The 72,089-nt window shown below is 34.8% G+C and overlaps 3 protein-coding genes and 1 long non-coding RNA gene across 6 annotated transcripts; 2 read left to right on the forward strand and 2 right to left on the reverse strand.

The window, feature by feature from the left end:
- Positions 1-5,651: 5,651 nt before the first annotated feature.
- On the forward strand, positions 5,652-8,266 carry LOC112014052 (uncharacterized). Its single transcript, XR_002883098.2, has 2 exons — positions 5,652-7,518; positions 7,952-8,266. It is a non-coding gene; the product is annotated as an uncharacterized LOC112014052 (long non-coding RNA).
- A 7,780-nt stretch (positions 8,267-16,046) lies between these two features.
- On the forward strand, positions 16,047-34,605 carry LOC112014053 (uncharacterized). 3 transcript variants are annotated; one of them, XM_065765027.1, is made up of 10 exons: positions 16,047-16,249; positions 16,353-18,633; positions 19,554-19,695; positions 19,825-19,907; positions 20,297-20,535; positions 21,502-21,588; positions 23,504-23,603; positions 24,857-24,901; positions 32,090-32,303; positions 32,393-34,605. In XM_065765027.1, the coding sequence occupies exons 2-10, from the start codon at positions 16,519-16,521 to the stop codon at positions 34,036-34,038; spliced, it is 4,671 nt and encodes a 1,556-aa protein (XP_065621099.1). In that variant the 5' UTR covers positions 16,047-16,249; positions 16,353-16,518; the 3' UTR covers positions 34,039-34,605. The 3 variants fall into 3 exon arrangements, with proteins under 3 accessions (XP_065621099.1, XP_065621100.1, XP_023902200.2); XM_065765028.1 differs by having other exon boundaries at positions 16,359-18,633; XM_024046432.2 differs by lacking the exon at positions 24,857-24,901.
- A 4,982-nt stretch (positions 34,606-39,587) lies between these two features.
- On the reverse strand, positions 39,588-40,685 carry LOC112014051 (transcription repressor OFP12-like). Its single transcript, XM_024046431.2, has one exon. It carries the CDS (start codon positions 40,490-40,492, stop codon positions 39,806-39,808), a length of 687 nt encoding a protein of 228 aa, XP_023902199.1. The 5' UTR covers positions 40,493-40,685; the 3' UTR covers positions 39,588-39,805.
- Positions 40,686-42,461: 1,776 nt separating this feature from the next.
- On the reverse strand, positions 42,462-43,711 carry LOC136063968 (transcription repressor OFP12-like). Its single transcript, XM_065765034.1, has one exon. The coding sequence runs from the start codon at positions 43,364-43,366 to the stop codon at positions 42,680-42,682; it is 687 nt and encodes a 228-aa protein (XP_065621106.1). The 5' UTR covers positions 43,367-43,711; the 3' UTR covers positions 42,462-42,679.
- Positions 43,712-72,089: the final 28,378 nt, after the last annotated feature.

Raw genomic sequence — 72,089 nt, forward strand, 5'->3', positions numbered from 1 at the left:
ACAACCAGTAAATAATGCATGTGTCATGATAAAGGGGTTAATTTAAACAAGGGAAACAAAATAATAACCTATTTTTGTCTTGTTGGTTTGTCCCAGAACAATGACTTGAGTAACTATAACACCTTCTCATTTCTTTTAACAACTGTAATAATTCCATATAAAACTCAATTTGTTTGGTGAAAGGATAAAATTCAAGTTTGCATTTGCCCACCTCTCTTTTCAATGACTCTTTGCCAATCTACCTTTGCTTCATGTGCTGAAAGCTCTAAAGTCTAATCTACGCCGCATGACCCGCATCTATGCCCATATTAAAATCAACAGTCAACTCATCATGTGAGGTTTTTTTTCAGCAATCAGTCAACTTTCTCGAAAATTATTCATTACGTATTGCAAATCTTAAAATTATGTTGCACATTTTGTGATTATCAATATCTTGAGTAATGTTTGGGATATAACATTTTTTATAATTTTCTTTATTACTTACTAACGTAACGTGGTTATTTGTAATTGAAATAACGTCATTTTTATATAGATATCTATATTTTAGCTCTAAACTTATATATGCATATTTTTAATAATCATTTTTTGTTGCTGCTATCATTTTCTATCTAAAATTCAAATATCAAATATTGAGCAAGGGGAGAAAATTTTTGAAAACCTTAAAATCACTGTTCATGTTTCAAATATTTCAAATCATGTCATGATCCTAAGTAAACATCATCATCATCATATAGGTGCTCAATTATGCTAGATTGGAGTCAATAACTTTGATTGCACACAATCGAAGTAGCAAGGCATAAAAATGAAATCAAAGAACGGAGACACTCTCATTGTAATTCTCTCATAATTGCTCGGTTCAATATGGCCTGCACAAACAATTATCACATCTTTAACAGCATCAAACAATTAGTTAGGTAGCCTTAATATTGTCGGCACAACCAAACCAATTTTAGCAATTTCCAAGTGAATGCATGTTATTGTGCACACATAGCTCATTAAATTCTTAACCATGTAGCAAGATCACGTGAGTACTAGTAAAAAAAAAAAAGTGTGAATGCAAGCTATACAATTGAGTTTAAGAGAAAAAAACACACACACACACAAACGACAAACCCTTCAATTTCTCTTCACCAGTGAAGTCTTCCAAATCTTGTTACCATCAACTCAAAAGTATGAAATGTTTTGTTTCTGTTTCCTCAGATGAATAGTATTTTACTACATCAGTTATCAGGTACTAACTTCTTTGCTTCTTGATGTACAATGTTAAATTTTTAATGTTGATAATTTCTTGTAGGGTCAAATGGAAGGATTTCTATCACGCATTTGCTTCATAAGATTCATATGAACAACCACTAGGTCAAGACACTTATGGCAAGTTTTACAAAAATTAGTCTGTTAAGAATCTATAACCGACTCCAAAATTTTGGAATTAAGGTTTGATTGTAATCGTAGTTGATAAGTTTCACAAAATAAAAGCATAATCCTCCATCTACTTCACATAAACATAGGCTATACAACTTTAGAATAAGAACTAGGCTTGGTCATAATTCTTCATCTGCAATCGTTCTAATATTACTATATTAGTACAGAACTCAGAACAACCTTTTACATACTGAAGTTGTCCATTTGGATTTTTGGGCCTTATTTACAACAATCGTTTGTATATCATGGCATTTGTATATGTTGCAGCATTATCAGGTGTTCTGCTTCTGAATTAGTGTTGTTCTCTGAAAAGGATTTTACACGTGCAGAATGTAAATTTTATTGTAATGCAGTGATTGGTTCACTCATAAGGATTTACAATACTAGAAAGACACAAAAATTTAGCACAACAGTTGATTCTCCATGTGGTTTATCCATGTTTCAATATTCAAATTAGATGGTAGCCCACCAAGGGCTAAATCAGGAGCACAAAATATCAATACTCATCATAGCCTCTCAAAAGAGGCCTAGATTGTCTTTATGATACCAACAAATTCAAGCCTTCCACCAAGCTGATCCTTTCTGACCATATGAGATTCCCTCCACAAGTGAGTGAAGTGTTTACAATATCTTAAAACAGTACTAATTGCAATGATTGAAATCCTCTGAAATGTTGCTATGTATCTGACTGAACCAAATGGACTAAGTGAGGCAGCAAAGACTGCAGAAATATAAATTCAACCCTCTTGAGCTTTACGATTAGTCCTCAACCAGCTAACAATCAATGAATTATGAATGCATAGAATTTGGCTGAAGAAATTCAACAAGCTATAAATGAGTCCTTGATGATTAATGATTAAATAAACCAAGGAATGGCCGTGGGTAGTGCTTTTAGTTGAATGATGTCGGAGTCTGGGGAACGGTGTCGCTTTTCTGGGACTTCAAATGATTTCTTTATTGGACGGGCCCGTTCGCTGTAGTTTCCTTTTCTTTTTGCCATCACATCCTTTAATAGGCTGGCCCATGATTTGGTCTATTGGGCCTCCTCTTGTATGATTTGGGACCCAAACCCATCACCTCTATTATCTCTTGGGCTATTGTTGTTGATGGGCAGGTTCCTTGGAGCATCTGCAGCAACCTCTTCAAATTTTTGCCAATTTTCACCTATTTAGAAAGTGAACAGTTCTTACCTATTTACTTTTTTAAATACATTTTTCAACAGACTCTCTATATTTTTCTTCATCTCATTTAAATATTATTTCTTCATTCATTCTTTATTATCATTTATTCTTCCTATATTCATTCCCAACAATTATATTTTCAATAAAAAGTGTTATATCTATAATATTTTTCGCAATACTTTTACAAGAATTGCATCAAAATCTTATATGGAAAGTTGTTACTAGTTCTAATTTGAACTCATCACTGAAATTACTTTTTTACTCACCAATATTAGCTAATAACAATCTATTACTTAAAATTTATTGTAAAAATATTGTAGTAGCATTTCTTAATTCTCATTTCTTATTTTTTATATTATTTTTCCAAACTTAATTACATCCATACGTTTCTTTTTCTTTTTTTCTCTTGATTTTTTCTCCACCACACACCTATCCCACTCCCATCTCTATCTACCCTTCTTTTTTTTCTCTAGTACATTCTGGATCACACTGTCACTTTCTCCAGCTCTCTCATTCTTTATCTAGTTCTCTCTTTTTTTAACTTTTTCTATTTCTACTTGATTCTAGTACACTCTCTATAATGATAAGAAATAGAGAAATTAAGAACAAGCGATTGCTTGCTCCACTGTTGATTGAAGGACAAAGGCAGGCATTGTCTCTTTTTTGCTCCACTGTGGGTTAGATGGCTTTTGTCTCTCTCTCTCTCTCTCTATCTCTCTCTTTTGTTATGATTTGATTAATTTTAAGATTGTGTTTTTGAGTTTGTATTTTGATTATGCTTGAGTTTAAAGATGTTTAAAAGAAATGATTGTTGTGTTTGTAGCTGTTGTGAACAGGTCTCTCTCTTTTCTCTTTTTTTTTTTTTTTTCCTTTTATTTTTCTGATTTCATTTGGTTTGTGAGAAAAATTATTTTCGTGTTTGGAATGTATTTTGCGTTTTGTAGCTGTTGAGATAAAGAAGAGAGACGGAGTGAAGAAGAAAGAGAAAGGAAGGAAAGAGAAAAAAAAATATTTTTTTAATTCAACCGGTATTAGTTTAATGAGAAATAATCTTTGCAAAAGCTACATTGATTGCTACAATGCTCTCCAGGCCTGAGAGCTACTGTAGCAAATCTTAAAAAAAAAAAATAGAGATAGAGATAGAGAGGCTGTTGGACTTCATTTTTGGTGTGAATAGTGCTTTTTTCTCCAAAATGTGAAGATGGCTAGACCTGTTGGAGATGCTCAGATACCCTTTTGCCTCTTCTCTATAATATTATTAATCATTAATTACTCCCCCCCCCCCCCCAAAAAAAAATTGTACCACTTATTTTTTAACTAATATAAGCTAATGAAAATAAATTATCTCAAATGGTCCCTTCATCACGTTGCAATTCATTTTTATATGGAAGGGGAAGGGGAAGGGGAAGGGGAAGGGGAGGAGGGGGGGGGGGGNATGATTAATGATTAAATAAACCAAGATTTCTGGTCCAAATTCCATATGGTACACGGTGGGCAAAGAGGGTCAATTCTAATAATTGTGCTCATGGGTTGATGATTGATCTCTAGCTTAAAAACAAATGCTACACAGAACACAAAGGAATTATATGCTGCTAAAATTTTGTGTAGTTCTATAGCATCCAATGCATGAGATGTCAGACAAAAATGATTGGCTAAGTACAATCCAAATTTATGGCCAAACCAGCAAGTGAATCAAAGACCACACTCAGGTTTTTCAATGCTTAAGGAAGGAAATGCCAAAGTCTCAATGCAAACTTTGTATTTAAGAAAATAAGTTGCTAACAACTAGGTCGAGGAGAACTCATTATAGATCCAGCATCCATGAAAATCTCAATGCTACTGTCCTTTCCTTTTCATGCATGAACTTTCAAATTCACACTAAAAAATAGATCCAGCATCAAAAGAGTCCCTCCCTGATCCATCAAACTCAGTGTTCACATTGAAAATCCACTGTGTCTTTCAATGACTTTATCACATTTCAAAATGGAGAAGCATGCAATCCCTCATTACCCTTATGTTTGTTCACATTAGTTATTTCACTTGTAACAACTATGAAGTCAGCTTGATGTAGAATATTTCAGTATACATGCAATCAATCATACTGGGAGCTCACAAATCAGGTTTGCCTCGTAAGTAACAGCTAATAATTTTAGAACCCCACTCATTCAGATTTCCCTTTGAAAGCATAATATTATTTGAAGCACATGCAACGTTTGAAATTCTTTTGCATATCATTTAATGGATCACAATAAAAGTTAATAGGAGCAAGGAGGAGTTCCACTAGAAAACAGTGAGAAATTTAATGCCCAAGGCTAGAGACTAATGGAAATGGCCTTTGAATCAAATTAACTATATATATATATATACATCAACAATGCTATCAGTGGATTGTCTGTAATTTTAAATGGAGAAAAAATTGGCATGTTTCAATGGAGGTGCTTGAATACTACACGCACACATGAATGCATCTATGTGAATTAGGAAGGTGGTTTAAAACTAATGAACATATTCAAATCCTCTAATCTCAAAATTAAAATAGCTCGCAAACTAAATAAAAATAAAAATAATTCAAAATAGCTCAGGCCCTTTGAAGCATCGTGTTTGGGCCTAAGGTTTGGGCTTGGGCTTTTATTGGCTGAGTTCGAATGGCCGTGGGTAGTGCTTTTAGTTGAATGATGTCGGAGTCTGGGGAACGGTGTCGCTTTTCTGGGACTTCAAATGATTTCTTTATTGGACGGGCCCGTTCGCTGTAGTTTCCTTTTCTTTTTGCCATCACATCCTTTAATAGGCTGGCCCATGATTTGGTCTATTGGGCCTCCTCTTGTATGATTTGGGACCCAAACCCATCACCTCTATTATCTCTTGGGCTATTGTTGTTGATGGGCAGGTTCCTTGGAGCATCTGCAGCAACCTCTTCAAATTTTTGCCAATTTTCACCTATTTAGAAAGTGAACAGTTCTTACCTATTTACTTTTTTAAATACATTTTTCAACAGACTCTCTATATTTCGGGGGAACTAAACCAATTTGGCAATTAAAAAAGAAAAAAAAAAAGACGACCCTTGCTTAATTTCATATATGTAACAGATATTTAATCAATAAAAAAAAATCATTAAGCATAAATTTGCATTATAATGGGTTTTTTCTTTTTTGTTCTTATACTAATTATGGTGTGTTAAGATCCTCTCTATTTGTTTTCTAAAAAAAAAAAAACATTTTAATGTGAAGATTTAATTTTTCATGAATCTAAATATGAACATGATGCCACAGAATATAAATAAATTATGAGTATTGGACAGTATAAGATTTTAAATGTTACAAGACTCACAACACAATGTATACCTTTAAATCAATTATTGGGTTTCAAGATGACCTTAAGTATTAGATATTGGTGTTTTTGATTGTTAGTCCATGTGTCTTCGTGTTATTTAGCAAGCTTCTAATGGTGGAAGCCCCTGGCCATGGTTGGTCCATGACGTGAGAAATCAACTGCATGTAATTATCTAGAAATGCATTAAAAGTCACGCGTACAATACTACAAGTTACGAAGTACAAACTGCTATCATGCACACATAAATAAAACCTCAACCAAGTGAGAATTGACTTAATTGAGACGCACCTAGAATTGGTCACTTTGTTTTTCAAACTTAGCATAGGCCTTTTTACTAGTTAACTTGCGAATGTAAGGCTCCCCTATGATCCTATTTATCTATGCTTCTTTATTACTATTTCAATCAAATTTTTAGAGAAACGCCAAATGAACCATAGATATCTAGTTATAGTCTATATGTAATGGATTTATCTAAAGCTAATCTGGCAAATTTTCTGAGAAGTTTCATGGTTTAAAATGTCAAACACGTATTGGTGTGTCTTTGGCTTGTTCTTTAAGTCAATATCTAGCCAATTGAATTTTTGGTAAGATACGTATATACTATGTAATTAAGCACAACCCTATCTTGTGCTACTCAAAATGGACTCATGTAAAGTGATCTAGAACGATTGAGATATAAATTATCAATTTCACTACAAGACCCACATTGGAACAAGACAAATATATAACGTATACCAAACAAAAAGTTAATTTACAACAACAACAAAAATTAAATTATTTTGGAGCCCCTTTATCTGACACTAATTTACATATAGAATCTGGCTTTTTCAATTTGTTTTAAGGGAAATCTTCAAGATGAAGATCACTACGTGCTTGTTATCACATCTAGGCACTTCCAGCTTGAAATATATATATACATGCCTTAGTTAGACTACCAATGGCAAGTTTTGCTTTTAGGACTAATAACTTCTACCTTATCCAGGAGATAGAAATTATAATGAAGCTAAAATAAAATAACTTGTAGAAACTGAGAAAAATAACTTTTTAGTAGACTAGTACATATATACTTGTTCACTTAAAGAACAAGAACCCCACACATGGTTGGATATCAAGTGCCATAGAGAGTTTGTACATAGAAAATGTAGCTTGAGTCACAAGTGATCTGTTAAAAAAAGAAAATGAGGATTTCTGAAATATATATATATATATAGTGAAAGAATTAATTAAAAAGAGTTTAGAGATTTAATAGATAGTACTTTTGCATCAGCTTTTGGTTTTGGTTTTAGATCCTTCCATAAGAGAAGAGGGTGTGATAAAGACATAGCACCAAGTGGGATTGTGTTTCTTGCATGATTGCCCTGAAAGAGAATGGGAGATATATTGAGGAAATAGTACTACACAAGTCACCATTGTCCAAGCAAACCAAACCTTTCTAGTTTATAAACCCCCTCTATTTCTTTCCAACCTTTCACCTAACGTGAACCAAACCCCACTATTTTTTTTCTTCTCCAAATGGGGTGGTTTAAGTCCCTCCTTTCCCCATTGAAGAAAATCTGGGATCGTCTGCATTCAAGCAACGGAAACCGTAATTTCCTTTTCTTTTGTGCTCTCATTCATCTTCCTCTCTCAATATCTATTTGGTTTTGCTCTAACTACACCACCAAAAGATGTCTATATTACAACAAGTGTATTAATTAGTACAACAACAAAAAAATTTAGTGTGATAATAAACATACTATTGCATCTTGAAAGTTTTTTAACATTCTCTTCTCATGTTTGCTGGCCAATATGTATCATACGACATTTGTTTTTGCAATATTAGCACTATATGTTTTCTGTTCCTGCATTGAAAAATCCGACTCGCTAAGAATTGGTTCTCTATTAATTCATGCATATTGTGAATTGGTTTTGCTTCTAAGTCTTTGTCTACGTTCAACTTCATGCTCTATATTCAATCTCATAGTCTCATATATTAAAGCATTTCATTTCAATGCCCCACATCTTTTCGTTTTTTTCAGGCAGAGGAATTTATATCTTGTACAAGGATGTGAAGTCTTGCCCATGCGAAGATGTGCAAGTCCTATGGTCAATACTGGTCGAGTCACATTCACATGCACCTTCTTTGCCATCAACTTGATGAAGCTGTCTTTCTTGCCCTATAGAAAACCATAAAAGAGGACGATTTCACTTCATGTACATATATAAATACTACATTATACTCATTAGAAACCCGTTTACTTTTTGCTGTTTTCCTGATAATTATGAGCCTTATGTACCTTTTTACACTTTTTGTATATGCTGCTTTTCATAATTAAAAGCTTTCTTTTGATAAAGAGGTTTCTTTCTTTATAAAATTTTTCATAATGGTGATATGGAAACTGATCTCATTAGTCCAATCATAATTTGTCACAATAGTAAATTATGAACATGGATGCGAAAGGAATTATATTTTCAGTAGTGTTCAGTTGGTTAAAAAAAAAAAAAAAAGCATTTTTCACATGCTCCAAACAACAATTTAAAGAAATGACATATTTTTTTTTTTTGGGGAGAGTGGTTCGATGTTGTCGGTAATTAAACAACAGGCTTTAATTAAATTACTATGGATGGTAATCAATAGTATTCTTAGACCTTCTAACCACTTTCAGCCCTTTTGTCTATTTTCTTGTCCAATGTCTATACCCAACCTTCTTTCTTTTTTTTCTTTTTTTTTTTTAAATGGAAAGCAATGAATTAATGAAACAATGAAGAAATGACATGTTGGAAATTTATGTGCTACGAGGTTCCTCATTTTAAAATGAAAGCAGAGTTCTGCAAGCTCAAGTACAACAAGTAGAGTGACACTATAGTCATACTCAGGTGAAAAACACCAACTCATATTACTCTTGTCCATTTTTTGTTCATAAAAAAAGAAGAAGAAAAAAAAGAAAAAAAAGAAAAAGCAAAGAGTTTTATTCTAGAACAACTAATTAATGTACTACTCCTATATCTCATGCCTTTGCATACCATCCACATTTATTTGTATGGTAACTTTCATAATTAAGAATGGAGAGCTTGTTGTTGCGGTTCAATTCTTTTTTCTTTTTTTTTTGATAAGATTGCGGTTCAATTCTTGTGTCGACATATAACTCAAGTATGTATACACACAGAAATGAAGTTGCTTTTGTTCTACACAATGAGTCATGACCCACATGGTCTATGCCCAACTCTGATGATGATCATAGAAAAGAAAATATTCAAGATATATATTACATGCATGCAGGCAATGTAAAGGGGGATTGGGGAATAAAATAACTAATAATTATTGAATGAACCACTTCAATGGATTGAAAGAAAAAAAACAGAAAGTAAGAAAGAAAAAAAATCATGAATTTGAGAAAGATTCAACTTTGTAATCAAACTTGCTTTGAAGTGATACTTCATTAGTTTATCATTGTCTATAAAGGAAATAATTATGGACAGAGTTTTGGTATTAGGACTGCATTATCACTGTATGATTGGTAAAAACTACAGGCATGTTCAATCGTCATACAAACTACAGGCATGTTCAAGTTCAATGGTCATACAATTAAGTACATGGGGCGTTCAGCAAATTAATAAATAACTAACATTAATAATTGAGCGTATGGGGCGGGGCATGTACAAGTACAACTGGAGCACGAAATACCTTTTTATTCCTTCCGAGGAAAACATAATTATCCTAAACACATCTGTTATGATTTTTGAGGCATTGAATAATGTAGAATGAAACATACCAACTATGATATTAAAAATAAAGTTTTTCATTTCATTACTAGATAACGGCACCAAAGGCTTTGTAGCTGAATTGACACCTTCCTATGTACGAAGTGTTTGGGGGTTTAGGAGAGAAAGAGTTTGAACTGCGAGATTAGCAACATGTTATAATTATTTCTCAAAAAAAAAAAGAAAAAAAAAGAAGAAAGATAACAGCAGGTGACAAAATATATGAGAAGTATTAACCCACTAATACTATAGGTTTGAGGTTTTAAACCTTCACCTTAATTATAGAAGGAAAAAGAACAAAAATGCCAATTGGTTGCAAAAGCCAAAAACCACTTCTCAAATTCATGCTTTGTTTGGTTGGAGCAAAATGGAGTGATGGAAAGAAAATTTGGAAGAATTGATTTTTCATTGACCCCACATTTTTTTTCCTCCCAAATTGGAAGGAAATGAGAGAGAATTAAGAGTTTGTATTAGAATTTAGAGTATTCCTTTTCTTTCATTTCTCCTAAAAATCAAAGCTTTAAATGAAAGGAGTCTCCATTCCCTTTCCTTTCTTTTTCCTCTCTACCTTCCCCCCTCCTTCCCTTCAACCCCCCTTCAACCCCAATTAATATGTCATACATAGTGTTAATCTTAACTCCACTTTTTTTTTTTTGAGAGTCTGTTTGGATACCGCTTATTGCTGAAAATTGAAAACTTATTGCTAAAAACACTGTAGAAAATAATTTTTAAATTTGTGAATAGTGCTGTAGGACCCAAGTTTACCTAAAAATTTGCGTTTTGTTGAGTTTGGTGGTCCATGAATAGTGCCATGGGACCCCAAAAAAAGGTAAAACGCAGCTTAAATATAATTTCAATGCTAGGCAAACGCACACTAAGAAGATCTCAACTCCAAATTTGTCATACTAAATCAAATCTTTTTAAAGCTTATGAAAATAAAAATAAGTTTTAGTGTGACAGAATTGGGAGTCTAATAAATCACTTTTAAGTGTAATAATAAATATGAATATTCTTTTTTCTTTCTCTACAACAAAAAAGAATCAACTCAAACTATACAATTTACAAAACATCATTAAGGGCTAAGTTTCGCACCCAAAAAATATAAACCTAAAAATAAACTTGACGTACTTGGGTCCAATATTTGCAATTCATAGGAAAAAAGAAAAATGAAAACCCTCATAATCTTTTTTTTTTCTTTCTAATTTTTATAATTCAATAGCTAGAAAAAAATAATTTGAATCATGGATGATTTTGTTGAAAATTATTATATGAAGTGTTAATTAAGTTACAAACTAATAACTGTTAAAAAAAACTTACTCGTTTAAGACAGGATGAAATAGGTTTTACCTCGTTACCACAAATAATAGGAAAGAATGGAAATTTTTTTGGTGAAAACCAAAACTAAAAGGATATGTAAATAGGCAGGGCCAGATGCTAACCGAAGATGAGACAAAATGAATGCAAAATCCTAAAACCCACACTTTTCTTCGTAAAGATAAATAAATCTTAAATCCAAGCCCAAAGTTATTTTTACCATATGGCCCAACCCCGAATGAAAACCCAAAACAAAAAGCGTGGGGTTGTGATTTGGAGCCCATAAAAGGTACTTTATTAACTTATTTTGGGCTCCATGAGAGGCCTTGCAAATGGACTTAAAGTGATTGTGAGCCCATGGTCGGCATACTTTGCAGAGAAATTGAAATACACTGATGAATTCACTGCATGTTAGATATTACTGGATAAATGACTCCTCTCAAGCCACAAACAAATTTGGATTTAATGTTAAATTGCTGATTCAATCACATTTAAGCCAATGATCATGAACTCAACAGCTCTAGAAAACTGTCGTTCTCCATTTCTCCTTGTAGTAACAAACTAGATTGAACCTCATTAACCAACCAACATGTTAAACACAAAAAAAGAACCTACTCTATCATGAATCCCACAACCCAATGCTAAGAACATGTTAACAACCATAGTTTAATAAAGGTTTTCTTCTTTTTGAGGAATGATTTTACAATCAAGATAAAAAAAATAAAAATAAAAATAATAATAAAATCAACAAAAATCATGTGCATTGACTTGCTCTCACCAATCCTCTGCATGATGCATCCATTCATTAATTTCGGAAAAATACTAATACTTTATTATCCCAATTTAGCATATACTGTTTAAGAGCCTTGTAAATTATACAAGGTTCAAATCTCTCTACTCCTAAATTATTATAAATAAATAAATAATTAATTAAAATATGCCCATAATTATGTCTTTTCTCTATTCTGTAGCACCATTATTGAAATCCCATTTTTCTCAATATTTTACCCAACTCTTGTCTTCTATCATTTATCACTCACTAATGAAAGAATGAGGATTATTGTGCAAATGCAATTTAACTCTCATCCCTTCCTATCTCATCTACACAGACAATCAACCCCTTTGTTAACATGAGTGGTACTGGACTCGACTCCCAAGAAATGAACTCAAATTCATAAATTTGTGGGGCTCACCTTAATGTGAGGGTGAAGAAGCGTGCAACGGAAACACAGAAGGTTCTCCGCGAGAACTAACATTAGCTAAGAACTAAAATTGGGACCCTCCACAGTCCATATAGCACACATGCCATGTTTACAAACTTCCTTAGAGTCCCTTTAAAATCTCACATGATCATCCCTTGTTGCTTTAAGGATGATTTCTTCGGTTAAAATTTTACTGTGATATGTGCATGTGCTCATTCATTTCTTTTAATCCAAATATGGTGTATTGCCCAAACCAACTTGCATATGATAATAGTCTTGAAGCTCTTTCTTTTCAGGTCATAAACTTTCCCAATTTAACGCTCCATTCAATCTGTATAAAATGTTTTTCAGATAATCATAACTTCAAACCTGCTGTCAAATTCTTTTGTTATATGAGCATTTGAAAAACTGAATTTAGTTTTGCTCTTTAATCTAATGTCATCCTGCAAAAAGGAAAAACTGAATTTAGTTTTGCTCTTTAATCTAATGTCATCCTGCAAAAAGTACACTAAATCTCCGTTACAACCCACTTTAAAAAAGAAGAAAAAAAAGAAAAGAAGAAGAAGCTCTATTACAATCTATTTTAGATAGTATATCTTCAGAGGCATAGCTAGGATTTTTTACATGGGGGGGGGCCGATTTTTGACGACAATGATTATCATCGTTGTATGGATAGTTTATATATTTAGGTTGATATGGATCTTCTTTGAGATAAGCTCGTCGGATTTTATCTTATTTGTTGATAGGAAATTCACACATTTGTTTACGTGATCCACGTGATCCTGGATCACGATCTATCTCTTTAGATTAAATTCTTGAACATTTGGAGAGGTGTTCATCAGGTATTGAAGTATCAACATTTATTTCTAAAGCCACATTTGTTTCTACAGCCATAGGTGTCCTAAATTTTGAATTGCTAACATCTTTTCTTTTTTTTAAGAATGCATCAATTTTTTTTGTTTGTTCATAATTCTTTTAGCTTTAAGAATATGACTAAAAAATTAACGTGAAAAGAACTTAAAAAATAAAATCTTAATTAGAAATTTTTACTTAATTATATGGATGTTATTCATACTCAAGAAAAAAATAAGATGTCTACTATAGTTTAAACAGTCAACCCATCATCATTCTTATTATTCAAATTTTCCTGTATTTTAATTTTTTTTTTAATTAAGAATAACCCCTCAAACAAAAGCAAAAATTAAACACACAAGTACACAATATACACCAAACAATTTAACAACACCCACTGTCACATGATATCTAACTAATCAAAAAAAAAAAAAATTACCTAAGAAACTTTATCTTCACAAAGTGCAAACTTTATCTTCCCTTCAAGACTCATCACAAACAACCTCCCCATGCCTATGCCTTCAACCATATACATCTCTAAAAATCTATGAAAAATTAAAGAGCATGTAAATATTTAAATGTAGATAGTTGAGTAAAAAAAAAAAAAACACTAAAAAGAGATGAAGCAGAAATTGAAAACTTACTCGCTGGCTACACCTTTGCTCTGAATGATTTATTTTAAGAAAGCAAGAAGAAAGAAAATAATGGTCAGTTTTTTTTTTTTTTTGGGATCGTGAGGACTGAGTTTGAGAGAAGGGCTGAGTTGAGCAGTAAAAAGAGTCTAAAGAGATGAAGGTCTAGTGCTTAAATAAGAGAAGAAAACTTACCAGGCAGTCACTAAGTTCCAAATCCTGAAATTTGACAATAAAATTTGCTAAGTGATTTGTTTTAGAAAGCAAGAAGAAAGAAAAAAGTGGTTAGGAAATTTTTTTTTTCGGACTGGAGGACTGATATTGAGTTTTGGGGCTGGTAGGCGATGCCAGTGGGAAGTGAAAGTGTATCACAGAAGACAAAAAAATAATAATAATACTAATAATGAAGTAAAGAGAATAGGGATTCCGTGGGTGGGTTTTTGAGAGGGAGAAAGTGAAATTTTATTGTTTTTGTGTTTGGATTTTGAGTATTTAAATGTAAGTGGGCTAGCTTTTTATTTTATTTGGAGAATAAGAGGCCTAAAACTAAAGCTGGAAGAGTAAAGCCCTAAAACTAAAGGCTTTTAGCTGAGAGAATAGAGGCCTAAAACTAAAGCTGTGAGAGTAGAGGCCTAAAACTAAAGCTGTGAGAGTAGAGGAGATATGGGGGGGGGGGCGAATGTCAAACATTGGGGGGCCCAATCAATTTTCTTACATAGTCTAATGGATATATATATATATATATATATATATATATTTGGCAGGGCCACGCCCCCCCCCCCCCCAAGGGACAACGTGGCTCCGCCCCTGTATATCTTTTACAACCATGCTTAGGAATTGCACCAGTGAACCAAATAAGCTTTCACCAATTATGATGGTAGCTCAACTAGACAGGTTTTATTTCTTTATTGATTTTAAATAAAATAAATAGTTACAATGGGAGAGAGATTTGAATCTGGACGTCTTCGTTGAAAATACCAATAAGTGCAAATCAAGATACATGACTCTTTGCAACTAGCAAGTAAATAGTTTTGGTGGAGATAGTAACCAATGCATAGCATTTTCTTTTTACTAATTTCACCTTATACAACCCTACTAAAATAGTAACTATTTCCTACGATCTCATTGACAACCAAATCCATTGCCCCTTGGAAAACACTAAAAACTTATGTATTTAAATTGCTAGCTGCATCATAAACAACCCTAAGACCAAATTTATCATAGACATTCGCGACGGGTGGGCCCTAGTGAGGTAAATCACTGGTCCATGAGGTTTTTTCATAGTGCAGGTACTCGGCCTCTAACTGGGGAGCACGCCCAATTGAACCTGGGACAGGTACTTTGAGACTAAATGCCCAACCACTTGGCCAATCCACCTGGGTTAATTATCTTGTCATTGAAATATAGAATTATCCTTTCCAATAGTGTGTTTTTATCATAGTCCGAGCTTCTACCCCTATATTCAAGATCTTTCCCACATTGCATTTCCTGTAGAACATCAACCATCATAAGCTTTTGCTCTAATTTTGACAAATTCCCCTCAAACCATACATTATACACGCATGTCTCTGTAATCCAAGACAGTAATACTGTTTGAGAGTAAAAAAAATGTAAAAAGAAATGCCCTTTCACGTGTTCAAAGCCCACACATCAATTTACTGTTCTAATTACCATTCTATTTACTATTGAAGCACTTTGCAGAAGTTTACCTCTTTTTGTCAATAGCCTAAAACTAATGTAATGCCTCTTAATCATACTCAAAGACTCAAATTCCACTCTACCGTCACCTTGATATCATGGAGACGTTCATAAACATAGCTCCCAATATGCAAAAATATCACATCTCACTTTGAAAATTCTTACACTTGTAGTAATACGTATGCATTCACTAAGACAATTGCCACATGCAAAAGTTCCATACTATATTATTTTTAAGTCAGATTATTATTTTTATTTATGGTAATAAAAATAGGAATTCATTAAAACCAAATAATTCAAGAAGTTTGATTAAAAATAGATAAAATATCCATAAGAAGAGGAAGGAGCAGCCCAAAATCATCATCTTCTTATTAATGCATTTGCACATTTATTTGTTTCACGACAGCAGTGTTTCATCCTCACTTATGGGAGTAGTGAAATCAGCCGATCATTTACCATATTTCCGTTACACTCTTTACAACATGAATTTGTTGTTTTTGTTTATGCTATAAATAGTTAAATACTACTAATTTTTGGATATACATTATGGAGGGAAATGAGGAAGCAAAGAGTCAAAAGGAGAAATTGATGAAATTGACAATCCCGCCCTTATTATAGGCATATACATACTACACTACATATATAGATACACACATACATAAACAATAACTTAAAAAAAAAAAAAAAAAAAAGAAAAAAGCTCCTTCCTATAAACCTTGAAAATCCCCAAACTGTTTCTCTCCGTCTCTCTCTAAACCCATATTTCTCTCTTTCTCTCTCTAAAATCTCAAGATTCCATAGACGCTATGTTCCTTCGACGACAAATGCATCGTACGACGTCGTTGCGTCGTAGGATTTCTCAGTTTCCGCTACATTGGTAAGCTCTGTCACCTTCTCTGGTTTTTGATCTGGTCCGTTCCGTACCAAATTAATTTCATTTTTTAAATAAATTTTTTTTTGGTTTGAATTATTTGTTTTAGTTTCAGGGTTTGATTAGCTATTCAGAGAAGCGCTTCAGAATTTTTTGATTGTTTGAATGTGTGTGGGTTGCTTGTTGATTGAATCAATGGGGTTTTTGTTTGGAACCAAGTGAAGCTATTTTTTTTTTGTTAAACGAATTTGTTTGGGATTAGGGTTTTGTAAGAGATGAGGGAGGGTTTAAGATCTGGGAAGCAATTGGTGAATCAGGGGAAAGATAAGGTTTCTCCTAGGAAAATTGTTGAGAATGAAGTGAAAGTTAAGGTTTCTCCTAGGAAAACTGCTGTGAATGAAATGAAGGAGACGGGTTCTGGTTTGGATGGCGAGTGTGAGGAAAACCCGCATTTGGTTTCTGGAGATGTGGAGACTGAGAGGGAGTCAGTGGTGGTGGAAATTGAGGAAAGTAAAGTTGTGTTGGTGAAGGAAGAGTGTGTTGAGGACGGTGAGGTGGGTGAGAGGGAAGGTGTTGGGTTGGTTAAGAATGGGAGGAAACGGAGGAGGGCCATTGGTGGTGAAGAGAGTAAACTTGGTGGTGTTGTGAAGAAGAAAGTGAAGGAAGAAGAGGATTCGGATTGTAAAGTGCAGATTGGTGTTCGGGTTTTGAGGTCGAGGTCTGTGGGGAAAAGTCAAGGTGATGAGGAAGGTGATAAGGGTGAGGCTGAAGGTGGTTTTCTTGGGAAAGGTGGACAGAGTGACGGGTGTGAGAAGGAAAAGGTTAAGGGGGAAAAGGAAGAGAGTGATCAACCGGTTGTTGGGGTGAGGAAAAGGAAGTTGAAAAAGAAGCGTGGGAGACCCCCCATGGTGAAAAAAGATGAGGTTGATTTAAGGGTTGGTAGGATAAGGATGAATTTGAAACGTAAGCGTGGAAGACCACCAAAGGCAGAAAATGAAGAGGGTGATCAAGCAGTTCGTAGGTTGCGTAAGAAGTTGAAACGTGGTCGTGGGAGACCCCCAAAGTTGGAGGAAAGCAATGAGAGAATGAAGGCTGAGCCTCGTAAGGAAGGAAGGGTGGGCGGGTCAAAGAAAGGTGAGAAGGGTTTAAAGCTGAGAGGTAGGTGGAAGAGGAATGCATCTACTGATAGCTCACGCTTGGAAAAGAAAATTATTGAGAAAGAATTGAATGCTAAGAGGTTTTCACCTTCCAAGAAGAATACACGTGGGAAAGATCTAGAGAATGAGGGCAAGGCCTCATTAGAGCCAAAATCAAACATGGTGAATGCATCTAGTACCAGGAAAACTATAAGAAAAGGAGGGAAAGCTAAACAAGATGATGGTATATCTACGGAAAAGCAGTTAGTAAGAGAGAAAATAACAAAACTACTTTTTAGTGCAGGCTGGACAGTTGAATATAGGCCTAGGAATACCAAAGAATACCTTGATGCGGTTTATATTAGTCCAGATGGGAAGACTCACTGGTCAGTTACCTTGGCTTATAGAGTGCTTAAAGAGCGTTATGAAGCTGGTAATGGTGAATCTAAGACTTATAAGGCTGGTTTCATATTTACTCCTATACCGGATGAGGAATTCGGCATGCTAAAAAGGATAGTTTCTAAAACAAGGGCGGACAAAAACAAAAAGAAGAAGACGCACAAGGGTGGAAATAAGACTGGAGTTGTTGAAAAGAAAAGGCACAAGGAAAAACAAAATTCTGTCCTGAGTCCAGGGAGTAAGTCAATGAAGGGGAAAGGGAAATCTTTGCTTTGTGAGCAGGATTACTCAGATGGTACATCACAAGACGTAATGCAGGTATCAGTCAGGGACCATAAGAGGCGAAAAACGCAAAATAAAAAGCGATGTGCTTTGTTGGTTCGCAACACTATGGAGGGGGTGGATTCGGATGTTAATGGCTATATACCATATAATGGGAAACGTTCCGTGTTGTCCTGGATGATTGATTTGGGGACAGTACCACTGAATGGGAAGGTGCATTACATGAATCAGAGAAGGAAAAGTGTAAAGTTTGAGGGTAGGATTACAAGAGATGGCATTCATTGCGACTGCTGTAGTGACATCATCCCAATTTCAAAATTTGAAGATCATGCTGGAAGCAAACTCTGTCAGCCATTTCAAAATATATTTCTTGAGACAGGAAATTCCCTTTTGCAATGCCTGCTAGACTCGTGGAATAAACAAAAGGAATCTGAACGTGAAGGGTTCCATTTCATAAATGTTGATGGTGAAGACCCAAATGATGATACGTGTGGTATCTGTGGAGATGGTGGGGACTTAATCTGTTGTGATGGTTGCCCATCGACATTCCATCAAAGCTGCTTAGATATTAAAGTACGTGTACACATGGCTACTTGTTTTATTCTAATTGCATTTATACACAATCAAGCTGCTGTTGCATCAATATTTTATTTGTATGGCATATGTAATGAATTAAGGATTATGCTGATATAGCTAGCACCCTAAAGGATCTTTCTCTTAAAATATATGGTGGCATACCTAGGTAGTGATGAGAAAAGAAAAAGACCTCAAATTCTTGACAAATTGGTGCTTTTTAAAAAAAAAAAAAAACAAAATCTTTTCTCTTTGTTTTTGTTAGAATAATAGGTAAACAATTAAATTTACCATTTCCTAACAATTTAAGCTTTTGGGAAAAGTAGACATCTGATAGTTTATTATGGTATTAGAGCAGGTGGTTCTGAGTTCAAACTCAGTTTCCATACCTTTCTAGGCCCCACTTATTAAGGGGAAGTTTTGGCACACACATGAGAGGGAGTGTTAGAAAATAGTTAAATGATTATTCACTCTTTCTTGCTTAAGTTTTTAGAACAAGTGGTTCTTTATCAATTTTATTTCTACTTTTTGTAAAGAGAAAAGGTTGGGTGATGGGACTTTACAGTTTCTTCATGGTCTGAAAAGAATTGTGCGGTTCGTCATATGCCTGGATTTGTGTTTAGGATTATAAAATGTGATGTTAGCATTCAGGTTTTATGGTCTTGTTTTGTTGTTACCAAACAGGGATTTCAATAATTGCTGCAGGTAATTTAATCTAGATAGATATTGGGTGAAGCCTGTGATGTAATGGCTCCCTTAAAGTTAAATCACCCAAACTTGTTAAGTTGTTATTCATGATAAGCAGACAGACTTGGAATAGTATATTGTATCTGTCAATTTGAATATGTCTTGGGTACTTTTACATGTAAATAGGTACAAACATATCAGATGACACATCCATTTTTTTCTTCTTCTTGCAGAAGTTTCCTTCAGGTGATTGGCACTGTGTATATTGTTCATGCAAATTTTGTGGGATGGTTGGTGGGAATATGCATCAAAGGGATGATGCTGATGATATGGCCATATCTGCGCTACTTACCTGTCGATTGTGTGAGGAAAAATGTATTGGTTCTGTTTTCATCTTTTGTTTTTTTTGGGTTGATAATTTTCAGGTTCTTATTCTTAGTGGATCTTCATGACCTAAAATGAGCACCTTTGGCTGAAAACATTAACAGCTTTTCTCTTTTGCAGTCCACCAACCCTGCATTCAGGTGAAGGATGCTATAAATGTTGATCACAATAGTCCATCCTTCTGTGGGAAGAAATGTCAAGAGGTATGTATATTTATATATTGATAAGAAGTTTTTAGAGTTATTACTTCAGTAATCTATTGCTGTTATTTAATAGCTTGGAAATTGTAATATTATCCAGGGTTTGCCTCTGCAGTTTCAGTTGTGCTTTATCTGTTTTAATTTCTGTGTTATAGGTTTTTAGAATTGAATTAGTATGGGTGCCCCACCTACACTTATCATGATGACTTTTGTATTTTTCCTTCCCCCCCCCCCCCCATTCTCTTTCCCCCTCTAACTCTCTAAAGATATATATATATATATATATATAAAATTTCATTTTCTAATAAATTGTTTACTTTTGAGAAGGTTTCTCAATCTAAGTTAATTTTTTCTGTTGTACTGAAATTAATCCAAATGTCTTGTTCTGCCAGTTATTTGATAGACTAAAGATGCTTCTTGGGGTCAAACATGAGCTGGAAGAAGGATTTTCATGGACTCTTATCCAACGGTCAGATGTTGGGTCAGATATTTCTCCCAGTGGAATTCATTCGGAGGTTGAATGGAATTCTAAGCTAGCTGTTTCTTTTTTCATAATGGATGAGTGCTTCTTACCTGTTGTTGACCATAGAAGTGGAGTCAATCTGATCCAGAAAATTATCTACAATTGTGGGTGAGTACACTTGGCCTGTCTGTGTACTATGTTCTAAGCCATTTTTAACATGGATGACAGAGATTCACTTCAGCCATAATTTTCTTTATTTGGTTTGTAGAGTTATTTATGTTATTCAAATCACTTTAAACCCCTTGGCTTTGAAATAGATATGCTCCAAGATTCCAATGTTTGCCAGTTTGCGACCATTAGAGAAAAAACGTACAGAAATTATAGTCAAGAGTAAGAATTTACTTTCTGAGTGTCACCTGGGATTAGGAAGTTAGAAATTGCAATCTTTTTGATGGGCATTTGCTTAGAGTGATAAGATTTGAACCCCACAGTTTGCTTCATAGTGGTTGTAATTAACAGTTAATGCAACTTACATTGAGGCTTGCCCCAACACCTATTGTTCTCATGCATTTTGATCCTAGAGAGTCATAATTAAACTGGAATTCAGATTGGTACACAGGCTGGATTCTCGTATGCACTGCATATTAATACAAATAAAAGAACAGATAGAATGTTGAATTCCTTTTAACTTTCAGTCACTCAAAGGATAAAATGAACTATGATTCTGCTGTTACCATGTAATTAGATTTTAGTGTTGAGACAGTCATGCAGTTGCAGTTTTTGGCAGTTACCATGTGATGGATGAGTGAATTTTACCTATATATAAAAAAGAAAAAGATGGATGAGTGAATTTTTTTCTTTCTATGATGTTCTAGTTTTCACATACACCTTTAAACAATGACTTCAAGCTTACCCTTCTTGCACATGTATACTGTGTTTTTCCTATTAACAATATTTTTTCTGTAAGGATGTGCTAGTTGTCACATCCTTATATTTTGTTTTGATCAAACCTAATCACGACTTGCCCTATGGTCAAGATGTATCTTTGTTTGCTTTTATGATAATTGGAAATTTGGAATTCAATAAACTATGCATGTTTGTCTTTTATTAAAATTTTACCTTTCCCTTTTTCAGGTCAAACTTCACTCGTCTGAATTATAGTGGTTTTTTCACTGCAATACTAGAGAGGGGTGATGAGATCATCTCTGCAGCATCCATTAGGTATATGTCTGCCTAAATGACTTCCTTGACTCTGTTTCTCTGTCACTGGTTATGAATTCTTAATTGTTGTGTTTATTCATAAATAGAACTTGTTCAAGACAGGATCTGATGAAAAGAATGAAATTGAATGTGGGTTTTATTTTTGGTGGATATATTCTTACATGTTTAGATTTTGCATCTCTGATGTATGTTTCTATCTCTTCTTTCTTGTCACATACTTCAATACATTTCATTATAAATTGCAGTTTATCAAAAAATTTAAGTGAAGGTTTGTATTGGTCAAAATAGTATTAATAGGGGATCAGAGGGGCAATTGTAGTATACTAGCTATATGCTTGCTTATCCACCAAAAATAAAAAGGCTACATGCTGACTTATCAAAAAAATTGTAGTATACTAGCTATATGCTCGAACTGTCAACTCATGATCAATGTTAAAAGCTTATATGTGTGAGTATGTACATTGTGTCATAATATTTTTAATAATTAACAACAGGGATCAATATCAACTGATTGCCAATTGGTTCATTCTCTACCCGAATTGGATCAGTTCTATATGCATCACTTTATTTTGTCAGAACTTTCCTTTAATTGATCTCACACCTTTTCACATATCATGGCTCTGATACTCATGAATTCCACTAATATGTGGCTGAGAAAACGAAATACATATTACTGATAACAAGAAATTATTTATTTAATTCGGGCTATCAATTATTTCCACAGTTACTAGTATTTCCACAGGGATCAATTATTACTAGGAACTGGAAATCCTTATTACTAATAACAAGAACCAAACTTAGCACATATTCACAAATTAAAATAAATTAAAGAAATTATTTATTTTCATTAATGAAAAAAATAAAAAAGAACGGAAATTATCTGAATGTTTCTAATGAATAAAATAATTTTATTCAATGAAAAACAGATACGAAGAGAAATTCAGAACACCAACAAAACTACATAGATAGTCAAAGCCTAGAGAAGCAGTGACCAATGGAACTCAAGGAACATTCTCCTACTCTTTGTCAAACAAAGGAAAACCAAAATAAAATAGTACCCAAGAAATACTAATACCCCAACCCTTTTAAATCTCTCAATCCTTTCAAAACATGCATGCCACATCTCATAAAATCCAATGAACTGCAGTTGGATTTTAAATGTTTCCCAATCAGTGTAGCAATGAGAGAATATCCTTTGCTTCCTTTGTATCTTAATTAACCAAATCAAAGAACCAAATACTACCTCACAAATGGTACCAGTGACACCCAGCGAAAAAAAGAAGTGATACCAATGATTTATCTTTGATGATCTATAGCCCAATCAATATCCTGAGAAAATATATATGAGAATTTGTGCTTTCCATCACAGCCTTTTCATTTCTTGTGCTGGATTCCTGTATCTTTGACAACATTCAATAAGTGGGGTGGTGTTGATTAATAAAAATGGATCTCTTCTTTTTTTTAGTGTCAATAATCATAAGGTTCTGAATTTTTTCAGTCCAATATATAATGTACCTTATCAGGTTTTCTGGAAGTTATTTGTGCTGCTTTAACTTGGTTGAATACTTAATTTTGTGCTCTGGTTATCATTTCTTTGTTTGCTTGTGTATAGCAGTAATCAGGAATAGTTTGATTGTACTTTTTAGCATGAATGCTTATGAAACCTTTTTGTCGCTCTCCTTTTTCCTGCTTTGCTCTTAGACCTTGACTTGATGCCTTTTTGTCCCCTTTCTTGGTGGAGGCTAAGTGGATAACTGATACATTTTATTCATTCATGAGTTTCCTTCTTGAGTAATGTTGTCTATTGTGGGCAACCCCAAGTGAGGATTAGAATGACCATTTGGAGTGGAATAGTGGATAATCATGTGTGTTTGCACATTGTTACAATTATATAAAACACTACTTTGTCAAACAGGATCCATGGAAACCAATTAGCAGAGATGCCATTCATTGGTACCCGCCATATGTATAGGCGTCAAGGGATGTGTCGTCGGCTTCTAAGTGCCATTGAATCTGTATGTTCAGAATCTAATGCTTTTATTATTTTTTTGTTTTGTTTTGTTGGTAGTGTGTGTGCCTGCATGTACAGGTGCTCTAAATTCTGGTTAATTGCAGACTCAGATTAATTTACTTTTTGTTTATTATTAAAGTTGACAGGAATATATTTTTTGAATTTGTGCATAATGCTTCTTAGAAATTCTTTATTTATGTGTTAATATTCTTCATTCTGGGTAGACGTTAATTGTGGAGGCTATCTACAGGGTATTGCATTATTCTAGTTTGATCTTGATCTGTTTAAAGGTGAGACCCCTACATGGTATTACATTTAACCTAACAGGAAGTTAATTAGTAAACTTAGTGTTAAGTGTCAAGAAAATTAAGAAAAGTAGGAACTGGGGTTGAATGAGGAGGAACAAAAGGGTGCCAAAAGTGTTTGTTTTGATACTTCAGTTTATTTTAGTTTTATTTTGGAAAATTGAACAAAATGCTTAATGATACTCTGTGGTGTCATTTTTACAACATCTAAATTCCTCATTCTGCTGAAGCATAAACAATAACATGCCTAGTTTCTCTCTTCCCAAATGCCTTAGAAGGGAGTTCAGAAATTGCTCTGTCGTCTCCATGTAGGATCTGACAACTTTTTCTATCATTTTATTTATGGAATCTAAGTTGACCTGAATGTTGGATTGTCTCATGTTTTATGGAATGTTCTGCTAAAGAAATGGTTCCCTGACTGTGAACTTTAGTTGTTTAATTTAACTGCGTCCTGAATATAGAAACCCTACATGGTAATGGGCATCAAGGGACGTTTATGCTAAGATCCTTCTGTGGAACACCTAAAAGATTTTGTGTCCTTTGTTGTTGTTGTTTCTTATTATTGTTATTATTTGATAAGGAAGCACAATTTGTGCACTCAGATGGGATCAAATCCATGACTCCCCTTATTAATTGGGGAGGAATTGCCATTTACTCCAAATAACATTGTCTTCTATCGCATTAGTTAAAATTAATAAAAATGGGAAATGTATTTTCCTGAACTCCTAATGTTTATGAAGTCATTTTGCTCCTGTTGGGCATCAGCCTTGTGCATCGAGCAATTACTTGATACTCTTGAAGCATTTTGCAACTTTACCAGGACAGTGCTCTGAATGATTAGGCCTGTTGTTGTATCCACCATGATCGTAAGACCTTATATTTCGCAGTTTGTAAAGTGTTTTAAGTTATAAGCCTTTTTCAATTATAATGCTTTTGCCATGTCATGTAACAGGGATACACCTCTAAGTTGGAAGTCGTTAATAAAAAAGTTGAATCAGTGAGTAGTCTTAGATGCCTTGACGTTATTTTTTGCTCCTTTTCCACAATGTTTAGACAGAACATGGTACATTGGGCAATTGTATGATAGTCTAGATTATTTTACAACTATTCTGATAATGCCCTTAATATTCAAATCGTTTTCATGTATATTTTTCTTTAATAAGTAAGATTGTTATATATACGAATGGCTACTCTATGCATGAAAAACACAGAGCAGACCCAGAGAATACAAGAAGAAAAACCAGAGAGAAAACAAAAAAGAACCAGACAACAAAATAATTACAAAAGAGAAAGAGAACTAATTACTGGAACTATGCAAATCCTCAAAAGTTCGCCGATTCCATTCCTTCCAAATACCCCATAGGATGCACAACGAAACTAAGTTCCAAATTTGAGACGAATGCTTCCCCAACCAATTCTACCAGCCAAAAGCAAATCTGGGATCGATCTAGGTATAACTCAAGACAAACCAAAAGTTTTTAAGGCAAAGCTCCACAAGCGATGAGCCATCTCACAATGAAGAAGTAAATGGTCTACCATCTCTCCACAATGACAGCACATAATGCACCAGTCTACAAAAACCAATCTCCTCAATCTCAAGTTATCATCCGTTAGGATCTTATTCCAAGTTACGCACCAAATAAAAAAAGAAACCAGTCTAGGTGCCTTTACTCTCTAAATACCTTTCCAAGGAAAGACAATTGAGGGAGAATCTCGCAATTTGGTATAATACGACCGGGTGTCAAACTCTCTATTAGGTTTCAACTTCCATCTCATCTGGTCTCCAACATCCAGTGGAGGGGTAGTAGCTCCCAAAATACGAAGAAAATGCAGCCCTTCATCCATCTCCCACTTATTAAGATCTCGAATGAGACGAACATCCCAAATTCTCCTATCCTCCGCCCCTTGCCTCGATAGAGAAGCTTCTACAGATGCCTCCTTATGAAGGGCAATACCATACAGCCTTGGGAAAGCCAACTGGAAAGGTTGATCCCCATACCATCCATCTTGCCAAAATCTCACTCTATTCCCCAACCCGACAACAAACTGACAATTTTTGCTAAAATCCTCCCATCCCATGCAAATACTTCTCCACAAACCACACCCATGACTTCCCCTACCTAGCTTTGAGGTCCATCCCCCTCAATCTTCCCCATATTTTGAAACTACCACCCTCCTCCATAACCGATCCTCTTCTTTCCCAAACCGCCACAACCATTTCCCCGATAAGGCCTTATTGAAAGTAGTAAGTTTTCTTATCCCTAAGCCACCGTTGGCTATAGGCACACAAACTTTATACCATTTTACCAGATGAATCTTGCTGTCACCGCATAGAAAATCCCTATGCAACTTTTCAATTTTATTAGCCACATAAGTAGGAATGGTGAATAGAGATAGAAAATAGGTAGGAAGACTAGATAACGTATTTTTGAGTAACATCAATTGACCCCCTTTAGACAAATACAACTTATTCCACCCGTTTAATTTCTGCTCAAATTTTTCCAGAATGGGATTCCAAATTGAAGGGGAGTTATGCGACGCCCCCAATGGCATGCCAAGATAAGAAATAGGAAAAGTTCCAACTCTACAGCCCAAAATATCCGCCAGGGCATGCACATCATCAACCTCCCCTATTGGAACCATTTTATTCTTCTGCACATTGACCTTCAAACCTGTTACCGCCTAAAAGCTGAGTAACAACATTTGAATATGAAGAATTTGCTCCACACTTGCATCACAAAATAGGATAGTATCGTCTGCAAACAATAGATGTGAAACACTTTCCCCACCACCCCGCCTACCCTCAACTTTAAAACCATGGATCAAGCCAGCTCCCTCCACTCTTCTCAACATCCTACTGAACACCTCCATTACAATAAAAAACAGCATAGGAGAAAGCGGATTTCCTTGTCTTAAACCCCTTGAACTACTAAAAAAATTATTTGGAGACCCATTAATCAAAATAGAGAATTGAACTGTGGATATACAATTACGGATCCACTTACATCACTTCACTCCAAAACCCATTCTATTCAACAAATCTAGCAAATCCTCCCAATTCACATGATCGTAGGCCTTCTCAATATCAAGTTTATAAATGACTCCAGGAACCCTACTCTTCCCTCGGCTATCCACACACTCATTTGCAATAAGTACTGAGTCAAGGATTTGTCTCGCACCCACAATGCTATTCTGAGTCTCCGAGATCAACTGATCTAAAACCACTCTCAAACGATTTGCCAAAATCTTAGCTAAGATTTTATACAGTCCCCACCAAGCTAATAGGTCGGAAATCTCTAATATCAGAGGCGTAATTCTTTTTAGGAGTTAAAGCAATGAAGGTAGCATTAAGGGATTTTTCAAACTTATAGTGTTGAAAATCCTCTTCAAAGACCGCTAAGATGTCTTTCTCCACTACTCTCCAACAATGCTGATAAAACGCCATAGTAAACCCATTCGGACCTGGAGCTTTGTCCCCCTCCAAGTCACTTATGACTTGAAGTATCTTTTCTCTCTCAAACTTCCGTTCAAGCCAAACCCTCTCTATATCTCCAATACGACCAAACTCCAAACCCTCCACAAAAGGCCTCTACCCCTTAGATTCCTTGTACAAATTTTTATAAAATTGGACTACCTAATTAGTTACCTCGGATTCCTTCTCAAAAACCACCCCATCCACCTCCAAGGCCCTCAGATGATTAAACCTTCTATGGGAGTTAGCCATTTTGTGGAAGAACTTGATGTTATTATCCCCTTCCTTGATACATAACATCCTAGATTTTTGTCTCTAGGAAATTTCCTCCAAGGAAAGGAGATGCTCCACTTGGGATCTCAAATCTGCCCTATGACGTTTCTCCCCATTAGTGAGACCTAACTCCCCTTCCTTAGCATCTAATATTTTCAACTCCTCCATTAAATGTTTCTTTTGACGCTCTACATTACCAATCTCTCGACGATTTCATACAATGTCCTCTTTTAGAGCCTTTAATTTTTTGGCAAGCATGAAACTAGGTGTACCTACAAAAGAATGCCGATTTCACCAAGATTGAACTTTATCCACAAACCCCTTCGTCTTCAACCACATATTTTCAAATCTGAATAGACTTTTCCCCCTTGCCATTCCCCCTGCCTCCAAAAGAATAGGATCGTGGTCAGAGATAGGATGGGGTAAAATCCTTTGAATAACATTTGGGAAGTGATCCTCCCAATCTGGAGAGACCAAAGCTCTATCAATTCTAGACATCGCTGGTTGATTAGTACCACTTGACCAAGTATAGCTACCTCCTTCCAAAGGCAAATCAATCAAGTTAAGATCCTCAATAAATTCAGAGAATTTTTCCATAGCTAGGGTCAAACGAGTCTCACCCCTACGCTCACTAGGAAAGCGAACAATATTAAAATCCCCAAAGCAGCACCATGGTATCCTCCAATATTGTTGAATACCCACCAACTCATCCCACATGTGACCCCTCTCGTTGTTCTCATTTGGGCCATAAACCCCTGAACATGCTCATATAAAACCGTCCTCTACCCCTTGCCACTTTACCGAAACTGAGAATGTACCGACCATAACCTCCACCTTATCCAAAACCCTTTTATCCCACATAATCAAAATACTACCAGCAGTTCGATTAGGCTCCAAAATAGCCCAATCCACACATGGACAGCCCCACAAACTACAAACCAGCTGTCTATTCATGCTAGCAATTTTCGTCTCTTGTAAACAAACAACATCACACTTCCACTCCCGCATCAAATTCTTCACCACAAGTCGTTTCCGAGGATCATTTAAACCTAACACTCCACGAAATCATTTTTGTCTTCATTACCATAAAAATATCCCACCTACTGACACCAACACAAAACCAATCCTCTATCTCCCATCATAATTCACCGAAGAGATCAAGTTTCACAGCTCTCTACGTCCCTTGTTTTTGGACTTAGCCACTTTTTTGCTACCTGTTGCTTTCCGGTGTAGCACATTGGCTGCCTCCATCTCAGTTTCTAGCCTTTGTAAGAGAGCAGTGCACAACTTCTCATGCTGAGTTATTGACAACCCAACCAATTTACTGAAACCAGGAATTCTGTGTTTCACCCACCCAGAAATTTCCAACTTAGCCTCCATACTCAATACCTTAGTGACCTCCTCCAACTTTGTCGAAGTTGTTGATGCACTCAGAGCAATAATCCTCAAAGGTAAACAATTTGTCAATTATGTTTCACTAAAACCCACAGAAAAATCAGCTACATCCTCCACAAGCATGACCTCCCCAGAAAGGCTCAAGAATTCCTTACTAGAAAAGGAGTTTGCCTCCTGACCCGAAGCTCCAAAACCCACTGACCTAGCTCACAAAAACTCCAAAAAATGCTCGGGAAAAGATGGTCCAATCAATCTCGGCACAAATTCGAGAGTGACTGCCCTCGTATCTATAGAGACCAACCCACCTGACACCATATTTGAGCCCACAAAACTTTTCCGGTCAGAACTGAACCTGAAAACCATTTTCTGGAGATGCTCGGTGCATCCCGACACTCCTACCGGCGAAGCACTCCATGGATGAGAAACCAAACCTCCAACCTGCGAAGCCACTTGCGACTGAGAGACCGAGGAGCTCCCTTCAAAATCACTCCTCAATGTAGAAGAGAATGGGCCTGAATAGTTACCTGGGCTTGTGTTCATCAGGCTTAAGTTATAAACATAATGGGCTTCTAATTGTTTTGGGCCCAAACCGATACCCACCTTCTCCATCGATAACTCCACAAGGCAACCCACTGTCTTGGATTGAGAAGCAGACTTCTCGTAAACACCATCAGGGTTCAACATCGTCTCTTCGACGCTAAATCCATCGGAGACAGTACACCTAGCTACTGCCAAGTGCTTCGCGAGACTATCCAACGTCTTGGTTTGACCAAACATGATCTCACTGTCATCTACACCCATCGCCGTCGCTGATGAATGATTCTCGACGTGAAGGGTAGTGGACATCACCGCCACCACCGACAAGTGGGCTTTTGGCTTTGGTGGGCTCAGGTCAGCTAACAATGAGCTCGTCGGAAGCACCAAAGGGCTCCCCCTAACCCTCTTGTGAATATCGGCAAAGAAAGAAGGCCTTACAGAGATATTGGAACATTCCCCAGGCTCATAGGTATTTGGGCTTAAAAAACTTAGGCCTAAACTAGACTTACAAATTGGCTGTTGGGCTGCCAACTCGTTAGAGCCCAAACCCAACGTACCCTTGCCTAGTTCCTTACAAGCCTGTGTTACCCATTTAAAGCTTTTTACTCCCCCTTTATTGCTATCCCAGAAAACTCGTCTCCTTCCTTTCACATCAACCTGCACAATTAAACCACTCCCTATCCAGCAAGATCTCCTTAAATCACTCCTCTTCCCATTTTCATTTGATTTTGAATTCAAACTGAAACTTACTGGGATACATTTCCTCTTTTCTGCTGGAAGTTGCTCACCTAATTTAGTATCCTCCTTACTGCACTGCTCCCTCCTGACCCCTCCTCCCACCACCATCTTAACAGGTTTGCCCACCGGAATCTCCCCCACCTTAGCACCTGTAAGTTTCGGATTCATTGCATACAACCCCCTTGCCTGATTCTGCCTCTCCACAAACTCCCCGAGTCAAATTTTTATCTTTATCCTTGGTTGTAATAAGTTGTAGCTGAGTCACATCCCTTGGCTGCACCTGACCCTTCAATATCTCAGCAAAAGACCGAGAGGGATGAAACCCCAACCTTCCCCTCTGGCCGAGACACAAATTTGGCCTAGCCTGAACCACCTAAAGCATATTGGTCAGGTTCCAACATCTTCCTCAGTTCAAGCCCAAAAACCTTCCAACCATTATGTGCTTTGCCTCCAGTGATAATGATAGATCTTCTATGCCCACCAACTTTGAGTTCAGACACTAAAAGGAATTGACCAAAGGAGTTTGTTCCCTGCTGCAAAGTATACGCGGTATCTCCTTCCCTAAGTGTAAAAAACTGTTTAGGATTGATTTTGACCACCGTGTGTTCAATATTCTTCATCAACCATAACGCTGCATTCTTGCCCATGAATACTGACTTCATGAAGTGTTTGCCCCGTTCAAAGATACGTAAGGAGAAAAAACTTCCTCCTTCCTCAACCACCAATTGAAAAAGCTTAAATTCGATGAAAAAACTACGAATACCACCCATACTTCACCCAACCTCAACCACCAGTGTGTTGACACTCTGTCTATAGAAAAAGCATATTTGAATATCACTTGTATTCTCTCATAGATGCCAAAAATATTTATCTCATAAGTAACAAAATGATCTTTCTTATCGTTTTCATTTTTCTTCATGGTTATCTGACATCTCTGTTTATATTCAGTTTTCATCATACATTATATGTGATAAACAGTCTGGGTGCTTCTAACTTTCCTCAATATAAGAATATAAGTCAAAAGTAGAATCAAATGGCTAAAGAGAAAATGTTTGATCCAACCCATGCAAAAACTGGAAATGGTCCTCATTAGAACCGAGTATAAGCTTTCCTAGCTGATAACAACCTGGATTAGAATGGAAATGTAGCTTTTTAGCATGAACTTCTGTACAGCAAAGTTTTGATTGAACTATACACACTTTTGATTGAACTAATGTTTTCAATCTCATAATGCATATGCATGAAAATGGGGGTGGAAAATGTGAGGAATCTGTATAAAACGATTAAGACCTTTCCAAACTTTTTCCAATGGCGTGAAATTTACATATTAAACTAAATTTTAAGACATTAACTTTAGATACTAACCACCATTTTGATGCCAAAGTTTTTTTTAAAGTTTTAAACATATACTTAGGATTAAAATCAATGTCATGAGGTAAGCTGATGAGACAATTGTTTCAAAAGTTGAAAATTTATTTATACCCATCAACATTATCACTGTCATCGTTGTTTTAGTGATGCACTTGTCTCTTCTATTGTATTGGTTTCTCATGATTAGTGGCCTTTTGGGCCGTATGTTTCTGGCAGTGAACTTTGTGAACTTGAATCAAACATATATTACTACCGTATTTGGAAGTGTGTCTGTGTAGAGTGATATTTTGTTGATGTTCATGCCTATTTTTGTGTGGTCATTGTACCTATTCAGTTTACTAATTTCAAACTTTCTATTTCTATTTCTTTTTGTGTTACTTCGTGTGATCCTATTGTTAGGCTCTCTGCTCTCTGAATGTTGAGAAACTGGTCATACCTGCCATCTCCGAACGTAAAGATATGTGGACTTCAATTTTTGGTTTCAAGCCCCTTGAATTATCAAGCAAGAAGAATATGAGGAACATGAATATGCTTGTGTTCCCTGGTATAGATATGTTGCAAAAACCACTATCGAAGTGTGAGTTTGCTGAAGACAATACAAATTCTGCACAAGGTACTGTAATTAGAAGACGCTCATGTGCCAATGCAGAAATTCAAATCTTTTAGACTGATATATGTTATTATCTATGTATGTTCTTGTAGGTTTGATGTCCACTGAGCTTGTGCCAGCACATAATTCTGGTGTGAGATGTTCTGCTGGGTTTGATTTGAATGTTTCTAGTGAGGCTTGTGCACCTCATGCGAGTGATACAAATGATGAACCTGCTGTACTTGAATCTGCTTTGCAACTTCCTGATGGCTCCCTGAATGATACATCTGACATAACAACTGAGACTATTGATTTACCCAAATGTGTTACTGATATGCATTGTCAAGCTCAATTGTGTGTGATCCAAAATAATCTGGAGGAGAGCAAAACTGTTGTGAAACAGCTGGATTCAGTTTGTGATGCTAATGTACCAAATGAGGAGGTTAGGGAATATCAGATTGCTGCTTCTGGTTCCATCATTCCTACTTCTGATGAGAAGACAATGGAATTGGACTCCCAGTCAGACCATAACTGTATTTCTGAGGTGGAAAGCAAAACATTCATGGTATCTATTGGGTCTGAATCTACTGACTGTGGCAAAGCATTTGTCAGTGCTTCTGGGGAGGATACTGAAAATGTTGATTGTGAGATGAAAATAGAAGATGGCATTGTTGAACACAAAGTCAATTCTTGTGGTGAGGATTCTATATGCCACTCTGATGGATTGAGAGTGTCTGGTGAGAATGTTGTTTCCCATGATCTAGATGCTACAAGTCAGATGTCTATTGATGAAAGGGACACTAAGCAACATGGTTCTCAACAGTTGCAGGTAATGGGATGTGTTCTTGAGTTGGATGAAAGGATGCTTGACACTCAAGAAGGAAACAATAGCCATGCTGCTGCTCAGGATGTGTCTGGTTCTCAGATTACTAGCAATATCTCAAGTGATGTAGCTCTCCCAATTTACCCCTCAGTTAACCAAAAAGAACAAAATGTTGTGAATGGTTTTCCTGTTGACTGCAGCGTTAGTCCTTTCTGCCAGGGCAATGGGCTGGTTTCTAATGGGGCAGATGTCACTGCTACAGTTGAGGGTAGTTGTCAATTTTCATGTGAAGCTTCTATAGATCCCACCATGAAACGTAATTTCCCGGCTTGCATGAGTAATGGAGTTTGCATGTCCACAGAGGTCACAGTTGGTTCGTGTGAGGTTAATGTGGATGGCATCCATGAAGCGAAGGAAGCATCAGATGTGGCTCAGACTGTTTCTGATTCTACTGATCAGGATGTAATTCTTGATATATCTGAGGTGAATAACAAATCTTTAAAGCAATTTGAATCCGGTTCACAGTTTGATCACATAGGAGTAACATGCATGTCCACAGAGGTCAAAGTTGGTTCATGTGAGGTTAATGTGGATGGCATCCATGAAGAGAAAGAAGCATCAAATGTGGCTCAGATTATTTCTGATTCTACTGATCAGGATGTAATTCTTGATAGGCCTGAGGTGAATAACAAATCTTTAAACGAATTTGAGTCCGATTCACAGTTTGATCACATAGGAGTAACACAGTGCAATTCAAAATCTTCTGAGCAATCCGAGTCTGATTTACAGAATGATCATGCAAGTGTCACACATTGCAGTTCTGAATCTATGTGCAACTTAAATAATGCTTCTGATGTGGCTCTTCACTGTGCCTCTAGTGGGGGTAATTCACGTGGAACCCCTGAGGTATTTGTTCTATCAAACCAGGCTAGTTGATTTCCTCTTGGTTCATATGAAGTAGAACACGGGATTGTGATGGCAGTTGTTAACAGAGGTGCCGGATGGCCTTGTTTAACCAATTTTGTAATTGATTATGATGTGGGCAGAGTTTTTGATGCTTCCTTGCCTTGGTGTTGCCAGCTTTTTTTGAGAAGGGGAAAGGGGGAGTGTAAAATGAAGATTCTATGAATAGGATATATAAAACATTCCCATGTAGGGGTTGAAGGGTTTTCAAAGCCAGGGTGCCCCTTGTCCCCCCAGCCCTCCTAGCTCAGCCACTGCTTCATCATGATCTGGTAGAGCTTAAGCCGATGATTACCAAGAGTTTGTCAATTCATTCATGCTCACCCCCAAAGTTCAGATATTTTGATTTTTTTTTAATCCCTAAGAATTACAAGTACAGTTTTAAATAGCAATGTAAGATATTAGTCTAATGTAGGGTAGCAAAATGTCTATTAGATCCCTGTGAGGGTGCTGTATTTTTGGGACTCTCCCCCATGCTCATTGTAAATGGAACAGTGCATTGCTTAATCATGAATATAGGGTGTCTTTTTGGGCTGCGTAGGTTACTTGCTTTGGTTGAATTATACCAACGGTTTCCTATGGAAAAAAAGAAAAAAAGAAAAAAATCTACTTATGGTCCTATGGTATCTTCCAATATTTGTGTTATCATTTGTTACGATTATGATTCTGTTACTGCTGTTTCCAGATGAAAAAAAAAAAAAAGAAAAAAAAAAAAGAAGAGAATTGTGTTATCATGAACTAAAAAAAAATTGAGACCCAAAAAAAAAAAGGATTATTAAAAAAAAAAAAAGAAGAAATTTTTTTTTGCCTTTAGACCAAAAGAGAGAAAATTAATATTCTTATTTCTATATCTTAAATTTGGATTATTGTGTGGATTTCAATTAATAAAAGTTAAGAGTACTTCCCAAATACAAAATGCTCATATTTTCAATTATCGGTTTGAAAATCGGCAGATTAGTGGCACTTAAGAAATTGCACATCCTTACAATTGGAGGTTTAAAAAATAATAAATAAAAAATTGTTTTTAATAATCAAGCAGGTCAAAACTGCTCATATTTTTATTCTTGAGTTCAAGTGTATAATCTGGCAAAATATTCAAACACCATATATATGCATTAACCTTGCAAAATAATCTTAGTTTTGACCAATACTTAGCAAAAATATTTCAGTTTTTTTATTTGGTGAGAAAAACTATTTAAGGGTCGACTATAATATATTGTTAGGCATTTTGTCTTTATCATAATTTCTTTATGACAAACTATATTTACCATTTCTTTATATATATCTCTCTATCTCAATCTTGTGGTATAATTTGAATGCCCTTTTGTTAATAGTAATTGATAGACATAATCACAAAATATTCAAAAAATTGTAGGGTTAAGGGCCCAATTCGTATATTGGGTCTCGGGCTCTAGTTGAGAGTGTGGTGATCCGAGAACAAATAAATGGTAGTAGATGGGTCAACCTTAGAATATCAAGAATGAGGTACGAATGGGAAAGTGATTCGAGGAGGAATATCTCCTCGGATAAGCTAAACACAACTCAAATGTATATCCTGATAATCAAGGTGACATTCCAGGAAGGTTCAGTGATAGAGACGTGTATCATAAACATACAAGAGGGATGGAAACTCAAAAATATTTAAGGGAAAGCTGCTATCACTGCATTGAATGCTCTGCAGCTAACTCTCATGTGGAGAAGACTCCTGAACAGTGTTGCTTTGGTTATCCCAACTCACAAAGGGTCAGAGAGGGTGTTCGATGGGACAAACACTTAAGTAGTGGCTTAGATGATCAACAAGTGAATGACCAAGATTGTCTAAAGAAAGCTATATAACGTAAGAGAATCCAAGAGAAAAGGGGATTAGAAAATAAAAAAAGAAACACTGTAGCAATCAAGAACCAAACTTGTAACTGTACTTAAGAAGAATATATAAGAACAGTCTCCTTGAACTTTGTTGATGACTTTTTTCTTCAATTTGAACTTGTTTATTTTCACTCTTTTGTCATTAAGACTTACTTAATTCGTTGTTTGGTTAATTAAGGCTCGGTTTTCTAATTTATTCCCTAAAAATTCATTGTTCTGGGTTTTTTGAGCCTAAATCCATCCATACTTTAGGCTAGGAATTCAAATATGGTCCTTACAAAAATATCTATAGATTAATATTACCCAATATATGTCAGGCCTTATAACTAAATATAGTGGCTCTAAGATTTGAATGTGATCTAGTAATATTAAGTTGTCTCTTTTTAAGCAAAATAAAATAAATAAATAGATGAGTTTGGATTCATCAAATATATGTGGAACGAATTTAAATGGTTAAAATTTAATAAAATTTGAAACGAGTTTGAGATTTATATATTTTTTAATGAATTCGGATTTCGAATATGTTCTTTCAAATCAAATATGGTTTTTTTATTTTTTTTTTTTATTTTTTATTTTTTCATTTTAAATAAGTGGACTGAAATGAACCGAATTGAACTGAAATAGACCGTAATGAACCGAATAGACCAAAATGACTGAAGTGACCTGAATTGGATCACATAGACTAAAATTGATCAGAGTGAACTGAATGGACAGAAATACTACACTTCAACTTCCAAATATGAATAGATATGTGATAAATTTATTATTATGTGTAATTCTATTATTAATAGAAGTACGTATGAACATGAGTATAGTAAAATTTCTCATGTACTTGATAGATTATTATCTTATGGGTTCCGCTATCAGTATTTTATTATTGACCAATGTAATTGTTAAATGTTAAGTTTAGGTGTACAACACTAATTTGTTGGGTTTTCAATGAATCAAGAAAAAAAAAAAAATCATATATATACAGAAACAAGTTAGCATCATTAACCACTGCACATTCTTGGTGCGATGGTCACTCCACAAGTATAAGTGTTTGTGGGGTGTGCAGGGTGGAAAGTAAGGGCCGGAGTTCAAATCTTCAGGAGGGAGTTTCACACACATATACACTAAGATTATATTAGATTAGAGTATAATTTTGATCTTGTAAAAAAAAAAAAAAAAAAGAGTTGTCATCGTTGGCACCTAGACATGTCACTGAATCTTGTATGTGGCTTATCCTCTATATATATATATATATCAAATGAAATGGACAATCAAGATTCCCTGGTCTTGTCTCAGATTGGCAGTACTTAATTATTGGTTTATATTTGTCTACATGTTAATTCTTTACTGTCTTGATGCTAGGATTCTGCCCAATCGAAACAGATGAATCAGTGATTCGGTACCAGTTCATTGATATTGCCAAAATTGAATGCTTTGTATATCATCGTTGTTTACTGTCCAACATATATCAGTATAATCATACAATAGTATACGTCCATATTTATTGGCTGCCTAACAGACAAAATCACAGTAAATTCAGGATCATGTAGAGTTTTATAATCTTAGCGAGCTTCCTAGAAACTGTGTACACTGGATACGTTCTATGTAACATGGTAGTAAGGAGTTTCTAGGGTTTGGTCTAGCAGCTCTCAATCCTCAAGTATCCATAAGCATTTTGAGGTTGCTCTTAAGAGATTCCTTTATGCGGGGGTGGGAACTATATAATCTAGAGGAGTAGTCAGGTGCTCAAAGAGACTAATTGAGCCAATGACTGCCTTGAATTGCATGTAACATGACATCTCATATATGTGTCTTTTGGATATTTTAGTTATTGGGACATCTAAAAAATATATTTAATAATATTGCGCATCCTTGGCATGATAGTCATTCTATAAGAAATTTGTACTTGTGAAGTGAAGAGAATGATTGGAGTTCAAGTTTTTCATATATATACACTTAAATTAGATTAGAATGAAATTTTTATTTTGTATTTAAAAAAAAATACACCTAATCTAATTTTAAATATCTTTTTTATTCATGATTGTGCAACACATTTCTTGAAATGATCTCTTAAAAATAATAATAGGAAATGAAAGAAATGTTCAAAGTGTAATAATTTGAAGTTTCACAGTCAAAGGGAATAAGGTGAATATTTTGAAATTTTGTAGGATGATTAAGAAAAAAAAAATGAAACACTAAAATGTGGATTGTAATTTCTGTTTTCATGCGTATTTCTGGCCAATTTACGAAAGAGACTTTACAGTGAAAATTTGCTGTTGGGAGCAAATTTTGATTTTGCTTGTCACGACGTGTTGAATAGTAAACTTCCATCGATAAGCACGAAGAACTGTGACAAAACAAAATAGAAAGGCACTCTCTTTTTTTTTTTCCTTTTTTATCTTTTTTTGATATGAAAGACAAAAAGCACTCAAGCTTTTTATCCGCGTCCTTTTCATCAGAAGAAAGAGAAAACTATTTAAATCATTATTTAACTGTTCGCTAACTTTGTTAAACTTTTGAACGTCACAGAGAACTAAAGTTCTATTATTATCTATAAAGTTTTGTCCTTTTGTTTTTGGATCCACTAGACTAGAGCCATATGGGGATGTGTTCCTCAAACACTACTCTCTTTCATAGTTTAAGCAAGAGTTGATCTCTGGTCTCTTCTATAATCACAGGAAATTTTGCCAAGTTATATAACTTGACCGACTTGTTGCTAATCTTTACATATACATTTCTTTTCTCACTCGCCCTTACAAGTTTTTTACTCTTAGGCCCCAGCCCAAATTCCAAACTCATAATGTTCACATTACTCTATATTCACAATTAAGGATTCTGAATTAGGAGATTAGTGATCAAGATTTTTCAAGTACCAGTTTCGATCATAAGTTAAAGCCTATTAATTAAGGTACATTTGAATTGGTTTTTCACTGAAAAGCTTATTTGTTGAAAGTTGACAAAAGTACAATTGTATTTACTAAACATGAGGATTTAAAAAACTATATATAAACAAATAGCCTAATAAGTTAACGGAAAAAAAAAAAAACTAACTAATACAAACAAACCAGTTTACATTTTATTGAGATCAATAAATTTTATACAAGAATAATATATATATATATATATAAAAGACAATTTCAAATTGAATTAACACTTGTTGCTAGCATACCCATCAAGAGAGATATAAAGATAAATAAATAAGAAAAATGTGTGTAATTCTCATTGTGGATAGCATATTCGCATCCCAACGATGTTTAGTATTTTGAGATACCTCGTTAACGGATAAAATGGAAAGAAAGAAAAATACAAGCATTAATTAATACTTAGTCCCCAAATAAATTTGAATAATAAAACTAAAATTAGCTATAAGTAGTCGGCTTTAGATAGTTTAATTGATAAAGTTTTTTAATTTTTAATTAATGGATCTGAGATCAAACATTGCTTACGACAAAAAGAAATATACTGGTATTTTAACATGATGCTGAGAAACAATTATAACTTAACACATCATAGATTTGTTCTATGCCTGTATATATAGATATTAAAAAACACCTAATTCACATGTTAAACCATATATGCAATAGCTAGGTTAGCTCTAAAATAATGTTTGTTCAGAGATAATTAACTGGAAAAATAAAATAACCTAAAAAATTACACTCGGAAAGATCCTGGAAATGAAGATATGGCAAAATGAAACACAGGAAAGACAGATGAAATAATATTAGACTTAGCGACATAAGAAAGTGGACCAACCTTAGGTTCCCACTTGTATTTAGTACTAATCAATCATTACCTGACACCCACGTTACATTTACATGCATTGTTCTAGACTCTCTCTCTTGGTTTTTTTTGTTGACTTGACTACAATTCAAGCACAAAAGTCTTACCGTTGTGAAAATTCACACTCATTGATGGGCTGCTGTGACATAAGGCTAACAATCAGATCCGCAAAAGCTCCCACAATGAACTTGTGGGTGTTCTCAGGGTTGAGTGCTAGATAGCACAAAAGAAGCTCATGCAAGAATTCCCAGTTGGATTTCACGTCCACGCGCTCATCTTCTAATTCACGCGCCTCCACCATTTCCTGCATGGACCGACGGAAGTCATTGTAAGGGTCTGGTGAGTATGTCGGGACTGCCACACTGTTACTTACCAGTGTACAATTATTGTTATTTTGGGGTTGTTGAGGGGATGGAGATTTTGAGTCAGCATTGATATTAATGGTGGATTGGATGATGGAGTTGGAGAGGCCAGGGGAGGAGAAGAAGAAGCGTTGGGAGGCAAAGGCGGCAGCGTAGTCAGGTTCTGAGGAAGAGGAGGTGTTGGTGGTGGTGGTGGTGGAGAGAGAGGAGGAGGAGTGGCTGAGGGACTTGGAGGTGGAGTCAAAGGTGTTTGTGTCATAGAGGGAGTTGAAGTTTTTGACGAGGGTTGATGATGAGGTGGAGGGCAATGTGTGGTTGTGATGATCATGATCATCTCGGGGAGAGGATGATGATTGAGGTGCAAGAGGCCATTTGATCTTTGTGAAGCAAAGGTTGAGGTTTTTTCCTGGTGTGCTATTCATTGGCATTCTTTTTGTAAATCTTGATTGAGAGAGGGATAGAGAGGAGAAAAAGGATTCTAGGTGAGGCTCTATGTATGTGTTATTTGGCTTTAGCTAAAGAGAGAGAGAGAGAGAGAGAGAGAGAGAGGGAGTTAATTGGCATTGGCCTGAGAGAAAGAGAATCTAGAGAAGGGTTGTAGTTATATTGAGAGGAGCTCTATTTATGTGTGTTGGCCTTGGAAGAGAGAGACAAAAAAAAAAAAAAATGAGGGATCATATATATACACTTAAATTAGATTAGAATGAAATTTTTATTTTGTATTTAAAAAAAAATACACCTAATCTAATTTTAAATATCTTTTTTATTCATGATTGTGCAACACATTTCTTGAAATGATCTCTTAAAAATAATAATAGGAAATGAAAGAAATGTTCAAAGTGTAATAATTTGAAGTTTCACAGTCAAAGGGAATAAGGTGAATATTTTGAAATTTTGTAGGATGATTAAGAAAAAAAAAATGAAACACTAAAATGTGGATTGTAATTTCTGTTTTCATGCGTATTTCTGGCCAATTTACGAAAGAGACTTTACAGTGAAAATTTGCTGTTGGGAGCAAATTTTGATTTTGCTTGTCACGACGTGTTGAATAGTAAACTTCCATCGATAAGCACGAAGAACTGTGACAAAACAAAATAGAAAGGCACTCTCTTTTTTTTTTTCCTTTTTTATCTTTTTTTGATATGAAAGACAAAAAGCACTCAAGCTTTTTATCCGCGTCCTTTTCATCAGAAGAAAGAGAAAACTATTTAAATCATTATTTAACTGTTCGCTAACTTTGTTAAACTTTTGAACGTCACAGAGAACTAAAGTTCTATTATTATCTATAAAGTTTTGTCCTTTTGTTTTTGGATCCACTAGACTAGAGCCATATGGGGATGTGTTCCTCAAACACTACTCTCTTTCATAGTTTAAGCAAGAGTTGATCTCTGGTCTCTTCTATAATCACAGGAAATTTTGCCAAGTTATATAACTTGACCGACTTGTTGCTAATCTTTACATATACATTTCTTTTCTCACTCGCCCTTACAAGTTTTTTACTCTTAGGCCCCAGCCCAAATTCCAAACTCATAATGTTCACATTACTCTATATTCACAATTAAGGATTCTGAATTAGGAGATTAGTGATCAAGATTTTTCAAGTACCAGTTTCGATCATAAGTTAAAGCCTATTAATTAAGGTACATTTGAATTGGTTTTTCACTGAAAAGCTTATTTGTTGAAAGTTGACAAAAGTACAATTGTATTTACTAAACATGAGGATTTAAAAAACTATATATAAACAAATAGCCTAATAAGTTAACGGAAAAAAAAAAAAACTAACTAATACAAACAAACCAGTTTACATTTTATTGAGATCAATAAATTTTATACAAGAATAATATATATATATATATATAAAAGACAATTTCAAATTGAATTAACACTTGTTGCTAGCATACCCATCAAGAGAGATATAAAGATAAATAAATAAGAAAAATGTGTGTAATTCTCATTGTGGATAGCATATTCGCATCCCAACGATGTTTAGTATTTTGAGATACCTCGTTAACGGATAAAATGGAAAGAAAGAAAAATACAAGCATTAATTAATACTTAGTCCCCAAATAAATTTGAATAATAAAACTAAAATTAGCTATAAGTAGTCGGCTTTAGATAGTTTAATTGATAAAGTTTTTTAATTTTTAATTAATGGATCTGAGATCAAACATTGCTTACGACAAAAAGAAATATACTGGTATTTTAACATGATGCTGAGAAACAATTATAACTTAACACATCATAGATTTGTTCTATGCCTGTATATATAGATATTAAAAAACACCTAATTCACATGTTAAACCATATATGCAATAGCTAGGTTAGCTCTAAAATAATGTTTGTTCAGAGATAATTAACTGGAAAAATAAAATAACCTAAAAAATTACACTCGGAAAGATCCTGGAAATGAAGATATGGCAAAATGAAACACAGGAAAGACAGATGAAATAATATTAGACTTAGCGACATAAGAAAGTGGACCAACCTTAGGTTCCCACTTGTATTTAGTACTAATCAATCATTACCTGACACCCACGTTACATTTACATGCATTGTTCTAGACTCTCTCTCTTGGTTTTTTTTGTTGACTTGACTACAATTCAAGCACAAAAGTCTTACCGTTGTGAAAATTCACACTCATTGATGGGCTGCTGTGACATAAGGCTAACAATCAGATCCGCAAAAGCTCCCACAATGAACTTGTGGGTGTTCTCAGGGTTGAGTGCTAGATAGCACAAAAGAAGCTCATGCAAGAATTCCCAGTTGGATTTCACGTCCACGCGCTCATCTTCTAATTCACGCGCCTCCACCATTTCCTGCATGGACCGACGGAAGTCATTGTAAGGGTCTGGTGAGTATGTCGGGACTGCCACACTGTTACTTACCAGTGTACAATTATTGTTATTTTGGGGTTGTTGAGGGGATGGAGATTTTGAGTCAGCATTGATATTAATGGTGGATTGGATGATGGAGTTGGAGAGGCCAGGGGAGGAGAAGAAGAAGCGTTGGGAGGCAAAGGCGGCAGCGTAGTCAGGTTCTGAGGAAGAGGAGGTGTTGGTGGTGGTGGTGGTGGAGAGAGAGGAGGAGGAGTGGCTGAGGGACTTGGAGGTGGAGTCAAAGGTGTTTGTGTCATAGAGGGAGTTGAAGTTTTTGACGAGGGTTGATGATGAGGTGGAGGGCAATGTGTGGTTGTGATGATCATGATCATCTCGGGGAGAGGATGATGATTGAGGTGCAAGAGGCCATTTGATCTTTGTGAAGCAAAGGTTGAGGTTTTTTCCTGGTGTGCTATTCATTGGCATTCTTTTTGTAAATCTTGATTGAGAGAGGGATAGAGAGGAGAAAAAGGATTCTAGGTGAGGCTCTATGTATGTGTTATTTGGCTTTAGCTAAAGAGAGAGAGAGAGAGAGAGAGAGAGAGAGGGAGTTAATTGGCATTGGCCTGAGAGAAAGAGAATCTAGAGAAGGGTTGTAGTTATATTGAGAGGAGCTCTATTTATGTGTGTTGGCCTTGGAAGAGAGAGACAAAAAAAAAAAAAAATGAGGGAGTTAATTGGGTTTGGCTTGAGAGAGAACTAGAGAAGTGTAGCTAGCTGAGTAGAGCACTACTTATTTGTGTTGGCCTTAGAGAGGGAGAGAGTATACTATCATATGGTGGAGGTCTATTGGTGGTCAAGTGGTGGTGTTGTTTATACTTTATAGGATGTACTTTGGGTTCAATGGCGACTAGACAGCGGAAAAGAACTGTGTAAACAGTGAGAGGACCACTTAAATAATGCACAGAATTAGTTTGATTCACTCTCAATTCTCAATCTATGCATGGCGTGCTTGATTATACTCTTGATCAATAGTAGTATAGTATATATGGACCTCCTCTGAAGTAATATTGCACGTGGACCTGATCATAACGGATCAACAAAAGTACTCTCAGATAAGCGTGATGTGGCTTGGACCCTTGGAATTCCCAAGATTTAAATGCAAGAGTCTATGTCCATTTACCAAGTACATATACCATTTAAACCATTTCAGCAAAAAAAGTAGTACATAAACCATTCAAGTTGTTAAAATTGAACAGAGTTGTACCGACTAGATTGACAAATGCCATATATAATTATATATTCATTTTTGCAGATTTTTATGCTATCTATACGGATATTCAGTATATCTATGCACATATAAGTGCGCGAAGGTTACTACTGTTAATTAGCTACTCATGAAAATCATGATGAAATTATATAATATATCATGTATTATAAATGTTTCTCTTGTTTAAATGTGTACCTCACATGTAGATCTCACATATGAGATTCACATTTATGTGAAAGGAATGTGTAACACATTGTATCAAATAATTTCTTAAAAATTTGGCTATCATCATAATAGGTAAATAATAATTTTCTCAATCTTTTTGTATAATCATTGATGTGGCTAATTGATGTTGGAGTAGCATAATAACTTTCATATGAATTCACCATTAACATTCTTTTTATTAGCATCAATCACAACATTCACATCATAGTTGTATTGCAAATTATTGCTTGGCAAATTACCCCAAAAGGGTTTTAGATATGGTTTTCGACAGTAAGTATTATACAGATCTTAGTTAGAACTTAACTAACTGCAGAGAGATTGTAGGTTATCCACGAAGGCAATATTTTATCTTTGTTCAATATTTGACATTACAAAATGAGATATATTTCTTTATAATGGATTGATCATTGTTGGTCCACTCATCACCACTGTCTATGAGATACATAGGAAAGTGATATATCAGTTATATATATATATATAATTATCTTATCACTTTTACAAGATTTTCCAAATAGGACCTGTCTTATAATGGTCCCACAAGTCGCATTCTATAATGTATAACAAGGTACAGAATGTAGCATTTGTTAACATTTGCTCAAAAGGCACGGTAATAATTTGATTTAGATCTCAAATAATCTGAGAATGATTCTCTGTGTTTCCGTGCAACTACCACATCTGACGCCACCCAGTTAAGCCAGTGTGCCCCCCAACCCAATCAGGTTTTGCTCAAAAGAAGTAACAAACACATCTACCTGGTCTGAGAAATTTGGCTTATTTTGGTGCAAGATGAATTTGAAATTTGCAAGAGCAATGTGTTCCCGGCTATTAATGAGTTTAGAAATACATTAATTTTCATGGTATTCACTTTTACATGTTGTTGTGATTGATACTAATAGCTAATAATATAAAGACAAGGAAACTGAGAATGAATAGTTTATATATATTATGTGTGTCTAACACTGTACAATAGAGAGGTTTTATAAAAGCACATTATGTATAAAATATAAGTAATGTGAGTGTACTGCAAGTACAATATATTGAGCTAAACCCAACAGGCTAGACTAACTAATGTGTATACTAACAAAATGTAACGTTGACAATATATCATGTGAAAATGATGTTTTACTCAAATTACAATTTCAATATCAACCATTTTGAAAAAAAGATTATAGGAATTGTTGAATGCAAATAATGTTGAGACCATGCACCAAAATTGACCCCATGTTGATTATCGACCCCATATGTGGTATATGAGTTACTGCATTTTTTAAAATGTGCTCAGGTGTTAGGTCCAAATTAAGAAGAGCTTACTCAAACTCAAAGCACATGAATAATGAAATCCCACCACCCGCCTACTACCTTTTTTCTAAAATCAGGATATAATGCTTTTGTTATTTCACAAAGTCTGATTGAAATTGCCTAAATATGTATCAATTAATAAGCTCGAAAAAATTAACATTAAAAGTGGCAATTCTTTTAAGCTTAGATTGGTCCACTACACTGCTGGTCACGAATTTTCAATCTGCTAACATTATTATCCAATTCCTAGGACATATTTTTAGATTTCCCTACATTTTGTGCCCAAGAAAATAAGAGGTATCTTGTACCAAGCTTCATTTAATTTAGCTTATCTTTCTTGTTGGTTTTTCTATATATGAAAAGCTTTAAGAGGATGTGAAGGATTTAAGAACAATGATCCGGTAGCTAGGGCTATATTAGGATGGTCCAACCAATCTCACAAAGAGCCACACCTAGCACATGGTGGGGAGCTTAATGCTCGATCCATTTCAACTACTATTTTGCTTCATTTGATGTTAAAAATCTACTCCACCCATTCTGGTAACTGTAAACATCAGAGCAATGTTAAGTTTTCCAACTAATAACATTTACTAGTCTTATTAGCAATACAGTCATATGATATTTCTATTTATTAATGTTGGTTCAACTAAAATTTTAGAGAACTAATTAGGGATCTTCTATCACCATCAACAATAGCAACAAAAATTAAGCCCTAGTCTTAAAATTTTAGAATCATCTATATCTATATATATCTAAAAGCTGAGACGTAGAATTTAATGTTGCTATATTCCTGTTGAACCACTTCATCAGCCACCACCTCATACTAAAAAAAAAAAAAAAAAAAAAATAACAATTAGCCTAGTTAAGTCAAGTGATTGACTTAGTCAAATTATGCAAATCTAGGTTAACACAATCAAACAATCATATCAAGAATATAAAGCAGCGGAAAAGTAAATAACACAATGATATGATGACTCAGGAAACCACACGGTAAAAACCTGGGGAGGATTTGATCTAGTTATCCTCAAGGTAAACTTGAATCCACTATATGAAAGAATCAAAGTTCATACAAAAAGACTTACAAGCTCCTCGCTTGACTTCCTAATGCTACCCACCAGTAGAACTTACTGACACGACCACATGCAAGCTCCGAATTCACGGACTCCTTCTTTCTTGGATTTCTCCACAAGATACAAGCACCCACGCTTATTATTATTTAAGCTTCAATGGCAGCAACTGAGTTGATCATCAAGGTATAGATAACATCTTCTCCTTGAAAACTCTAAGTTTTGTATAAAGGAAAGCTCCTCTAGATCTCACAAGAGATTTACACAAAACAGCAATATGAGCAACAAGAGCTACACTAAAAAACGTGGCTAGGGTTTTCTTTATATACTAGGAAAATTAGATCTGAAACCCTAATCGTTAATGGGCTTGAGCTGAGTTGGAAATTCTACAGAAAAAATGTTATGCCCGAGATTCGATCAATCAAGTCTAATTTTCGATCGATCGAGCCAGGCCGAAAGTCACTAATACTTCTGCAGCCACTCGATTCCAACTTTACATAAAACGCCCACACTTTGAGCAAGTCTAAACAAGACTAACAACCTGTTTTGATCATGGTTTGCCAACATTACATATTAGAGTTCTAAATACATCAAATCCTAAGTCTATAGAACCTAACAAATAAATCATATATCATAAAGAAAGAATTCTTTAAGTATCTATACATAAAAACATTAATGGCATAATGATACTCTAGAGTAAATTATACTTTATCTTATTTTCTTTTTGTCATTTTTAGTAAAGATGATTAACTAAGTAAAGTAAAAACTTACCAAGAAAGTTCATATTAACTAAAAATTTGATGGTGGAGATGCTAATTATTTGTAATAAAATGACCAAAATAAAAATAACAAATAGATTTGAGAAAAACACATAAGATTTCTAAAAGAAATTTTACCAAACACATAGGATGCAACAATACAAAATTACTACACCGAATATTTTTTGACTTTTTGATACTCTACAAATAAAATAATTTTATCCACTTTTTGTCAGAATATAGACTATAGAGTGATTACAATGTTTATTATAATCCCCCCCCCCTCCCCCCAAGGTTATTTTATAAGCAGTTTGATTGAACTCAAAATATGCTTTTTATTTGTTTTTTTCTTTTTTGCCCAAAGGCAACCCATCCTACCAAATAATCCAAATGATTGTCATAAGGACCTGCTACCATAGAGCAATTTTTGGTAAATGTCTGTTATATTAAACATTTGATGATATTTTAGACTTAGATATCATAGATTTGGCTTCTCAACATAAGCTGAATGTTTCTCCACAATAAGTCTAATCAAGGGATTCTCCACAACATCACCAACCTAAGTCTTGAAACGTCGAACTAATATCTTTCCATTGCTTGTAACAACTACAAACTCTTCTTTGCGAATTAAAAGCTCATTTGTCACAACCATATGCATCTTGTACTTTTAAAGAGCCATATCAGCCTTCTGCAAAAGTGTTTGTATATCTATCTCTAACTGTTTAGTCAGGCAGAGGAGAACTTTCAATCCCATTTCATTATAAAATAACAAAAAGTCAAGGAACTCATAGCAAAAGACTTTTTATACAAAATTCCAGTAAAAATGAGACTAATAGGACCTTCACTTTCTTCAAGACATAGGGGATTATGAAATACCATACATCATTTGCCTACTCTTTTCTCTTTCTAAAATTCACATTACCAAAGAAGTATATGAAACTAAAAACATTGTGAATACATCTCTATTCAGTGGAAGTCCATTGGTAGGCACATTCAAATTCGTAACCATGTATATTTTGTTTTGATATAAACTCAAATTTCTTTCTTTAAAAATAAAATAAAATAAAAACCTACATATTAACCCAAACCAAATTCAACCAAAGCTATAAGAGTGACTTGTGATGGGAAATTTAAAAAATACAACACAAACAAATTAAATAAAAAAACCATCAACCTAAATTAGAGTTATAAGAAAGAACAAAAATCGAGAGAGAGAGAGAGAGAGAGAGAGAGAGAGAGAGAGTACTCACAATTTTTGTGTGAAAAAAATATGGATTGAATGGAATAAATGATATCAAATTTATATAAAATAAGATGGAGAGAAGAAAAGTCGAAATATAAGAAAGAGGAAATGATGAAGGAAGTTTAACGGTAAAGAAAAGAGTAGGAGGGAGATAAAGAGACAAAGAGGAAGGGAAAGTTTGGAGCAAGAAAACGATTAAATAGGAAGATGAAAAGTTTAAATATTCAATTTTAAAAATTACTTGAAATTAGAAAGAAGAAAACGAAAAGTTGAATATTGTCAAACATTTGCATCTAATGAATAGTAATGTTTGGAATGAATAGTCAAACATGTGTATATATCCACTAAAAAGATAATGAATTATTCAATTTTAACAATTACTTGAAATTAGAAAAAAGAAAATAAAAAGTTGAAATCAATTTAGGTAGTTGAATAGTTAAATATTTGCATTTAAAACAAATGAATAGTAACATGTTGAATAGTAATGGAATGCATTAACAGGTTTTTCCATGAACTATATTTAATTATTTTATATAAAATAAAATAGAAAAATCATAAAGAATTTTTTTTTTTTTTTTTTTTTTTAGTATGAGGTGGTGGCTGATGAAGTGGTTCAACAGGAATATAGCAACATTAAATTCTACGTCTCAGCTTTTAGATATATATAGATATAGATGATTCTAAAATTTTAAGACTAGGGCTTAATTTTTGTTGCTATTGTTGATGGTGATAGAAGATCCCTAATTAGTTCTCTAAAATTTTAGTTGAACCAACATTAATAAATAGAAATATCATATGACTGTATTGCTAATAAGACTAGTAAATGTTATTAGTTGGAAAACTTAACATTGCTCTGATGTTTACAGTTACCAGAATGGGTGGAGTAGATTTTTAACATCAAATGAAGCAAAATAGTAGTTGAAATGGATCGAGCATTAAGCTCCCCACCATGTGCTAGGTGTGGCTCTTTGTGAGATTGGTTGGACCATCCTAATATAGCCCTAGCTACCGGATCATTGTTCTTAAATCCTTCACATCCTCTTAAAGCTTTTCATATATAGAAAAACCAACAAGAAAGATAAGCTAAATTAAATGAAGCTTGGTACAAGATACCTCTTATTTTCTTGGGCACAAAATGTAGGGAAATCTAAAAATATGTCCTAGGAATTGGATAATAATGTTAGCAGATTGAAAATTCGTGACCAGCAGTGTAGTGGACCAATCTAAGCTTAAAAGAATTGCCACTTTTAATGTTAATTTTTTCGAGCTTATTAATTGATACATATTTAGGCAATTTCAATCAGACTTTGTGAAATAACAAAAGCATTATATCCTGATTTTAGAAAAAAGGTAGTAGGCGGGTGGTGGGATTTCATTATTCATGTGCTTTGAGTTTGAGTAAGCTCTTCTTAATTTGGACCTAACACCTGAGCACATTTTAAAAAATGCAGTAACTCATATACCACATATGGGGTCGATAATCAACATGGGGTCAATTTTGGTGCATGGTCTCAACATTATTTGCATTCAACAATTCCTATAATCTTTTTTTCAAAATGGTTGATATTGAAATTGTAATTTGAGTAAAACATCATTTTCACATGATATATTGTCAACGTTACATTTTGTTAGTATACACATTAGTTAGTCTAGCCTGTTGGGTTTAGCTCAATATATTGTACTTGCAGTACACTCACATTACTTATATTTTATACATAATGTGCTTTTATAAAACCTCTCTATTGTACAGTGTTAGACACACATAATATATACAAACTATTCATTCTCAGTTTCCTTGTCTTTATATTATTAGCTATTAGTATCAATCACAACAACATGTAAAAGTGAATACCATGAAAATTAATGTATTTCTAAACTCATTAATAGCCGGGAACACATTGCTCTTGCAAATTTCAAATTCATCTTGCACCAAAATAAGCCAAATTTCTCAGACCAGGTAGATGTGTTTGTTACTTCTTTTGAGCAAAACCTGATTGGGTTGGGGGGCACACTGGCTTAACTGGGTGGCGTCAGATGTGGTAGTTGCACGGAAACACAGAGAATCATTCTCAGATTATTTGAGATCTAAATCAAATTATTACCGTGCCTTTTGAGCAAATGTTAACAAATGCTACATTCTGTACCTTGTTATACATTATAGAATGCGACTTGTGGGACCATTATAAGACAGGTCCTATTTGGAAAATCTTGTAAAAGTGATAAGATAATTATATATATATATATAACTGATATATCACTTTCCTATGTATCTCATAGACAGTGGTGATGAGTGGACCAACAATGATCAATCCATTATAAAGAAATATATCTCATTTTGTAATGTCAAATATTGAACAAAGATAAAATATTGCCTTCGTGGATAACCTACAATCTCTCTGCAGTTAGTTAAGTTCTAACTAAGATCTGTATAATACTTACTGTCGAAAACCATATCTAAAACCCTTTTGGGGTAATTTGCCAAGCAATAATTTGCAATACAACTATGATGTGAATGTTGTGATTGATGCTAATAAAAAGAATGTTAATGGTGAATTCATATGAAAGTTATTATGCTACTCCAACATCAATTAGCCACATCAATGATTATACAAAAAGATTGAGAAAATTATTATTTACCTATTATGATGATAGCCAAATTTTTAAGAAATTATTTGATACAATGTGTTACACATTCCTTTCACATAAATGTGAATCTCATATGTGAGATCTACATGTGAGGTACACATTTAAACAAGAGAAACATTTATAATACATGATATATTATATAATTTCATCATGATTTTCATGAGTAGCTAATTAACAGTAGTAACCTTCGCGCACTTATATGTGCATAGATATACTGAATATCCGTATAGATAGCATAAAAATCTGCAAAAATGAATATATAATTATATATGGCATTTGTCAATCTAGTCGGTACAACTCTGTTCAATTTTAACAACTTGAATGGTTTATGTACTACTTTTTTTGCTGAAANAAAAAAAAAAAAAAAAAAAAAAAACTCTTAAAACACAAAAATGCTATACAAAAACACTTTCCAAAACATATAAAATACTCAAAAATATTTTTGGGTTTGATCATTAAGCAATTGAGTATACACATATCACATTTGAACATGTACAATCACACAAATGAAATAGGCATTCATTAAACATTAAACTTGTGTGTTATGTGTGTGAATCAAGTATGAACTAGTCCATAGTCTAGTATGAAATTTCAATGATCAATTCAATCAAGTCGTACACAACTAGCATGAAGTCAAGTAACCTATCTCACTAGTAGAAATGAATATATATATGACCCCTACCAAAGTGTTTACATTTAATTGAAATCTTTTCATTTGGCTTCCATTTTTCATACTTTTTGATCTATACATCTTAATTTTTTAAGAAGCGATGCCGTGATATTTTTTATATATCTTTGATGAATTAGCCTTTGGCTTTGGCATCATACAATTGAATACAATTTTTGCTCCACTTTTTCCTAGTCAAACTAGTTTTCAAAGACAAACTTTTTCAGCTCTTTGTCTTTTTTTGTAGAGCTTTTGACATAAAAATAAATGTGATGAGATATATAGGCACAAGTCTACATATGTATCAAGTTCAAACAAGATTATTGACTAATCATTCATGACAAGCTTGAAGATCTATTTACAACAATCAAACATAAATTTCTAGATGTCACTCACACTTAAAAATGTGCATACATAACAAGCTAAGCTTGTAAATGTACTACGCCATTAGTATGTAGGTACTAAGCCAAACTCAACATGTGAAATACACAACACAAGCGATCAAACTTTTTAAATTTTATACTTTTTATGGGTTTTTGAATTTTTCAACAAACTCAAACTATAGATGAAACATGCTAGAATGGAAGCAATGACATAAGAAGATTGCATATGTCATGATGCATAAAACTATAACCCTAATACGTTGGAAGTATTAATGCATGGGCATAATGAGTGATCATGCATGAGTATCATTCTTCACCCACATTGTACGAGTGTTTTGGGTGAGATCCTTAGAAGGAAGGGTACAACTGACATAACTTTCAACCTTTAGGTGAAGCTAGCTAGGCATAGTGAAATGTTTTTCAAGATCTCCATAACATCTCCAATGACTTGTTCCTCATTTTCTCCTTTAGCTTGAATTCCCTTTGGCATTCTTCTTGAGTTGTCTTGACCATGCAAAGAATCAGCCATCTTGAGTGCCTAAAGCTTGAAGCAATTTGGCCTTGTATGTCCTCGTACACCACAATGATGACAAAAATGCTTCACATGAGGTCCCCTTTGATTTTTGGGCAATGACTTCCCTTTTTCCTTTGGTCTTGGACCAATAACTTTCTTCTCCACAGTGGAGATCTCAACCTTGGGCTTCTTTACATTCTTTGCCGGCCCAAACTTCACTTCTTTCTTAGGTTCGCTACTTGAGCTTCCTTCACCAATATAGCCTAAACCGGTCCTGTCAAGCTTCTTGGTGGAAATGCGCTCCACTTTGACGTTCGCTTGAATTATTTCAAGTTCAAGGAACTTGATTTTAGAATAGGCATCAAGCAACTCTTCCTTTAGCTCTTCAACTTCACATTTAGCTTCCTTAAGTTGCACAAGAGTGGATTTATGCTCTTCATCAATTTTCTTCTTCTTTTTAACAGCACTTTTTGCAACTTTGGCATATTTGCCACAATCTTCAAGCAACGCATCATGCACTTCTTGCAGATTATTTTCCCCCTCGTTGAGGTATACATCCTCATCATCCGAAACATCAATTTCTTCACCTTCGGAATGTACACCAAGATCATCAACCAACTCACTCAATTCATCTCTTGAGTCAACTGTGGTAATCATCATGAAACCTGAATAGTTTCCATTAGTATCACATTCTCCTTTCGCATCAGAATTTGAGCTTTTAGAATCACTAAGGGTAGTTGCCAACACTTTACACTTTCCTCTTAAGTAGTTTGGACATTCTTTCTTTAGATGTCCATACCCATTACATTCATAGCACACGATTCCTTGGGTTGATGATGATTCTTTCTCATCCTTCTTCTTATATTCTCTTTTATCATTTTTAGGTGATGAGAATCTCCCTTTGCCAAACGACTTCACATTATTCTTCATCTTAAGAAATTTCTGAAAGTTCTTTGCTAGAAACGCCACCTTCTTTTCAACACCATCTTCATCGGAGGAATCACCAGTTCTCTCATTTATAGTTTTGAGACCTAGTGATTTGCTTGCCTTATAGGAGGGTAGTCCGAGCTCATAGGTTTGAAGAGAGCCAACAAGTTCTTGAATCTTGATTTTGTACAAATCCTTCCTCTCCTCAATGGTGGTTACCTTAGTTTGGAAACTCTCGAGTAAGGATCTCAAGACTATCCTCACCACTTTGGCGTCTTTAATCTTCTCTCAGAGATTTAGCTTGGCAATGACAATCTTGTTGAGTCTCCCATAAAAGAAATCAAATGACTCATCGTCACTCATCTTCACTTCCTCAAATCGAGTAGTGAGCATTTGAAGCTTAGTGTCCTTAACCTTCTTGGTACCTTCGTAGGTTGTCTCAAGAATGGTCAACGCCTCTTTGGCGATCTTCACATGCAAAATCCTATGAAACTCATTAGTAGAAACACCACATAAAATAGCATTAATTGCTTCACTATTGGCATTTGCCAAAGTAAGAGCAGTATTATCCCATTCGAATTTGGCTATTATGGGTCTTACCCAACCATTTTCGATAGGATCCCACACTGTCTCATCAATTGCACAAAGAAAAGCATGCATTCATACTTTCTAAAAAGCATAGTTACTCCCATCAAAGTAGGGAGGTGAATTAAGGGAGTGAGATATATCTATCTCACATGGGATCTTGGATCACACAAGGATAATAAAATCTGACAAGTGTACCCACTCTAATACCAATTGGAAGCTCAAATTTGTCCTAAAACACAAGAGCTTGTTCAGATTCCCAATTAAAAATTATGACTAGATTACTTTTACTCTAACTTAAACTAAGTGCGGAACAAAAGTAAATATGCGCAATGAACCGATAGCACTAGCCTAAGCCATATTCATCCATCATCAACAATAAAATGAAAGTTTAAAGAGTAGGGAAGAGAGATACAAACACAAGATAACACCGAGATGTGCTATCAAAGAGGAAACTGATGAACTCGGGGAAAAACCTCTCCGCTACCCTCTAACTCAAAATCGATCCACTAGAGAATAAAGTTGGAGTATACGAATAACAAAAGACCCTCCAAGCCTAGTCTACCCCATATACTTGAGCCCTCCAAGTTCCTACTACCAACAAACTTCTTGAAGTCCTGTCTTCTCTAGCTTTTCGGATCTCGCAATTCAGCCCGATTGCATCCGCCAATGAATGGCTCATTCCAATGCTTCCCAACAACACCAAAATCTCACTTAACACTCAGAATGGGGGTGAAAAATGTTTGGGCTAACAACCTTTCAAGGATCTAGAGATGGAGAGGTAGGAGTTTGAGGAAAACCTCAAGGAAATGTGTAGATGATTGTGGGTATAACAATCTCTAACTCTCAAGTGCATTTGCTAGGGTTTACTCTTTAAAAATAACTCCTTACAATTCATGGGTAATGAGGGTATATATAGTGCGGGTAAAGAAATTGGTAAAGCAAATAAACTTTTTGCCTTTCTCGCAAAATACTCGCGAAATTCATAGCCTGGCATGACTCTTTAGCTACCAATCATGTGCTTCACACGTGGCTTTTTCGCAAGTTGCTTCTTGCGAGCTAGTTGCGAATTCTACAGATTCAACTTCTGAAGCTTGATTCTTCGCCAATCTCTCACACTCATCCCTTGCAAATAAACCCACTTACATACTGCGAAAAATGATTGAAGAAATCACAATCAGATTTGGCACGGAATTAAAGCCAACATAAGACAGTTGGAAATCACAACTTTACAGGCTAAAAAAGGGGGCCAAAAAGCCAAAGCATTCATGGACTAAGCCTCAAAAAACCTCTCATTAAAAACCATAACAATTTCCTATTGGGTTAGGTCATAATCCGAATCAAACACAAACTAAGCCAGTGTTGTTAAAAGCACTGAGAGCACTTAAGCGCAAAGGCCTCCTAGAGCCTAGGTGCAAAGCGCAAGCGTGCACCTGATCGATGTGAAGTGCAAATTTTTAAAATAATAATAATAATAATAAAGTTAAAAAAATTATTAGTGGTCGGTAAAAAAATCAAGTGATCAATTAATCATATAAATTACAATAAAACATTTTATATAATTTATATAACATTTATATAATTCTCTTGTGCTTTACAAAATAAGTGTATCCATGATATTTAATGGCAATGATTACAAAACATGGTTGAATCAAAATAGAAGTATAGAACCAGAAAGGCAAAGGCTAAAAAGTACTAGAATGTTAAGTGATGTTATCTTTGCCTAACAAAATCAATGGAAATATGTAATGCAATCCTAATCTATGTAATCATCATCCTCATTAAGCAAGGGACCATCATCATTATCATCACAAGATTTGTAGCCCTCACCATCTTCATCTCCATTATGCAGAGCATGTTGTGAACTAGAACTTGAAGTTGTTGCTTTCCCTAGTGGCCCCATTATTGATCTCAAGTTCAATCTTTCTTCTTCAACTTCAAAAACTCTAGCAACACTGCCCCATGCCAAAATATCATTATCTTGTGAGAGACCGCAACTTCTTGAGAGGGTGCTCTCAAAAAAAGAGATTTGGGTGCTTTGAAGGACACCTCTCTTCATGGGTAAGTGATACTTATTTTTTATACAAAAGAAATAAGAAAAAATTAAACACAACTTTGCATGACTGAATTGGTCCATTATCATTGATTGAATAAAAATACAAATTTAATAAATTGAGTATTACATGGCTTTGGGTCCTAATTACAAACTACCCAAAATAAATAAATAAAAAACAAAGAAAAAGTCTAGGTCTACCTATCCAAAAACACTAAATTCGGAGGCTAAGTTACGGAATAAGAAGGTGTTAGGCACCCATTCCGCCCAAACAGAGTCTGGTCTTCTAGACTCTTATGACCAATGTACCCCATTTATGCATGATATGAATAACATGTTTTTCATACATGAAACACTTAACTAAACTAAGTCACATACGTCTATTTTATGAATGTGTCCTCTTCTTTGTTAAAAAATTCAGATCTATTGTTGTAAAAAAATTTTGATTTGATTCATAAAAAAAAATCAGATATGTTTTGGTATAAGAAAAAAATTAGCTTTGGTGAAGTAAAAATCAGATTTGTTTTGTTAAAAAAAGGGTCTTTTGCTTAGAAAATATCAAATCTGTCTTGGAACAAAATAAATTTTTTTTTTTTTTTTGGTTTATATGAAAAAATTGTTTTGTAAGAAAAAAAAAATCTAGATTTGTAGAAAGCTTTTAAAAAATCAGATCTGTTTTGTTATGTGAAATAAAAATAAAGATCTTTTTTTCTTTTTTAAGAAGAGAACTACATTCATGAAATAAACCTACGCTACTTGTATCAAACAAAACAAACATGACATTACAACTAATGACTTTCTTTTTTATTTCAAAATCTGCTATGTTTAAAAAATTCAGACCTATATTTTAAAGAAGATATAGATTAGTTTTTATTTTGAAAAATTCAGATTTGCATCCAAGGAAAATAGAAATCAGTTTCTGTAATAGAAAAAAATTCAGATCTGCACCTAAGGAAGATGCAAATCAATTTTTATATTAGTAAAAATTCAGATTTGCATTTAAGGAAGATGCAAATCAATTTTTTGTGTTAGAAAAAAATTTAGATTTACATCTAAGGAAGATGCAAATCAATTTTTGTGTTAGAAAAAAAAAATTCAAATCTACATCTAAGGAAGTTGCAAATCAATTTCTATGTTAGAAAAAATTCAGATCTGCATCTAAGGAAGATACAAATCTGTTTTTTATTTTATTATTATTATTATTTTTTTTTTTTTAGGTTTTGAAAAAGATTAGTTAATGAGCAGATTTTTGAAATTCAAAAGAGAAACCATAACAACAAAAGAATTAAGAACATGTTTTAAAGGAAAAATTAAACAACACATGGCATCAACATTAGAAATTTAAAAAAAAAAATCATAAATCTATTCATGAATCACCAATCAAAATTAATAAAGAAGATTAAAAAAAAGATAGGAAATTCACTATCTCTTACATGTGTGCTCTTCCTTGTGACTGGATATTTTAGGATTCAAAGAAATTTATTCAATTATCTTTGAAGCCTAAAATATTTTTCTTACAATAAAGAAATTCCTAAGGCAAGAGCCTCCAGAACATTTTTAATGTAAGAGGGAAAAGAAAAGAATCAGAAAGAGGGGAAATCTTAGAACCTGAAAAAGTGTCCTAAATTTTGAGATTCAGCCTCTATTTATAGAGGTTTGGAGGCTTAAAAAAATAACTAGATGATCAGAATACAATCTGGGATACGTCCTTATCTCTAAAAAATCAAAAAGGATGTGTTTCAGCTTAATCCAAATGCCCTCAGGCCGGGGCTCGATTTTTTGCCATTCGACACTAGAAAAGTTCTGTGAAACACTTGGAAAGTGTTGTGCTGCACTTGAAAAGTGCCGTTCAGCACTCCAAAAGTGCCTAATGGCACTTTTGGGTGCCAAGCCCACTTTCGAGTTTTAATTCGTTTTGGATTCCGTTTTTGAGATTTTTTGAACTAGGACTTGCACTTAGACGCAATTTTAAACCCATATTCAAAATATTAAACTCTTTTCTGGATAATTTAGGTTTTTTTAGCAACAATTATCTTGTAGATAAATACTCTAAAAATTTCTTGATTATCCTCAATTTTGTAATTATCTGATTATCCCCTTAATTCCTATGCAAGCAAGCCTATTTTTGACACTAACTAACAACCAATCACAAAATCATTTAATTAATTTTAATTGTTTAACCAATTAGAATTAATTTAAATTAATCATGTGTGGTTTATTTTACCTAGACACAATACATGCTGACCGTGCATACTTGATCATACGATATCTTTCAATCTGAAGGTCCGATTTGGAAACCGGGCATACCGTTGCAAACGTTAGAATCTCAAGATCATTTTTATGATATGCAAAGAACAAATTTAATGCATGTAATGCAATCATGATTTTTGGGTACATGAATGGTCACTCTAGTCATCTTCTTCAATTAAATCATGAGTGCAAAATCGAGTTTCTACAGAATGTCCCTCATTGATACAGCTTAAAAAGCAAATGTCAATGTAAAACAAGGACACTAATTTTAGCAGCCATGATTTAATTGAGGTTGAATTTTTCATTGAATTTTTCAAAGATTACCTAGCCCTCGAACCTAAAATCTTGGAACATAGAACTAGTGTCTTACCTTTGACAAAAATGAAAATTGCAAATACTTGACCTACTTGATAGCTGATGAATCTTGGAATGATTCTTGACAATTGAGGTGACTGAGAGGCTTCTCTATCTCAGTCCAAATGTGGATAGTAACCAAGGGGCTTTTCTACATCGAGACTAGAGTTGAAACGACCAAGGGGCTTTTCAACCTCTATCTTGATGAAAGGTAACTAAGGGGCTTTTCAACCTCAGAACCAGTGCTGTGGTGACCAAGGGGCTTTTCAACCTCGATCTTGATGAAAGGTAACCAAAGGGTTTTTCAACCTCGGATCCAAAACTGTGGTGACCAAGGGGCTTTTCAACCTTGGAACCAGAACTATGACGACCAAGGGGCTTTTCAACCTTGGTCTCGATGAAAGGTAACCAAGGGGCTTTTCAACCTCGGAACCGGAACTGTGGCGACTAAGGGGCTTTTCAACCTCGATCTAGATGAAAGGTAACCAAAGGGCTTTTCAACCTCGAAACCAAAGCTATGGCCACCAAGGGGCTTTTCGACCTTGATCTTGAAGAAAGGTAACCATGGGGCTTTTCTACCTCAAAACCGAACTATTGAAATGCCGATCAAAGGGCTTTTCTACTTTGATCTAGACTGTTAAAATGTCGATCAAAGGGCTTTTCTACTTTGATCAGAGCTGTTGAAATGTCGATCAAAGTGCATCTCTACTTTGATATGAGTTATTGCCTGCAAAAAGTCAAAATTTGGGATTAGGCTTTAAATGATGAGGGCTTCGTGGTCCTATTGTTTTTGTTACGTGTGATTTCCATTTTTTCCTTCTTGATTTGGATATTACATTTTTATCAAGAAAACTTTAATTGATTTTTGTAGTTCTTTGAAAAAGATTTGATTTTTAAAACTTGAAGCTTGGAATTGGAAATTGGAAATTTTGAATTTGAAACTTGAAATTTGAAAATTTGCCACTTGAGATTTTGAGACTTGAAACTTGGAATTTGAAATTTGAGGTTTTGAATTTTGATACTTGAAAATTTGGAACTTAAAAATTTGGAATTTTGGAATTTGAAACTTGAGATTTTGAAATTTTGCAATTTGAAATTTTGGAACTTGAGATTTTGAAACTTGAAATTTTGAAACTTGTAATTTTGGAACATTGAATTTGAGATTTAGAATTTGAAATTTAGAATGTCGAATTTTGAACTTGGAAATGAAAATTTTGGATTGAAAATTTGGGGATTTGGAATTTGAAATTAAATCTTTTATCTTTAATCTGCTCCAAAAAAAAAAAACGTGGAAATTGATATGACCTTTCTCTTCTTCATGATTTTTCTTAGAAGAAAAGAAAAAAAGACAATTTGGGAGTTGACTAAGCAACTCAGTTGCTTTAAGTGTGGGGGGCTGAATTTTGGCCCCCCATTTTTCTTGTCTTTTCCTTTTTCCTTTCTCCTTCCTCCACCTTTCTTCCACCATTGTTACTATTCACCTTCTTCTTCCACTTAATTTTTCTTCTTCACCCCACCATTTCCTCCCTAAGAAAATTGCTTTCCCAAGCTTCTGAACCTTCCTTCATTAATCTGCCTCAATAGTTTTTCAAATCCTTGTGTTTTTGGCCATTTTTCTTCATGCCCATTTTTGTGAAACCCATTTTCATAATCCTTTTTTCTTTGTACAAAAATGTCATCCACTTCCAATGGGCCCTCTTTTCTTACTTTTCATGGAAATAAATATCATCCATCACTTGAATGGAAAGGTGAAGAGGAGCTCCTTCAAGACCCCAAGACCCATGCTCCACATTCCCACATGGACTTCAAGGTGAGTTTTTCTTTGTTTCTTTGTTTGGAAAAATGTTATTTCCATGCTTCATTGAAAGTTTGATGTTGAGACATTGTCATTTTATTGTGTGCTCTTGTTGGAATTTGGGGCATTGCATGGTTGACCATGTTGTAATCTTGGCTTTGGGGCATTTTTGAATTGTTGTATTTTTTGGTCATGGTTTAACTTGAACAATGTTGGTGAGTCATGAATTTTGGCAATGTTGGTAATTTGTGATGTTGTTGGATGAATTTTGACTTGAATTTTGGGGACAATGAAGTTATGAGAAATTTGTGGTGTAGGCTTGGATGAATACATTTATGATGCATGTAGGAAATCTTATTAGCATGTGTAAAATATATTTCATGAACATGGCAAAATTTTGTGGGTACAGAAAAAAATTTTGTGGACATGGAAAAATTTTATGGGTATGAGATTTTGGGCTATGGAATATTTTTGTTAGGTATGTGACGTTGGATCATGTAAATTTTTGTGATTGTGATTTTGGACATGGGAAATTTTCAGTTGTAATTTTGATCATGGAAAATTTTTGGTTGTGATTTTGGTCATGAGGATTTTTTGGACATGTGTGTACAATGTGATTTTTGGTGTGAGAATTTTTTGGACGGATTTTGGTTTGGGAATTTTTTGGATGTGATTTTAGTATGGGAATTTGTTAGACATGTGATTTTTTTTTTTTTTTTGGACATCTTGATGATGGGTCAAACTTTGTTTTGTAGAATCTCAAAAGTCGAGGTAGCCTTTAAATGCTGAAAGGCACAAGGGAAATATTGTCTCCAGATATCAGGAACATTATTAATGATGTTGGCTTCGAAATTTTTTTCGAGGCGTTGTTGAATCAAGAAACCCATGAGTACAAGGATCTTCAGCTACTCCTTGCTTTTTCAGAACATTTTTGGGACACCACGTGTACTTTCCATTTTACGGGCATTGGTGAAATAATGTTGACTCCTTATGACTTCTCCGTCATCACCGGCTTGAGATTGGGTGGTGAAAGAATCAGGATCAGTCCTTTAGGTGTAATGCCTTCGAAAATGAGGAGTATAAATGTCCCTTTAATGTGGCTATATGAGAACATTGAGAGCTATAAACTGTGGCAATAGGTACACGCATGTTCATGTTCCTCTTCAATGGGACCTTCTTGTGTCCAGACTTAGATGGTGCTGTGAACCTGCGCTATTTGTGGAGTTTAAGAGATATTGATCAAATCAAGAATTATGACTGAGATGGCATGGCTTATGCAACCCTCCTGCATTTTATGACTTAACTTTCTAGGCGTAGTCTCTCAAGTTTTGGAGGTTTGCTATTTGTTTGGTAGGTGAGATTTTTTTTCTCTTTTTTTTTTCTTTTCTTTTTTTTTTTTTTTTTTTGGCTGTGTGTGGGATTTTTTTTTTTTTTTTTGGGCTGTGTGTGGGTTTTGGAAAGTTATTTTGACTGGGTTGTAATAGTGTTGTGAATTCTTTTTCAGGTTTGGATGTATGAATACTTTGGGGCCCTCCAGGCATTCTTTTGAAGTTTGGCGTATGTTGATTGACAATTTGATTGTTGTTGATGTGAGTTTTTCTCTTTTTGTGTGGGATCTTTGGTGTTTAATTATGGTTTGGTCTTCTTCTCATTTTAGGTTATTTTGTGATTTTCAGATGTCTTTAAATCCTTGGGTTGAATGTAAGGAGTATGCTGAGTATGAGTGGGCCCTAGAACTGAATGGTTGCTAGGTGTTGTTTGAGTGTAGCCATAAGAGGTACTGGTATCTTGGTGATCGGGTGTTGCTTCGAGTTCATCATGTGTACCCTCCTACAACAATTCTGGTTCCCTATTGTCCCTTCATTCGATTGGCTGACCTTCTAGCTAATGAAGAGATTGCTCGGGCTCATGTTGGCCATGTTGTTTCAGGGATACCTAGGATTTATTCTGAATTTATTCAAACTCAATTACAAGGTAGTCTAGCTAGCATTTCTGTGACATCGGTATTTCCCTTCCCTCCTGAAGTCAAATTTTCATCTTGTATGCTCCTTTCCCATATTTCTACTTTGTGACAATATTTGCACATTGGACTTTCAGGCATCATATTTTGAAGAAGAGGAAGAGGATGAAGAGATTCCTTTTCTTCACCATGCTGGTGGCTCTTCTAGTTCTTTCATGGAGACTTGTCCCTACTTCCCTACATGGCAATATGAAATGATGAATCCTAATGGATCATATAGTTCCAAGCCTTTGGATAGACCAAAGCACACCCCAAACGCCCCTTGGCCTGATCTGGTGTGTTCTTGAATTTTTAGTTCTTTGTCCTTATTTCTTCTTGGTTCATGGAATGGCTCATGAGTTGGTAGATTCGTGTTTCAGGTCGATGTTAATCTTGTGGAAGAAAGCATGCAAATGATTGGAAGCTTGCAATTGGTAGCATGAACTCAATCTTCTCAATATGTGATCAATGAAGCGAGCTGGGCATAAAATGATGCTTTCTGAGTGTCCTTGCTTGAACTTTTCCACTAATCGATCTAACACTTGACTTTGCTAACTTTTCAGGTGAGTCGAATGGCAATGGCTGATTTGTAGAAAGCTTTTAAAAAATCAGATCTGTTTTGTTATGTGAAATAAAAATCAAAATATTTTTTTCTTTTTTAAGAAGAGAACTACATTCATGAAATAAACCTATGCTACTTGTATCAAACAAAACAAACATGACATTAGTACTCATGACTTTCTTTTTTATTTCAAAATATGCTATGTTTAAAAAATTCAGACCTATATCTTAAAGAAGATATAGATCAGTTTTTAAATAATAATTAAATTCATATTTGCATCTAAGGAAGACACAAATCAGTTTTTATTTTGAAAAATTCAAATTTGCATCTAAGGAAGATACAAATTAGTTTTTGTATTAGAAAAAATTCAAATCTGCATCTAAGGAAGATGCAAATCAATTTTTATGTTAGAAAAAATTTAGATCTGCATCTAAAGAAGATGCAAGTCAATTTTTGTGATAGAAAAAAATTTAGATTTACATCTAAGGAAGATGCAAATCAATTTTTATGTTAGAAAAAATTCAAAATTTGCATCTAAGGAAGATACAAATCTATTTTTTTGGTTTTGAAAAAAGATTGGTTAATCAGCATATTTTTGAAATTCAAAAGAAAAAAAAAAATAACACCAAAGAATTAAGAACATGCTTTCAAGAAAAAATTTAACAACACATGGTATCAACATTAGAAATTAAAAAAACATCCTAAATCTATTCATGTATCACCAATCAAAATTAATAAAGAAGATTAAAAGAAATTTATTTAATTATCTTTGAAGCCTAAAATATCTTGCTTACAATAAAGAAATTTCTAAGGCAAGAGCCGTTAAAACGTCTTTAACGTAAGAGGGAAAAGAAAAGAATCAGAAAGAGGCAAAATCTCAGAACCAGCAAAAGTGTCATGAATTTTGAGATCTAGCCTGTATTTATAGAGGTTGGGAGGCTTGAAAAAATAGCTAGATGATCAGAATACGAACTAGGACTCGTCCTTATCTCTAAAAAATCAAAAAGGATGTGTTTCAGCTTAATACCTATGCCCTCGGGCTGGGGCCTATATTTGTGCCATTTGGCACTTGAAAAGTGCCATTCAACACTCCAAAAGTGCCGAATGGAACTTTTGGATGCCAGGCCCACTTTCAAGTTTCAGTGCGTTTTGGACTCCTTTTTTGAGATTGTTTGAATCAGGACTTGCACTTAGACGTGTTTTTTTAACCCATATTCTAAAGATTAAACTCTTTTCTGGATAATTTAGGTCTTTTCAGTAACAATTATCTTGTAGATAAATACTCTAAAAAATCTTGATTATCCTCAATTTTGTAATTATTTGATTATCCCCTTTATTCCCATACAAGCAAGCCAATTTTTGACACTAACTAACAACCAATCACAAAATCATTTAATTAATTTTAATTGTTTAACCAATTAGAATTAATTTAAATTAATCTTGCATGGTTTATTTTACCAAGACACAATGCATGTTAACCAAGCAAACTTGATCATGCGATATGTTTCGATCCGACAATCCAATTTGGAAACTGGGCATACCATCGCGACCGTTAGAATCTCAAGATCATTTTTATGATATACAATGAAAAAATTTAATGCCTGTAATGCAATCATGATTTTTGGGTACATAAATGGTCACTCTAGTCATCTTCCTCGATTAAATCATGAGTGCAAAATCGAGTGTCTACACATCTAACACGAGATCATCTTCAGCAAATTCATCTATTTCATCTTCTTCTACTCTTCCAGTCAACCACTCATTGCTACCATCTAATGGCTAAAAATCAAAAAATCATTGTTTGATTTTCAGCCATTAGATCTAATGGCTAAAAATCAAACAATGGTTTTTTTTGTAAAAAAAATTTACAAAAAGCTCAAAAAAACGTGTTTTGCACTTAGGGTGAGTTTGGTTCAGCTTTTTGTAAAAGTGCATAATGAAAAAGTGGAGTTTTTAAAAAGTGTATAATGAAAAAGTGCATTTTCAAAAAACTGAGTGTTTGGTAAAAGCTGTTAAAAATTGCTTTTTGAAAAAGCTGAATGTTTGGTTAGCACTTATAAAAGTGGTAGTTTGAGGGATAAATTACCAAAAAGGACAAGGTATATATAAGGGAGTTTATTTCATATATATATATATATATATATATTTTAAAGAAAGAAAACAAAATGAAAAGTGGAACGTTTTGGAGGGGAAAAAGGGGAAAGAAGGAAAAAAAAGAAAAAGAAAAAAAAAAAAGAGAAGGGTGTGTGTGGGGGAGAGAAAAAGATGGAAAAAAACAAAGGAAAAAAAAGAAAGAAAGAAGGGAATGTTATCACAATATTTTCACAATTCTTTCACAATAAATTTTAAGGGTAGGTTATTATTAGCTAATATTGGTGAGAAAAAATATTTTTTTAGAAAGAGAAAAAAAATAATTTTAATAGTTCGTTAAATTAAAATCAGTATCAATTTTTATCACAATATTTTCACAATAAATCTTAAAGTGTGGGTTATTATTAGCTAATATTAGTGAATTTTTTTTTTTTAGAAAGAGAAAAAGTTATTGTAATAGTACGTTCAAATTAAGATCGATATCAATTATCACAATAATTTCACAATACTTTCACAAATAAATCTTAAGTTGTAGGTTATTATTAGCTAATATTGATAAGAAAAAAAATAATTATTTTAGAAAGAGAAAAATTGAATTAAGTATATGAAGTAGTTGATTTAAATATGAAATAAACTCATATAAAATAAAAATATATATATATATATATATATATNTTGAGGATCGGTGGGTCAAATCCTCCCCAGGTTTTTACCGTGTGGTTTCCTGGGTGATCATATCTTGTGTTATTTATTTTCCGCTGCATTATTATTCTTGATATGATTGTTTGATTGTTTTAACCTAGTATTGCTTAATTTGACTAAGTAACAACTTGGCTAATTAATCTAGGCTACGCAATCTGTGTGTTTTAAGGGGTCTAAAACTGTTCAGAGGAGACGGAAGTGTCGGACTTGGCGAAGGAAACAACAAATTTGGCAAGCCCTACGATAGAAAATACATACTTTTTGGGTACTGTGGTGGCTGAGTAGATTGACGGCAGAGCCAGCGGTGGTGGAGGAGACGGACTTTGCAGAGCCAGAGGTGGCTATGGAGACGGATTTGAAGGAGACAGCGTTGTCTGAGGAGACAGATTTGGCTGAGCCAGTGGCGGCAGTAGATGATATAGTTTTGGAGCTTGCCCTTTATTGAAGGAAAATTTGGTAATTGAACTCACCCCCAACAAATATATATCAAACGCCCACACAAACTTTTACAAAATGGACCGAAACACATCCAAAACTCAAACGCGCATTTCTTCACAAATATAAAATGCAACTTTTACCAAAAAGTTGCGTTTTATACTCACCAAACACTAATTTTGGGTTGGCTTTTTTGAAAAGGCAACTTTTGGGCTCAAAACGCCCAAACAAACAGGCACTTAATAAAAAAGCTCAAAAAAGCACACCTAAAGTGCTCTTTTATGAGGCCGGCTCACCTTAGAGGAAAAAAGCCCCAAAGGCTATATGCTTTGCACTTAAGCGCACTTTTAACAACACTGTTACTAGACTCCACTTAGCCCAAACATAAATGTCATTGTATTAAGTGCAAAGTTCTCCAGACTGGCTCTTAATTTTTTCCCAAAATATGCTTGATAAAAAATTTAATTAAAATATGAATGTAAAATCTTAAGGGCAGAGGAGTAAAGGGGATTCAAAACTTGAGTACCTAATAATTTCTTTGGATTTATTCATTAAATTCAATTTTTATTATGCTAAAAGCATTTGCCAATTGAATGTGTGTGTGGCCAATCCAAACACTTCCTTGGATCGGTAATTCACGAGTTAGTACATATTGAATTTTTTGAACCTTAAAAAAAATAAAATATTAATAGAACCTCAATAATAAAACTAAAATAGTCATATTAAAAAAAAAAGTCTTGTAGACTAAGAAGCACAGCCACAAACAAGACATGACATGAGTAACATTGCAAGTCTTGTAAAATTAGGACACGCCATGTTAGGGATACAACAATTAATTAATTAATTAATTAATACATATCTTTTAGGTCTTGGATTTGGGGTTTTACACAATGTTTTTCCATTTTTGATTTCTTACAGACAATTATTTATCCTTCTTGATTTGTTTGTAACTGTTTCAAGTATAGTTTAGTCATATTAAAAAAAAAAAGTCTTGTAGACTAAGAAGCATAGCCACAAACAAGACATGACATGAGTAACATTGCAAGTCTTGTAAAATTAGGACACGCCATGTTAGGGATACAACAATTAATTAATTAATTAATTAATACATATCTTTTAGGTCTTGGATTTGGGGTTTTACACAATGTTTTTCCATTTTTGATTACTTACAGACAATTATTTATCCTTCTTGATTTGTTTGTAACTGTTTCAAGTATAGTTTGTTCACAATGGTGAACACAATGTACTTTTTCAATAAAGCTTTTATTACCTCTATATATATACATATAAATATACATATACATATACATATACATATACATATATATATATATAGGTTTAGGTATAGCGAAGGTGGTTGGTGCTCTGGAATTGTTAAAGGACCTTACAGGGTGAATTTGTGAAAAGACATTAGAAATGGTTGGGCTAAATTTGCTTCATACACACACTTTGAGGTGGGTGATGGCAAGCGTAAATAGCAATTGAATTTTCATTTGCAAGTATATTCGAATTTTCTAGAGATACAAGGCCTTGATTTTGGATTATATGGAATGGGTTAATGGTCAGCAACATTGGAAGCCAGTGTTTATCAGAAAGGCTCAAGATTGGATGAGAAAATCCTTGGCACATTTCTTTGATGATTAATATGTAGTAGGTCACACCCTATTAGGAGCTTTACTTGCTGATGATGGCATAAGGAATGAGGGTGTTTGGGTAGCATTGGGCCAATCATTTGACTTCATGTTTTCTCAACACACTTATGGCTCCTCATGCCAAACTAGTAACGCTCCTAAGGGCTCTTTCAGGGAGACCTGCCCAGTCTCTTTACTCAATTTGGATCAATGAGCAGGATGAGGAGGTAGCATGTGGAGGCACCTTGCTCCACATGATGTCCCAAAGCCATGGCAAAGGAGGGCTATGGTGGGCAGAGATGGGTTTTGATGATGGGTAGCAGCAGGTGGTGCTAACCTTATGTGGTGGTGCATGGCATTGGTGGCTTAGTTGCTGGTTTCTTGTATGTGGGCTTCGTGGCTTAAGTGTAAGGCAGGGCTGGGCTGTTGTGATGATCAATGCTATGTGCAAAGCATTGGGCTAGTGGAAGCTAGCTGAATGCATGGATGGTAGTTACTTTGTGTACTGCATATGGGCATGCTGTGTAGGCTATTTTGCTGATGGGGAGGCCTTAAGCATGGGCCAAACCTCCCAAAACGTGTGAGAACATGTTGTGTGGGCTGCTGGATGGTGGGTAGAAGCCCTATGATTTGCTGAGACATGGGTTGTGCATGTGCAGCATATGCAGTGGCAGTTACCAAGTAGTTCCTGGCTTTCCTGATGATCAGACCTGCTGTGTAGGGGCCGGAAACATGGAGAGCAGACCAAGACAACATCAGTTGAAGGTGTCCCAAGTCAAAACATAAGTGGCAGATTGTCCAAGACCCAGGTAGTTACTAGGCAGTAATTGCCGTAGTAGTTAATTCTTTGTATTTAACCCTAAGGCTATTGGGGGTGTCAACAGTAGAGTGTATTTATCCTTGGGAAAATTCTATGTAATTCTCTAGGCTTGTAAAAGGGTTTCCTTTATACTTGAGATTAAGTAATAAATATTGGGGGTGGGTTCCTTGTAAATATTGTGTGCACTGTGTGTATATGTCCCTATATAATTTATTCTAAGTGTTGCTCTATGTGTGTCTGTGTGTGTGGTGTTGGCTAAGACTAAGTCAAGGACTTAGGGCCATCACAGGCAAAAAATTTAAGTGAAAAAAAAATTGACCCTGTGACAATTGGTATCAAAACCTAGCTGTAATGTCTTCGAACACCAAGGTAAGAGTGATTGTATTGGAGATCATACTTTGAGTTCCTACAGAGGGAGAACAACTTTCTGTGCGTGACAGATTGGATTCACTGCCTACCAAAACTTCTATGATGAGGAATGAAATTTCTGAACAGAGGAATGTTGTGCTGATCCGAGTTAAAGAGTTGGATGTTACATTGGATGCCTATGCCAGTGCAGTAGGAGAGACCCAAAGCCAAATTGAGACAGAAATTGCATTGTTAAAGAGGGCAATGTGTGACCTTCCTAGGAGGGGGAAGTGGCCACCAAAGTGAAGGTGCCTGAACCAAATCCCTTTAATGGTGCAAAGAGTGCCAAGGATTTGGAGAATTTCCTTTGGGACATGGAGCAATACTTCAAGGCTGCAAGGGTGCCTAATCAAGAGATGTTAATGATTAGTAGCATGTATTTTTCAGGGGATACCAAGTTATGGCAGAGAACCTGTGTTGAAGATGATACAAATGCTAGTAGAGGGAAGATTGATTCATGGGAAGCCTTAAAGAAAGAGTTGAAGGACCAATTCTTACCTACCAACACTGCCTGAGTTGTAAGAGACTCCTTAAAGAAATTGAAGCACATTGGTACAATGAGAGAATATGTCAAGATAGTCAGTTATTTGATGCTGGATATCTTGAACATGTCAGAGAAAGACAAGCTATTCGATTTCATGTCTAGCTTGCAACCTAGGGCTTAATTGGAGTTAAAAAGGCAAGCAATGTGTGATCTACCCGCTGCTATGTTTGCTACAGATGCCTTAGTGGACTACAAGTACAATAAGCCTAGTGGGGATGATGAGAAACGTAAGTCCAAGGATAAGCAGAAGAAAGATGGCAAGAAGAATAAGGATAAGCAGAAGAAAAATTAGGGTAACAAGAGTAAAAGGGAGAGTTCTAACTCTCAATAAAGCAAAGAACAACCCAAGTTGAATGCAGGCTGCTTCATATGCAATGGCCCTCATGGAGCAAGAGACTAGCAATAGACACCGCGTTTTGTACCCCTTACTACTTAGGCCCCTATTCCTCAATGATGCTCGAACTCTAAGGCCCAAGACCAATTTAGAGCCCAATGAGATATTCAGTTGACTTGAGGAGTGTCAAAATGGAAAATATAACCATTTAAATGAGCAAAAATCTATTTTTCGAAATAAAATTACCAAAGAGGCCCTCAGCCTGCGTACGTGGGTTGCAACCTGAGTACGCAAGTTAAAGCATCCGTATGCAAGCACATTCCTGCGTACACAGCTAAGGTTTCAGAAGCATAAGAAAGGCAAGTTTTATGTAATAATGGCTGAGGTTTGGAATGAACCCCACATTGTCTGGGGGCTGTTCCAAACCACATTTTCTCAACTATAAAAAGCCTTACATAGTACATTTTCAAAACACACAAAAATCTCACGGGAAAAACCTAGGATTCACTAGAAAATAGTGAATCAAAAGTGAGTTTTTCACAAAAGACCCTCAACTCTTTTTTATTTGATTGGGATCCTTTCTCACCTCAATCCATTGAGTTTAAGATTACTAATCCTATTTTATTGAATTGTGATAGATTTGACTGAGGGGAATGTTCAAAAATCAAGCCTAGGTGCTTTTGCTTTAAGGTATTCTTTTGAACTTTTTTTTTTTTTTTTCTGCCTTTGATCTTTTCTTTAATCTGTTTCTTTGTTTAGTTTATGTTTATATATGTTTGTTTAGGTTAGTTTTTGGCTTTCTTTATGTTTTTTAGCATGTTAGGTTGCCAAATTTACATTTTTCTATTTTGTTTGGTTTCTGCTTTGTTTTTGTGTTAACTAGGTTTACTGGGTAAGGATCTGCGTACGCATGATATAGCTTGCGCATGCAAGCTGAACTGATACGTACACAAACTTATTCTAGCGTTCGAGATGCCGTTACCCAAGAACCCTAATTTTTGTTTATTTTGTTTCTACTTTCACATGTTTTTTCTGTGTAGCCTCTTTTCTATATTTTAAGCCCTATAACTGCTTGTACGACTTTTAACAAGTTTGTTTGTTATCACATGTTTAGATTAGGGTTTTATGCCTATTTCTTGCTTCGATGCCATGAACATGCATTCACATGCCTATTCATGATGCCATAGGTGCTGAGGTGCTGCGATGTAAGTAAGGTAAGTCATGCATTCACATGAACATGCATGTTGATTTTTTAATCCCCCCTTGATATATGTGTATGAAGTTGATGCCTTGTTTTGATTTATGATGTGATTCGCTTTGCTGCCATGTTTAGGTTACTACCTTGCCTTGAGATGTATGATAGGGTTTCACATGCCAGGGTTTCTCATATGTGTTCGGCTCTTTATTGCTTTAAGGATGGATATGTGTTTTGGGATGGATGATGCCATGATTGTATGCTTAGATGTGTGCTAGTGTGTGTGTGAGTATAGATGCAAGTGTTGAACATGTTTTTAATAAGGTTAGGACGTAAGACACAATGATGGGAGGCTAACCTTAAGGTTTGGTGATGTTGGATGCCTAACACCTTCCCATGAGTGTACCTAAACTCTGAACTCATACTCTAGTAGTAAGACCAAAGGTCCTTTC

Source organism: Quercus suber, unplaced genomic scaffold (assembly GCF_002906115.3).
Source record: "Quercus suber isolate HL8 unplaced genomic scaffold, Cork oak 2.0 scaffold_601, whole genome shotgun sequence".
NCBI classification, from domain to species: domain Eukaryota; kingdom Viridiplantae; phylum Streptophyta; class Magnoliopsida; order Fagales; family Fagaceae; genus Quercus; species Quercus suber.

What these genes read in the sequence shown, in the direction of transcription:
- LOC112014051 (XM_024046431.2), bottom strand. Translation starts at nt 40,492, where the DNA reads ATGCCAATGAATAGCACACCAGGAAAAAACCTCAACCTTTGCTTCACA.
- LOC112014053 (XM_065765027.1), top strand. Translation starts at nt 16,519, where the DNA reads ATGAGGGAGGGTTTAAGATCTGGGAAGCAATTGGTGAATCAGGGGAAA. An exon ending in TCGATTGTGTGAGGAAAAAT is followed by an intron (nt 19,696 to 19,824) that starts GTATTGGTTCTG and finishes TCTCTTTTGCAG; the next exon opens with TCCACCAACCCTGCATTCAG. An exon ending in GTGGGAAGAAATGTCAAGAG is followed by an intron (nt 19,908 to 20,296) that starts GTATGTATATTT and finishes TTGTTCTGCCAG; the next exon opens with TTATTTGATAGACTAAAGAT.
- LOC136063968 (XM_065765034.1), bottom strand. Translation starts at nt 43,366, where the DNA reads ATGCCAATGAATAGCACACCAGGAAAAAACCTCAACCTTTGCTTCACA.